The sequence below is a fragment of the Pseudorca crassidens genome, chromosome 10, assembly GCF_039906515.1.
Source record: "Pseudorca crassidens isolate mPseCra1 chromosome 10, mPseCra1.hap1, whole genome shotgun sequence".
NCBI classification, from domain to species: domain Eukaryota; kingdom Metazoa; phylum Chordata; class Mammalia; order Artiodactyla; family Delphinidae; genus Pseudorca; species Pseudorca crassidens.
In genome coordinates this window covers 82647805-82719893 of record NC_090305.1, presented here as the reverse complement: position 1 = coordinate 82719893, position 72089 = coordinate 82647805, and positions in this window count along the sequence as shown.

The following is a 72089-nucleotide window of genomic DNA, read 5'->3' as shown; positions in this document are numbered from 1 at the left end:
TGTTACTTGGATTTAATTTGACAAATGCATTTAAAGCTTGACCTGTAGTAAGTGCTCAAAGAATGATTTTTCTACCCTTCTTATTTCTTAAGAGTGTCAGATATCATACCCATTCATCCCCATCTGTGAATTTTACTCTCTAATTGGTGGTTTTGCTTTTAATATGGAAGATGTGATTAGGTTCTCAAAACGGCACATACTCAAATTAGTGCTGCTGTGAAGCTAGGTGTCCTCCTTTCATATCTTTGATAGGATGGTTTGAGAACAGAGTCTCGGCAGAAGAGTGTTTGATGCTGTGGGGGAATGTATTTGTGCTCCGATCAGAGAGAAAGTAATGACAGAATGGCATTTGCTTCTGTGGAAACGCCTGGGCAGTGACTTGAAAATGATTCTTGAACAAAAGCATATTTCCTGGCATGCTATGGATATACCACTGTGGCCGCCCAGGGACTGCTTGGCCCCTCAGACATAATATTCTGCTTGAGTTAAGCCTCCTTCAGAACCCCAAAAGGCTAGAGGTCCAACAAGCCAATTTCTCTGCCTGCAACAAAACAAAGATTGCTTTGGAATCCGTCTTATAAATCACAAATGGGGCTTACTACCAGGCCAAGGAAACTAGGAGTAGTTAACCAATAGATGGAATCAAGAAAGGGGAAAAACACAGACCCACAAAAGAACAGCGACAGATTACAAGGGAAAGTGTTCTGCGTGTTCTCTCTCTTTCTGCTGTGTTAGGCCCCGGGCATCTTAATGAGGAGCTATATTGTCTCAGGATATTACCTCAGAGAGTCTCTCAGAAGCCTTGCTAAGAGGTTGCTTTCTTAATTTTTTTTCTCCTGCCACATGTATACAAGAGAATTCCATATTTGACAGTGTGTTGGTACTTCCTTTATTGAACAAAGGCATCTTAATTTTTCCATGACGGTAACATTTAAGTTACCTCAAGTCCAGTCTTAAAATAGTTGTTACGCTGAAGGGGTATTATTAGAATAAAGCTGGAAGGAAACATGGAGACAATTACTCCAATTCCCTCATTTTATAGGTGACAATTCGGGTGCCCAAGTTTAGTGCCTTCTTAAAGCAACAAAATGACTGAGGTCTGGGCTGGGTCAAGAACTCAGATTTGTATTTCCACGCCGAGGCTCTTTTGACATATCATCCTCTGGGTGGTACTCGATAGTAGAAAACTTAGAACATTATTAGGGATGTACGTCTAACAGAATAACACCAAACAGGCCCACTGTGGAAAATGGTGACACACAGAATGAAGGCGCCACAGAGATCATGGAGTTCACATTTTACAAAGAAAACGTAGCAAAGAGAAGGCAGCAGGGCTCATCACTGATGGAGCCAGGATTTGAACTCATCGTGTCTGGCGTATCTGGTACTAGTTACAAATTAAGCTGCAGTTGGCCAAGGGTTTTACTGGACTCATCTGTGTTTAGAGTATTTTGAGAGATTGGCTGACCCGACTTCAGTGGTGTGTGAGGAACTTTGCACTTTGGGAGCACATAGAGAGTCTGGAAATGGGAATTCTGCTGAGCCTGAGCAGGGGGAGTTTTCCAGCTGCATCTCCAATCCTGTACCACACAGGAGAGCCTAAGTGACTTTGGAGTGTGTGTGTACATTGTCGGGGAGACTGTGTTCTGCTTGAACACAATCTATCTTTTTCTTTTTTGCCCTTCACCTCTTTTAGTGACCCTTACAGCCCAGAAGAGCTTTCATGGTTTCTCCGTTTTGACAAGGGGTAGACACAGATGGCCCCTATGGAAGCCCCTCTCCAGGGTTTTTGCACTTGGGCTTAGTGATTGCATTAGTTACCTTTGGAGAGATGAAAGTCATATAGACTTGTGATCTAAAGCCACAAGGGATGCCATGATCAGATATATGTTTGAAAGTAGAAAACAACTATGTGGAGAGAAACAGATGACTGAATGAATGAATGGATTGCATATGCTTTATCTTCTCTGTAAGGGGTACTTGAACTGTGATTTTTCGTTATGACCTTTAGGAGTCTGACCATAAAACCAACACAACGGAAGACAGAGTGGAGACAAGGAATAAAAATGCGTCAGGGTAATATCATTTGTATCTGGAATCTAGTTGAACCAAAGCCAACCTCTGCCTCAGACACTTCTGAAAAAGAGGCCAATAGCTTCTCTCTTTTAACTTAAGTCAGTTCAAGTTGAGTTTTCAGCTCCACGCAAGAGAGAGCTGTAACTGACACATGAACTTCACATTGCCGGTGAACTGCTTTGTTTTGCGGGATGCCCAGTCAAGCTTTAAGAAAAAAGAAAAGAAGTGCTGGGTTGGCTGCTTTTTTAATTGTGGTTTTATTTATTTTTCATTTATTTGTTTTTGTAAAGAACATGTAAGAAACACTCCAACTGAATTCCACACGGTGCCTAGATCCTGATCCTTCTGAAGCAAAAAAAATTTTTTTTCCATTCTCTGGATGGTTCCTGGACACTGTGGTTCTAAAAGAATAAGACACAAAGAGAGTTGGTCAGAGTAAAATTCTTTAAAAAGTCAGCAAACTGAAGGGGGTAGAAATGATCCAAAACAAAGAAAAACAAACAAAAAGGAGAAAAATATCCAAGTTTGAGGTTGATTTCATTTGCCAAATGCTCCTAGTAAATTGAGAAGTTGGCCAAAAGCACAACAAGGAAACGCTCCTTTGGGAAGGTATGCATTAATTAAGTAACTCCCGTGGAAACAGAAAGTCTTTCTTCCGAAACAGAGTCCTGACATCGAAACTCATTGGCCTTAGCCAGCCTGGATTGAGTTCCTTTGTTCAACCTTGAACTAATCACGATGGTCTCAGGGATGAGATGCTATGATTGGTCAGGCTCAGATGTCTACCTGGAGCTATGGAGTTGATGGACACCACCCTACTGAGATGATGGAAAGGGTGCTACAAGAAAAATCAGCATGTGAAAGATGAGTGAGTGGAGGTCTGGGAGGTAACAACATAGAACATTCATACTAGAGGTGTCTCTAAAGTGGGCACTGGGTCGAATCCAAACTCCTTTAATGACGTATTTCTCAGGGAAACATTATTACCTAACATAAGCATTTCTTTGAGATTTATAGCAGACATACCTGTTTCTCTGTGTCAGCATTTTCACACTTACAGGAATAGTCCTGAAACACTGAAAATGTTAGAAAGGTATAGAATACTTGTGGTCTGCAATGTAACACTGAGAAAGTAAGAACTGAACATTATGAAATCAGTTTCAGTTACTTGTTATAGGGCCTTATTATAAACTCAGGATTTCCTTCAGAGTGGTATTACTATAAATAATTTCAGAGCTATAAAAACTATAATTTTTGTGAAACTGTCAGCCTTGGGCTCTTTGACTATAACACATTCAGAACTTTCTCATTGATGCAGCCATAGAGAAAAAATACCTTGGTTAGGGTGACTATTGGCCCAACTAGAACGATTCCTGGAATCATTTGGCACGCTTGCAAGAAGTTTCCTGTAAAACAAAAAGTATATATTGTGTCTATTCAAAGAGTTGGGTTCGGTAATTTTTCTCATTGCACTTTTCTTATTCCTTTCTCTCAGAATATTTGATACATAAATAATTCATTAATTTAAAAACCTTCCCTCACACCTAGGAAATGTGTCTCATTCTGAGAGGAAGATGGATGCTTACAATAAAAATAAAACATGGGAGGCTTCCCTGGTAGCGCAGTGGTTGGGAGTCCGCCTGCCGATGCAGGGGACGCGGGTTCGTGCCCCGGTCCGGGAAGATCCCACATGCCGCAGAGTGGCTGGGCCCGTGAGCCATGGCCGCTGAGCCTGGTGTCTGGAGCCTGTGCCATAGGGAGAGGCCACAACAGTGAGAGGCCCGCGTACCGCAAGAAAATAAATAAATAAAACATGGGAAAGGTAAATGGGCATTGCTGGATAAATTCATGTTGGAAGAAAATAAGATGGTGGTCATGTCATTCTGGCCTGGTTTTCCCTTCTTTGACTTGCTAGTCCACCTTCAGAAACAGGTGACTGTGCCGTCCATCATATTCTTCATTTCCTTTGTAGTAAATTTCACTGATTTTAATTACCATATATCATTGGCTTAATGTAATATGCAGCATTTGAGTTGCAAGGGGGCATGGACAACTAAAATGACATCTCATTTTTTAAGGGACCTTTGTTCTTAAATCCAGGAAGTTGTAAAATCTCCAAGAGTAAATTTCATTAGTTCTTAGGCAGTACTATAAGGGATGGTATTCTACTGAGTCAGCTCCTTAAACATGGATCAGGAGATTAACTTTCGTAGCAAACTGTCAATCTTTACTCCTAAACTATGGTGAGTAGTGATTGTTTTGGTTTTGGCTTTGAAGTTGAATTATTCTTTTTCCTCAGTTCTGTCAGTCAGAAAGGAGATTTTTCTTCTCAGCTGAGCTCTGCCTAGTTTTCTTTAGATAATTAACATCTCTTCCCCCTCCTCCACTATGCCATTACTTTGTTATTATTCTCATTTATCAAGTTCTAAATATTTCTTTAAAATTCTGAGGGGCTTGACAGGTTGAACTATATCCCATTATTGATGATATTAAATAACACCTTCTGAAAACCCCTCTTCAGGCTTTCTGTCAGATTTTTAGTAAAATGTCATTATATTTGTATCTTTATTTCTTTAAGAGAGAGAGCGCGAGGTCATTCAGAACCATTTGCTAAAGCTCTCTGCAATATGTTCTTAGATAAAATTATGGTTTAGGAAACAAGAAAACAATAAATTTCTTAGACACATTCTATACTATCCATTGTCAACAGACAAATGAGCTTGAGTGTTCACATATACGTGTCCAAGAATTTCATTGCTGCCTTATTTGTATCAGCTAAAAAACATAGTAACAACCTAAATTTCCGAATAGGTGAAACATTAAATAAACCATGCCACAACATAATGTTAAATAATATTGAAAAAGGATGAAGTAGATTTACCTGGACTCACTTGAAATGAAGTTCACGGAATATTATTAGAAATAAAAAGTAATTGCATAATAGTCCATATACAGTAAGTCCCCTACATACGCACCTTCAAGCTGCAAACTTTCAAAGATGCGAAGGTGCATCTGGTTCGAGCAAGGAACCAGAACCTGTGCCATCAGTGTCAGGCATGAGTGAAATTGCATTTTGCCCTCCGTCTCCTATTGCTGACGATACTTCAGCTCTTCCGTCTCCCATTTCTTCTCACACCTCCAGGAAGTAACTCTTCTTGCCTGTTTACTTGATGCCAGCCCCTATATGCCAGCTGTTGTACTGTACTACTGTACTCTTCAAGGTACTGTACTGTAAGATTAAAAATGTTTTCTTCAATTTTTGTGTTTGCTTTTTTATGTATTATTTGTGTGAAAAGTATTATAAAGCTATTACAATACAGTACTATAGAGCCTATTGTGTTACTTGGGTACCTAGGCTACCTTTGTTGGACTTAAGAACAATTTGGACTTATGAATGCGCTCTCAGAATGGAACTCATTCGTACGTAGGGGACTTACTGTAGTCTCATTTTTTTTTTAACATTTTTATTGGAGTATAATTGCTTTACAGTGATATGTTAGTTTCTGCTTTATAACAAAGTGAATCAGTTATACATATACATATATCCCCATATCTCTTCCCTCTTGCATCTGCCTCCCTCCCACCCTCCCTATCCTACCCTTCTAGCTGGTCACAAAGCACGGAGCTGATCTCCCTGTGCTATGCGACTGCTTCCCCCTAGCTATCTATTTTACATTTGGTAGTGTATATGTGTCCACATATACACTACCCCTCTCTCACCTTGTCCCAGCTTACCCTTCCCCCTCCCCGTGTCCTCAAGTCCATTCTCTAGTAGGTGTGCGTCTTTATTCCCATCTTGCCCCTAGGTACTTCATGACCATTTTTTTATTTAATTCCATATATATGTGTTAGCATACGGTATTTGTTTTTCTCTTTCTGACTTACTTCACTCTGTATGACAGACGCTGGTTCCATCCACCTCACTACAAATAACTCAATTTCATTTCTTTTTATGGCTGAGTAATATTCCATTATATATATGTGCCACATCTTCTTTATCCATTCATCTGTCGATGGACAAATAGGTTGCTTCCATGCCTGGGCTATTGTAAATAGAGCTGCAGTGAACATGGGGGTACATGACTCTTTGAATTATGGTTTTCTCAGGGTATATGCCCAGTAGTGGGATTGCTGGGTCGTATTGTAGTTCTATTTTAAGTTTTTTAAGGAACCGCCGTACTGTTCTCTATAGTGGCTGTATCATTTACATTCCCACCAACAGTGCAAGAGGGTTCCCTTTTCTCCACACCCTCTCCAGCATTTACTGTTTGTAGATTTTTTGATGATGGCCATTCTGACCAGTGTGAGATGATATTGAATTGTAGTTTTGATTTGCATTTCTCTAATGATTAATGATGTTGAACATTCTTTCATGTGTCTGTTGGCAATCTGTATATCTTTGGAGAAATGTCTATTTAGGTCTTCTACCCATTTTTGGATTGGGTTGTTTGTTTTATTGATATTGAGCTGCATGAGCTGCTTGTAAATTTTGGAGATTAATCCTTTGTCAACTGCTTCATTTGCAAATATTTTCTCCCATTCTGAGGGTCGTCTCTTCGTCTTGTTAATGGTTTCCTTTGCTGTGCAAAAGCTTTTAAGTTTCATTAGGTCCCATTTGCTTATTTTTGTTTTTATTTCCATTTCGCTAGGAGGTGGGTCAAAAAGGAATCTTGCTGTGATTTATGGCGTAGAGTGTTCTGCCTATGTTTTCCTCTAAGAGTTTTATAGTGTCTGGCCTTACATTTAGGTCTTCAGTCCATTTTGAGTTTATTTTTGTGTATGGTGTTAGGGAGTGTTCTAATTTCATTCTTTTACATGTAGCTGTGCAGTTTTCCCAGCACCACTTATTGAAGAGTCTGTCTTTTCTCCATTGTATATTCTTGCCTCCTTTATCAAAGATAAGGTGACCTTAGGTGCGTGGGTTAATCTCTGGACCGTCTATCCAGTTCCTTTGATCTATATTTCTGTTTTTGTGCCAGTACCATGCTGTCTTGATTACTGTAGCTTTGTAGTATAGTCTGAAGTCCAGGAGCCTGATTGCTCCAGCTCCGTTTTTCTTTCTCAAGATTGCTTTGGTTATTTGGGGTCTTTTGTGTTTCTATACAAATTGTGAAATTTTTGTTCTAGTTCTGTGAAAAATGCCAGTGGTAGTTTGATAGGGATTGCATTGAATCTGTAGATTGCTTTGGGTAGTGGAGTCATTTTCACAATGTTGATTCTTCCAATCCAAGAACATGGTATATATCTCTCCATCTATTTGTATCATCTTTAATTTCTTTCATCAGTGTCTTATAATTTTCTGCATACAGGTCTTTTGTCTCCTTAGGCAGGTTTATTTCTAGGTATTTTATTCTTTTTGTTGCAATGGTAAATGGGAGTGTTTTCTTAATTTCACTTTCAGATTTTTCATCATTAGTGTATAGGAATGCAGGAGATTTCTGTGCATTAATTTTGTATCCTGCTACTTTACCAAATTCATTGATTACATCTAGTAGTTTTCTGGTAGCATCTTTAGGATTCTCTATGTATAGTATCATGTCATCTGCAAACAGTGACAGTCTTACTTCTTCTTTTCTGATTTGGATTCCTTTTGTTTCTTTTTATTCTCTGATTGCTGTGGCTAACCCTTCCAAAACTATGTTGAATAATAGTGGTGAGAGTGGGCAACCTTGTCTTGTTCCTGATCTTTGTGGAAATGGTTTCAGATTTTGACCATTGAGGATGATGTTGGTTGTGGGTTTGTCATATATGGCCTTTATGATGTTGAGGTAAGTTACCTCTGTGCCTACTTTCTGGAAGGTTTTTATCATAAATGGGTGTTGAATTTTGTCAAAAGCTTTCTCTGCAGCTATTGAGATGATCATATGATTTATTCCTTCAGTTTGTTAATATGGTGCATCACATTGATTGATTCGCATATATTGAAGAATCTTTGCATTCCTGGGATAAACCCCACTGGATCATGGTGTATGATTCTTTTAATGTGCTGTTGGATTCTGTTTGCTAGTATTTTGTTGAGGATTTTTGCATCTATGTTCATCAGTGATATTGGCCTGTAGTTTTCTTTTTTTGTGACATCTTTCTCTGGTTTTGGTATCAGGGCGATGGTGGTCTTGTAGAATGATTTTGGGAGTGTTCCTTCCTCTGCTATATTTTGGAAGAGTTTGAGAAGGATAGGTGTTAGCTCTTCTCTGAATGTTTGATAGAATTCTCCTGTGAAGCCATCTGGGATTTTGTTTGTTGGAAGATTTTTTTTTTTTTTTTTTTTTGTGGTACGCAGGCCTCTAACTGTTGTGGCCTCTCCCGTTGCGGAGCACAGGCTCCGGACGCGCAGGCTCAGTGGCCATGGCTCATGGGCGCAGCCGCTCCGCGGCATGTGGGATATTCCCGGACCGGGGCACGAACCTGTGTCCCCTGCATTGGCAGGCAGACTCTGAACCACTGCACCACAAGGGATGCCCTGCTGGAAGATTTTTAATCACAATTTCAATTGCAGTGCTTGTGATTGGTCTGTTCATATTTTCTGTTTCTTCCTGGTTCAGTCTCGGAAGGTTGTGCATTTCTAAGCATTTATCCATTTCTTCCAGGTTGTCCATTTTATTGGCATATAGTTGCTTGTAGTAATCTCTCATGATCCTTTGTATATCTGCAGTGTCAGTTGTTACTTCTCCTTTTTCATTTCTAATTCTATTGATTTGAGTCTTCTCCCTTTTTTTCTTGATGAATCTGGCTAATGGTTTATCAATTTTGTTTATCTTCTCAAAGAACCAGCTTTTAGTTTTATTTTCTTTGCTATTGTTTCCTTCATTTCTTTTTCATTTATTTCTGATCTGATCTTTATGATTTCTTTCCTCCTTCTGCGAACTTTGGGGTTTTTTTGTTCTTCTTTCTCTAATTGCTTTAGGTGTAAGGTTAGGTTGTTTATTTGAGATGTTTCTTGTTTCTTAAGGTAGGATTGTATTGCTATAAACTTCCGTCTTGGAACTGCTTTTGCTGCATCCCACAGGTTTTGGGCAGTCGTGTTTTCATTGTCATTTGTTTCTAGGTATTTTTTGATTTCCTCTTTGATTTCTTCAGTGGTAATTTGGTTATTAAGTAGTGTATTGTTTAGCCTCCATGTGTTTGTATTTTAAACAGATTTTTTCCTTTAATTGATATCTAGTCTCATAGCATTGTGGTCAGAAAAGATACTTGATATGATTTCAGTTTTCTTAAATTTACCAAGGTTTCATTTGTGGCCCAAGGTATGATCTATCCTGGAGAATGTTCCATGGGCATTTGAGAAGAAAGTGTATTCTGTTGTTTGGGAATGGAATGTCCTATAAATATCAATTAAGTCCATCTTGTTTAATGTATCTTTTAAAGCTTGTGTTTCCTTATTCATTTTCATTTTGGATGCTCTGTCCATTGGTGAAAGTGGGGTGTTAAAGTCCCCTACTATGATTGTGTTACTGTCGATTTCCCCTTTTATGGCTGTTAGTATTTGCCTTGTGTATTGAGGTGCTCCTATGTTGGGTGCGTAAATATTTACAATTGTTTTATCTTTTCTTGGATTGATCCCTTGATCATTATGTCGTGTCCTTCTTTTTCTCTTGTAATAGTCTTTGTTTTAACGTCTATTTTGTCTGATATGAGAATTGCTACTCCAGCTTTCTTTTGATTTCCATTTGCATAGAATATCTTTTTCCATCCTCTCACTTTCAGTCTGAAGTGGGTCTCTTGTAGACAGCATATATATGGGTCTTGTTTTTGTATTCATTCAGCCAGTTTGTGTCTTTTGGTTGGAGTATTTAATCCATTTACATTTAAGGTAATTATCGATATGTATGTTCCTATTTCCATTTTCTTAATTGTTTTGGGTTTGTTATTGTAGGTCTTTTCCTTCTCTTGTGTTTCCTGCCTAGAAAAGTTCCTTTAGCATTTGTTATAAAGCTGGTTTGGTGGTGCTGAATTCTCTTAGCTTTTGCTTGTCTGTAAAGGTTTTAATTTCTTCGTCAAATCTGAATGAGATCCTTGCTGGGTAGAGTATTCTTGGTTGTAGGTTTTTCCCTTTCATTACTTTAAATACGTCCTGCCAGTCCCTTCTGGCTTGCAGAGTTTCTGCTGAAAGATCAGCTGTTACCCTTATGGGGATTCCCTTGTATGTTACTTGTTGTTTCACCCTTGCTGCTTTTAATATTTTTTCTTTGTATTTAATTATTTTTTGTATTTAATTTTTGATAGTTTGATTATTATGTGTCTTGGCATGTTTCTCCTTGGATTTATCCTGTATGGGACTCTCTGTGCTTCGTGGACTTAAGTATTTCCTTTCCCATATTAGGGAAGACGTCAACGATAATGTTTTCAAATATTTTATCAGTCCCTTTCTTTTTCTCTTCTTCTTCTGGGACCCGTATAATTCGAATGTTGGTGTGTTTAATGTCCCAGAGTTCTCTGAGACTGTCCTCAATTCTTTCATTCTTTTTTCTTTATTCTGTTCTGTAGTAGTTATTTCCACTATTTTATCTTCCAGGTCACTTATCTGTTCTTCTGGCTCAATTAATCTCCTATTGATCCCTTCTAGAGAATTTTTAATTTCATTTATTATGTTGTTCATGATTGTTTGTTTGCTCTTTCGTTCTTCTAGGTCCTTGTTAAACGTTTCTTGTATTTGCTCCATTCTATTTCCAAAATTTTGCATCATCTTTACTATGATTATTCTGAATTCTTTTTCAGGTAGACTGCCTATTTCCTCTTCATTTGTTAGGTCTGGGTTTTTTTTTACCTTGCTCCTTCATCTGCTGTGTGTTTCTTTATCTTCTCATTTTGCTTAACTTACTGTGTTTGGGGTCTCATTTTCGCTGGCTGCAGGTTCATAGTTCTGTTGTTTTTGGTGTCTGCCCCCAGTGGCTAAGCTTGGTTCAGTGGGTTGTGTAGGCTTCCTGCTGGAGGGGACTAGTGCCTGTGTTCTGGTGGATGAGGTTGGATCTTGTCTTTCTGGTGGGCAGGTCCATGTCTGGTGGTGTGTCGTGGGGTGTCTGTGACCTTATTATGATTTTAGGCAGCCTCTCTGCTAATGGGTGGGGTTGTGTTCCTGTCTTGCTAGTTGTTTGGCATATGGTGTCCAGCACTGTAGCTTGCTGGTCGCTGAGTGGAGGTGGGTCTTGGCGTTGAGATGGAGATCTCTGGGAGAATTTTGCCATTTGATATTACATGGAGCTGGGAGGTATTTGGTTGACCAATGTCCTGAACTTGGCTCTCCCACCTCAGCGGCACAGCCCTGATGCCTGGCTGGAGCACCAAGAGCCTGTCATCCACATGGCTCAGAATAAAAGGGAGAAAAAAAGAAAGAAAGAAAAAGATAAAATAAAATTAAAGTTATTAAAATAAAAAAGAAAAAATAATTATTAAAAAAAGTTTTTTTTAAAGTAATTTAAAAAAAAGAAAGGAGAAAGAAGAGAACAACCAAACTAAAAAACAAATCCACCAATGATAACAAGCGCTTAAAACTATACTAAAAACAACAACAAAAACGGACAGACAGAACCCTTTGACAAATGGTAAAAGCAAAGCTCTACAGACAAAATCACACCCAGAAGTATACGCATACACACTAAAAAAAAGGGAAAAAAAGATATATATTGTTGCTCCCCAAGTCCACCCCCTCAATTCGGGATGATTCGTTGTCTATTCAGGTATTCCACAGATGCAGGTACATCAAGTTGATTGTGGAGATTTAATCCGCTGCTCCTGAGGCTGCTGGGAGAGATTTCCCTTTCTCTTCTTTGTTCTCACAGCTCCCAGGGTTGAGCTTTGGATTTGGCCCCACCTCTGCGTGTAGGTCGCTGTAGGGCATCTGTTCCTGCTCATACAGGACAGGGTTAAAGGAGCAGCTGATTCGAGGACTCCGGCTCACTCAGGCCGGGGGGAAGGGAGGGGTACAGAGTGCGGGGTGAGCCTGCGGCAGCAGAGCCCAGCATGACATTGCAGCTGCCTGAGGCGTGCCGTGCATTCTCCCGGGGCAGTTGTCCCTGGATCCCGGGACCCTGGAGGTGGCGGGCTGCACAGGTTCCCAGGAGGGGTGGTGTGGATAGTGACCTGTGCTTGCACACAGGCTTCTGGGTGGCGGCAGCAGCAGCCTTAGCATCTCATGCCCGTCTCTGGGGTCTGCGCTGATAGCCGCGGCTCGCGCCCATCTCTGGAGCTCCTTTAAGTGGCGCTCTGAATCCCCTCTCCTCGCGCACCAGGAAACAAAGAGGCAACAAAAAGTCTTTTGCCACTTTGGCAGCTCCAGATCTTTTCCCCGGGCTCCCTCCTGGCCAACTGTGGCACACTAGCCCCCTTCAGGCTGTGTTCATGCTGCCAACCCCCATCCTCTCCCTGGGAACCGACCTCTGAAGCCTGAGCCTCAGCTCCTAGCCCCCGCCCACCCCGGCGGGTGAGCAGACAAGCCTCTCCGGCTGGTGAGTGCTGGTCAACACCGATCCTGTGTGTGGGAATCTCTCCGCTTTGCCCTCCACAACTCGGTGGCTGTGCTCTCCTCCGTGGCTCCAAACCTTACCCCCTCTGCCACACGCAGTCTTCGCTCGCAAAGGGGCTTCCTAGTGTGTGGAAACCTTTCCTCCTTCACAGCTCCCTCCCAGAGGTGCAAGTCTCGTCCCTATTCTTTTGCCTCTGTTTTTGCTTTTTTCTTTTGCCCTACCCAGGTACATGGGGAGTTTCTTGCCTTTTGGGAGGTCTGAGGTCTTCTACCAGCGTTCAGTAGGTGTTCTGTCGGAGGTGTTCCACGTGTAGATGTATTTCTGATGTATTTGTGGGGAGGAAGGTGATCTCCACGTCTTATTCTTCTGCCATCTTGAAGCTCCTCTAGACTCATTTTTAAAATAAATGTCTTCATCTCATATGTGATATGAAGTTTGTATATATGAATGCATGCAAACTGTTAAATGTTATTACCCCTGAGCAGTGAGAATTGTGAGTAATGAATTCGGGGGGTGCTGCTGTTACCTTGACATACCCCTGTGATTTTTTTTTATAAGAACATATGAAAATTTTAAAATGCACATGGACAAAAGAAAATACCTTATCATGCACTCTAATCCTACAAGTGAGAGAACTGAGGATGGAGAAATTAAATGACTTTTTCACAGTAACACAGCTCATTAGAGGCAGATGGAATGTGCATCCAGGTCTTTGGACTTCAACTTGTGTATGATTACTGCTGTATCAGATTGGCCCTCTTCGTGGGAACTAATTTAAAAAATGTTTGAATCATCACTACCCATATCTTTAAATCAAACAGAAACAAAACCCACCACCCCACCTCAAAAACCTTGGAATTTAAATTTTAAAAGTTCAGATCTTACTCTTTTTCATCTATAAATGTACTTTCCTGTATGAATTAGAATTAAGGGCTTCTCTTCAGTTTTTCAAGTGAGCTTTATTATTGTCTAACAGAAAGGATAACCCTAGTGTAGAGGAGAAATACCTTAATTAACTGAAAAGTTAAATTGAGTCATCTGTGAAATTAAGAGGATGAGGGCGGGGGGGGGGGGGGGAGACTGCATTTGGGCTGCTTTGTGTAATAGTCAAATCTTCCAACACTAGGGAAAGTCTCCAGGTCTCAGCTCTTCCAACAAAGATGCTTGTTGCGGTGATATCTGTGAGTCTGCTTCACAAAGACCATCTCTCCAGGTGGGTTCTCAATTGAGCTCTGCTGCTTCTGCTTTTCCCTTGGTTTCATTCATTCCTTCCTTCCTGGCTGCCCACAAAAATTGCTCTGGATAGATGCTCCAGTACCTCAATTTACCTTGTTGAGTACTTTATTCATTATTTTTTTGCAGTCCTCTTTCAATTGCAGATATTTAAATTTACCAACCTGTTCATATTCTCTTTCTGTCTGGGGGATATAGACCCTTTGAGTGTTGAGGAAAGAACATTGTGAAGGAGAGAGAAGGGAGGTGATCAAAAGAATAAGGAGTTTCTAAGCTAAATTTTGCTGTCACCTAATCATCACTGTCGTCTTCCTTACCAGTCATTAATCACCACTATCATCAATCTAATTCTTGTCATCATCAGAGCTACCATCTGTTAAACAGTGACTGAGAGCCAGGCACTGGGATAGTCATTTTGTATAGTCTTTTGCTTCAGTATAACTCATGGGGGTAGGTACTGTTATTATTCCCATTTGTATATAAGGAGATTGAAGCCAGTAAGGCTTACATGATTTGTTCAGGGTCACATTGGCTAAGGACTGCCTTGCCTGTTTTGGATAAAGATTGTCTTCTCTCAGGATTTAGGGTAGGAAGACAGGCAAAGGGAACGTAATAAGACACTCATCACAGAAGTGGAATCCTCCAACACTTCCCCCCTGTGCCCCCCCCCAGTGTGTTCAGCTTGTTACTATCTAGGGGAACTCTTTTTTTTTTTTTTGCGGTATGCGGGTCTCTCACTGTTGTGGCCTCTCCCGTTGCGGAGCATAGGCTCCGGAAGCGCAGGCTCAGCGGCTATGGCTCACGGGCCTAGCCGCTCCGCGGCGTGTGGGATCTTCCCAGACCGGGACACGTACCCGTGTCCCCTGCATCGGCAGGTGGACTCTCAACTGCTGTGCCACCAGAGAAGCCCTAGGGGAACTCTTTGACTTTCTGAAAACATCTATTGATCTCCTCGTGTGGGGAGATTTACAGAGACAATCTGTAGATCTCAGATGCCATTGAAACATTCACTGCTTGGTCGTGGATAGGAAGGATGTTTGTAAAAGGAAGGCCAAGTAATGTCATCATTTAGCCTCATTTGTGCAATGGATGACTGTGTTTCTGGCACTGAGAGATGCCCCAAAGCCATTTGAAAGATGAAAGTGCTTATCTTGAAGCAAGGTTTTCTGCAAGATCACAAACCAACCATCTAAAATGTTGGTTCAGAAAAAATGAGAGCAAGGAACTTTCAGACTCTTCAAATTGAAATTTCTAGTTTGGATTTTAACAGCATGTAGGAAAATTATCCTTGCTCTGGTCTTTGAATTTGATTCTTCTTATAGGAAGGGGAGAAGGTTTTCCTATCCTCTGGTATTGGGACTTAAAAGACATGCAGCAATTAGGGTGTTTTCATTTTGCTCAACTTTGGTATCTGGGCACTCCTGCTGGATTCTACAGTCAAAATTCTTGTCTGCAGCTTGGGACTGATTTTAATGTAAATAGCAGGTTTGTCCCATCTCAGGTGCTTTTTAAAACATCATTCAGCAATTAGCAGAATCAAAAAAGGAACATAGTACTTCTATATTCTGTCTCAAAGCTTGTCCATATCTAAGCTGAGAATCTTACTTTACTCCCGTTACACTGAAGCAGCTGTTGGGTTGGGTGCCTGGGCTATAAATAATAGAAGCAGCAAGTGCCACTCTTTGGAGTTATCTGAAGGGGAACACTTTCTGCTACCCTCTCTCTGCTAACATCACTAACTAATTTTGGAAGTGATAAGGGTGGATTCCCTGAGGTCATCAGTGGCTGTGTAACACGTTATGAGATAAAATAATTGTATTGAAATGTTGCTGTTTCTTACAGCACTTTCCACAGATGTTTAAATTCTACATAACCTCCAAAGTTGGATATCAAGTGCTGTTCTAAAAAAATATTTTGAAAAGATTTACCCCTATATAATTCTAGACTGCAACAATGTATGTATTGTTATCACCAGTGGGATTTTTTTTGTTTCCCTTCCAGTGAATTTGGGGAAAGTCCCTGAGATGCTGCTGTCACACTAAAGGGTTAAGTTTTATAGGGAAAGAGTCTGAAAGAATTTAATTTTCTCAGCACTTTGCCTCATCTCTAGTATCTGCCACAACATGCCTCATTTTGGTAGCATAATAGTTGAGACATCCTTTGGGCAAAAGTAACAAAAATAGGGAATCTCCCCTCCTCGTTCTCCCTAGCAAGTACCATGAGGATATATAGTATGGACATGAATGTTTGGTATAGTGAAGATATGATTGCCAACTCTGCTTGGTTCTGAGTTAATAGCTAGCAAAGGGGAATGAAGCTTATATGTACAAAGAGTGTGCTATGTCACTGAAAAAAGATTTCTAAAACTTTTGGTTAACTGGCACATACATTTTTCTTTGTTATTTTTGGGAATTGGAACTACTCCACATGCTCATTTCCTACTAGATACATTTGCCAAGGAAACTGGCTCAAATCTTATCCTTGATCACTGTTTTCAGAATTCTAGAGTAGGAATTTCAGAAAAAAAGGTATTGGGCCATCTTCTGGAATTGTGGAATAAAGACCTCCAAAAATTCACTCCTCGATGAAAGAAATGAGAACACTGGCAAAAACTGTCAAAATCAACTTTGGAACTCTCGAAATTAACTAAAGGCTTGCAACAACTTGGGGAGGGTTTATTCATGAAAAATGGCTGACTCTTGGTAAGAACAGCAAGATTTACGGCATTTTAAATTTGCTGTAATTCCACCCTTCAGCTCTGGTAGGCTTGACAAGCAGCAGCCTTGCACAGTGATAGCTATAGACACCACAGCCTACCAGCCACCAGAGGGGGAAAAATGGGTTTGGAGCACCCCTAACGCCCAATCCCCAGAGAATTTCCAGTATTTAGCTGGTCTGGAAGCTTTCCGAAAAACTCCATTCTCAGAGCTTGTTATTATGTAACTTGATTCAAAACTTATTCTGTACAAACAGCATTTTCCCCAGGGTATTTGTTGGAAATAATCAGTGGTGATTGTTTACAGTGACCTGAGGTACCATTACCGGTTAGTGCTAACAAGAGGTTGACCAACAAACTTGAAAGGAAACATTGAGGAATGGGAGACCCATAGGGGGTTTTGAAAGTCTCTGCCATATTCCTGGGAATCTAGAAGACCACAGAAATTCTCTGTAGAAAATCCTTAGGAATCCACACAAAAAAATTGATTAGATTTAATAAATAAGTTCAGCAAGTTGCAGGACACAAGATCAGCATATAAAATCAATTGCATTTCCCTATTTTAGCAATGACTAAATTGAAAATGAAATTATGAAAGCAATTCCATTTACAATAGCATCAAAAAGAGTAAAATACTTAGGAATAAATTTAACAAAATGGGCGTGAGACTTGTACACTGAAAACTAAAAAATGTCATTGATTGAAGCTAAATAATACCTAAAAAAGAGGAAAGATACCCCGTGTCCATGGACTGGAAAATTAATACTGTTAAGATGACAAAACTTCCTCAGTTAATCTATAGATTTAACACTATCTCTTTCAAAATCCAGCCTGCCTTTCTTTGCAAAAATGGACAAGCTGTTCTTGAAATTCATGTGGAAAAGCAAGGGACCAGAATAGAAGAAGCAAGCTTGCGAAAGCAGAACAAAGCTGGAGAATTCACACTTCCTGATTTCAAATCTTATTTAAAAATCTATAGTAATCGAGACAAGGTGGTACTGGCATAAGGATAGACATACAGATCAATGGGATAAAACTAAAAGTCCAGAAATAAACCCTGAAATTTATTTTAATTGATTTAAATGACTTTGGGCAAGAGTGCTAAGACAATTCAATAGGGAAAGCACAGACTTTTCAACAACTGCTGCTGGGACAACGGGATGTCCACATGCAATAGAATGAACTGTATCCCCACCCTCACCATCATATACAAAAAAGTAACTCAGAATGCATCATATCCCTAAATGTAAGAACTTAAACTAAATCCTTGTGACTTTTGATTAGGCATGGTTTCTTGGAAATGACAACAAAAGCAAAAATAGAAAGTATAGATAAGTCTGACATTAGAATTTAAAACGTTTGTGCTTCAGAAGACACCATCAGTCAAGTAAAAATACAATTCAGATAATAGAATATATATTTCTTATGTATCTAATAAGAATCTAGTATCCAGAATATATGAAGAATTCTTACAGCTCAACAATAAAACCTAATTTTAAAAATGAATAAAGGATTTGAATAGAGCTTTCTCATAAGAATATACAAATAGTCAATAAGCCCATGAAAACATGCTCAATATCATTAGTCAATAGGGAAAAGTGCAAATCAAAACCACAATGAGATACCATTTCACATCCACCAACAATAACAAATGTTTCCAAGAAACTGGAAATTTCTTGCTGGTAAGTATGGCAAATGGTGTAGCCACTTTGAAGAAAGGTTGGCAGAGCCTCAAAAATTCAACATAGGGTCCAGAAATTCCAACCTTAGGTAATGAATATATACCCTAGAGAATTGAAAACATGTCCACACAAAAATGTTTATATGAATGTTCATAATGACATCATTCATAATAGCCAAAAGTTGAAACAAGCCAAATGTCTATCAGTTAATGAATGGATAAACAGAATCTGATATATGTATACAATGGAATATTATTCAGCCATAAAAAAGTGAATACCACTATATGCTACAACGTGGATGAATCTTGAAACATTATGCTAAATGGAAGAAGTCCATCACAGAAGGCCACATATTGTCGTACTCCGTTTATATGAATTGGCTGTAGTCAAATTTATGGAGACATAAAGTAGATTAGTGCAGGCAGGGCTGGGTGGAGGAGATGGTGAGGAGTGACTTTTTAATGGGTATGGGGATTCTTCTGGAGGTGATGAAAATGTTCTGGAATTAGACAGTAGTGATGATTGCACAACTTTGTGAATATACTAAAAAACACTGAGTTGTATGTTTTGAAAGGATCAATTTTATGGGATGTGAATTATACCTCAATAAAGCTGTTATTAAAAGAAAAAGATAAAGGCATACCCCAGCTGTTCTCAATTAATGCTCTCAGGATGAGTGACTCAGCAGAGTCGGTAGTTTTTAACTTATATTTTTAAGAGAGCCAAACTATTTTGCAACATAGCAAACATATATTAAAGTGTAATCATCACATCTCACTGTTACAAACTAGGTAAACAAAACAGATTTCTTCACAGACAATATATGGAGATGGAATTCATCCATCGATACATCCAAGTTGTTTTGGTCGTTTTACCTTGAGTTTGAGTTGGCAGAGAAAGAGAGAAAGGGAAATTAAGGCCGAATAACCTCGGCCTGATGATTCTGCTCTTGATCAAAAACAGTACAAAGGCTTTTGTTACATCCTTCCCTGTCCAGCCTGGCTCTCTGTACTGATTATCTTCAACAGATAATAGTTTGTTGGCTAGGTACTGGTGATTATTTTAGGTGGTGCGATTTCACTGTGATTAAATTAAAATCTGTCTCCTCGGCATCCTAAATAAAGCCTACTCTCAGAGTTTAAGTTGTTTTTTTTTTTTCCTTAAGTTGGAGAACAGTTAAAAAGAGATTGGTGTTTCCTTGAAAAAGAAAAAACTCAGACTCTTCTACCTAGTGTCATAAGAAAAGATGATAATCAACTAAGAGTTGAGCCTTGTGGCAATGAAGATGACTTTAAACGTGAACTGTTCCTTTGTGTTTCTTCTTGGTCCGGTCCGTTCCTTTCCAGGTCAATATCTTTGTTTATTTAATGCTCAGATTTTATTCTAACATTCTAACGCTAATATTTCAGTCCCAGCCCCTTGGATGCACAAGAATATATTACAAGTAGATAATATCCTGCTGGAATACTTTTAATTGTAATGAGAAATAACCAAGTGCATCCGTAAGAAGAAGGGGCACATAAGAAATTTAAAGTTTGAGTTTTTAGTTTTTAGGTGTTCATATACATAAATATTTATATTTTTCTCTGTGTTTGCTAAGGTAAGTCTTACATGCTCATATGATCTTGGGTATAACCAAGGCCATACCCCTGAGAAAATGAAATTATGAAATTGGATTGCAATTTAAATATTTCATGGGCACAATCTAAGAATATTGTTCATTTTATGGATTGATAAGTTTTCTTTTTGTTTTTTTTTGCGGTATGCGGGCCTCTCACTGTTGTGGCCTCTCCCGTTGTGGAGCACAGGCTCCGGAAGCGCAGGCTCAGTGGCCATGGCTCACGGGCCCAGCCGCTCCGCGGCATGTGGGATCTTCCCGGACCGGGGCACGAACCCGTGTCCCCTGCATCGGCAGGCCAACTCTCAACCACTGCGCCACCAGGGAAGCCCTGGATTGATAAGTTTTTAAGGGAGAAGTTGAAACATCCGTCAAGCATACCTCTTCCTCTTAGTGAACCTCTTCAGCCATTTGACGGTTATTCTACTTTGGGCATATTTATCTTAGGTTTGTCACAAGAGGACAAAGAGGGAGGCTTTGAACTGTCATCTGCAAGCTGAATTATCTGATATCATTTATACATTTTAAGGAATCTGGGGGCAGAACTTGTTTGTTTAGATCTGATTTAGGCTATGTAATTCCCATGTGGATATGAATATGGTAATCTTAAAGGATAATTTATATTTTCTGTTGCTTTTTCCTAGTGACTGGTTTTTGCTAAGGAATGCATATAAATTACAAATTAGAAGGAACAATGTCTCTAGAATTCTGAACTTGTACTGGTGACTGAAATAGTCTAGCATTGTCATAAACAACAGAAAGATCTGAAAATGTTTCTAGATGAGGTAGAAAGCTATTGTCTCAGATCTGCTCAGCAACGTGAATCCCAAAAGGAAGAATACATTAGTAGGAAAATTAAAGGTTGGCTTAATTTTGGAACAATTACATCCAAAATGGGAGGGTGTTTTCAGACCTTGGTCAGAATCTACTGAATCTCTGAAAGTTTTGGAGATTAAATCCAGGTATTTTAGGGTCCCAGCATGCATGCATGAATGCATGACAGCCCTCCGATCTCCCATTCAAGGCAGACATCACTAATGGAACAGGAGAGACTTGGCTGTTAAACTCTAAGTATGATAGCCAGTCTCCAAAATGTCTCTCAGTGATCCTAGCCTCCCTTGTGTATCCATGCCCTTGTGTCATTCCGTCCCGTATTGCATATGGCTGATCTATTTGAACCGTAGAATAGAGCGGAAGTGACAGTGTGGGACTTCTGAGGCTAAGTCATAAAAGATGTTGTGACTACTCCCTTGCTCTCTTTTGGATAATTTCCTGGGAGGGCAGCCATCTGCCATGTTGTGAGGACCGTCAAGCAACACTGTGGCGAAGTCCATGTGGTGAGGCCTCCTGCTAATAGGCAGTAGCAACTTGCTAGTGATCTGAGTGAACCACCTTGGAAGTGGACCCTCCAGCTCCAGTCATGCCTTCACTTGACTGCAACCTCATGAGAGGCCCTGCGCCAGAACCACAGAGCTGAGCTTTCCCTAATTTCCTGATCTGTGGAAACTACAAGAGGTAATAGGTGTTTATTGTCTCAAGCTGCTGAATTTGGGGACAATTTGTTACGCAGCAATAGATAACTAATGCATAATGTTTGAATGGTGATCCTAGGAAGCTGAAATGAGGGAGTGAGGAAAATGTGTCAGGGGAGAGAGAATAAAGCGTACCTTAATGTGGACAATTGGGCTCAGTCCCATTGGCATATCACTGAGGATGACTTACCATGTACCTCAGAATTGTGTTACCAAGGGATAGGGAACTTGTATATTTTTCCAGTGACTTCCATTTCTCATTGGATAAAGGTTGTCTCTGGGGGCATGAAATCTTCAGTACTTTCAGGTTGCCTTGCTTTTGGGCTCCCAAAGAGTCAGAGAAAATCCTCAGAGAAGCAGAATGCTGCAGGTGGTTGAAATGGGATGCTGTCAGCATGTAACAGAAATGTCCACTGAGGCCACAGGTGAACTCAGGGGTGGATGGAACGGATGAGGAAATAGAATGGGACTTCAGTAATATCGGCCACATGGCTTCATCGTCTTTTCCATTGCCACAGTTGGATCGGCCACTCCCAGTCAATTACTGTTAGGATTTGAGGTGAAGTCACTTGTTTTCTCTAGTCTGGAATATACTCCCCACTCTTTGTTCTGTCTCCTCCACTCAACACTTCTTTCCACCTGGTAAGTTCTTACTTAACTCTCAAGGGTCAAAGGTTACCTACCCAGTGACCCTTCCCTAATACCCCCTTTGCCTGGCTAAGTTAAACCTCCCTTTCTTTGTTGGTTCCCTGCTTTCAATAGGCACATGGATTGTAATCATTTCTTTATGTGTTTATCTCCCTGACTTACCTGCCGGTGAACTTTGGCTCATCTTTATACTTCCAGCGTATGACATATATTAGACCCTCAAAAAATGCAAGCTAAATGAGCAAGACTTAGAGGATTTGAGGTCAAGGTACAAATCTGCTAAGTGTCCTACAGTGTTCTCCCAGACTGTATTCTCCCTACGGCGGTCCTCACAGATGTGTGTTTTACTATGGATAAAAGAAACATATTGACATGCTTTTGGATTACTTAGATTGCTCTTCATAGAAGAAGTAATCCAAGTAAGAATAAAGATTCTGCCCAACTGGGTATGGAAAAAGGCAATTTTAAAGCCTCAGGCCCTCCAATACCTTAATTTACATACCACATGCGTTTTTCAAACTGTTGTCTTCTACTGACTTGGTAGAGAAACTTTTTTAGTCAAAAAAATGGACTCTCCATAGCAAAGTCATGGAATGGCTATGTTGCCATGTGACATGAGGTTTGGTTCTTATTATCAGAGTTTGAAGGATACTGTTTATAGGTGGGGGGAAGGGGAAAGTGACCAGCACTCTTTCAAAGCTGGCATTGTTTCTAAAGGTCCCTGGGGAATGTTACCATCCCCAAACACTAACAGATGTCATTCTCCTGTCCTGGATTGACCTGAGGCTCTTACCCATGGTTCACTTGTGCAGAGATTTAGCCCATGTGCATTTCGTCGTCTTTCCCTTCAGGGCAGGACAAGCAAAGAGAAGAGAAGTGTTTCATTTTGGCTCATTTTGTTTTGCTTTTGTCCCATCAGAGCCACTCCATGGCTTTGTTTAGAGCCTCTAATACTTGCTGGACCTGGAGAATCCCTTGTTGGATGCCAAGAGTTAAATGTATTCAGTGCATTTTCCAGGGGGCTTGATGAAAGGTGCTAACAGATGTTGATTTCAGCTTTGTCATTCAAGTGCTTCTCAAAAACCACCTGATGTCTCTGGGTTAGAGCTTTTCTTTCAGCCTTTTCTCATTACATTTTAGCTGTGTTTTGTGAATAAACCTTTGAAGAAATTTGAGAGCTATTTTGGAAACCCAAGGAGTAGAAAAGCTGAAATGTCTAAGCTCTGAAATATGCATTTGGCCTTATTCTCAATGCCTGTAGTCGAGGGAAGGCAAAGACAGATGCTAAGTATTTTTCTGTGCTCTGAAAAGATAATATTCCTTTAAAAAATTAACCATTAATTCTAATTATGTATACAATATATATTATATACTCTATATACATTAATTCTATTACAATTATATATACACACACTCAACTTTTTCCACTGTGGTCTTTGTAAAAATCCTTTAAATTTTGTGCTAAAAAGTTCATATGTTTAGAACTTTTAAAATGCTTTTATTTATCCTAAAGGTGAATATAATAAATCTGCATTCAGATACTCTTTTTTTTCTATAGGTACCTGTAGTAGAGACAAGGAATAAATGCCAGTATTAGGCTCAGGGTTTGCATTTTCAGAAGTAGTTTGGGACCCTTCTGACTGCAAGTAAAATGTAGAAATCTTTTAATTCAGCTGATTTCACTTCAGTTCTAGTAGAGGCCTGATTCAGTTAGGATTGTAAGCAGTGTTTGACTGTTTACATGAGTGAATAGAGAAGTAGCATCAAGTATGTCTCTGAGGTGCCCTTTCACATAAATAGTCCCACTTTCAGCAAGTCAGAAATGACCTGGTATAGGTTAATCACCCCAGTCTTGAAGATGGAAGCATTTTCTGGTGGACTCCCAAGAGGCCAGAGGAAGCGAGAGATGAGAGTGGGCTGCCTGCTGCCTTCCTAGTCTTCCCTTCCTAGTCTTCTCTTCATTAAGCTGGATTTTAATGCTTTTTTTTCCTAATAAAGCTATTAGAAAAATGAAAAAAAAAAAAAAAAAGAAATGACCTGGTATAGACATGCAATGTCAAGGTTATGTCTTGATTTGTTGGCCAAGCACTCCTGCCCCTTTTCTAGAGAACAGCAGGCCAAGTTTCCATTGAGGAACCACTGATCTCAAATTCCCAGTCTTCCCCCTGCCCACTAACCCCCAGATGGGGATGATTCTACTTTAATGGCTCAAGACTCAGTCTGGACCAATCAAAAGATCACACTTGCCCTGATCGCAGTGATTGGTTCAGGCAGATCAAAGCCTTTCTGAAGACTCTTGCTGGAACTGTAGTGCAAGAGTTGCCCTTGTCTTCAGGGTCTAAGATGTCAAGAAATTTAAACTCAGAGTTGTCTGTGGCCATGTTGGTGAAGAGAATCTGCCTTCAATAAGAAGCAATTCAGAGGTAAGCTGAGCCAGGAGATGGTGAGAAAGAATCCTTTTGAGATCCAGCCATGCCAAGAACAGCTGACCTTAGCCTTCCCTTTTAAGTGAGCCAGTAAGATGCCCTTTTGTTGTTGTTGTTTTTCTACGAGTTGGAATGCAAACTAATATACAGCACTCCCCGGGAGCTCCTTTGTAGGGTGCAGTGGGACTTCTGCAGACTGGATGGGGTCCTGGGAGGTGAGGCGGCAGCGGGGAGGTCATAAGGAGAGGCTCTGCTCTGGCTGCACTCCTCTTCTTCCATATGAACACCGTAATTTCTGGCAATTAGTTTTTGAATCCATTTTTGGGGTGAAGAAAGCCAGAGTGAATGCAGAACATGAGCCTGGGTTCTTGCCCCTGCTCTGCACTAACCCATAACCTTGTATCAGTACTTTCCTGTGCTAAAAGCTTTGACTTCCCCTCTGTGGACTGCAGTTTCTTCCATAGTAAACCTAGGTCAGTAAATCAAACTGTTCTGCGGAGCCCCTGGGGGAAGAACTAAACTTAGGAAATAAAGGAGATCAAGCCATCATGGTTTGGGTTTCCTTACCACATTTCCCATCCTGTTCAACCTGCAAGTAATCTTTTACTTATTTTATGTTGAAAATTTCATTTGAAGAAGAAAAAATAAAAAGCCTTTTTCTTAAAAATGTTTGAAAACCACATAGCGTGTCTCTAAGTTTCCTTCCAGCTTGTTTCTCTGACATCTTCAAGGTGGTAATCTCTGAGGACTTCACGTGGAAGGGCCTAGAGCCTGGTCTGCCTCTGTCTGAGCGCTATCTCTTGACTGATGCGCTGAGCCAGAGATACTGTGTTTACCTCTTTCCTGTTTCTAATTTGTGAGTTTGCTTTCTTGGTGATGTTAACAATGTATAGATCACTGACCTCCTCTCCAGAAAGGGCTCTTTGATGAAGGGTTTAGTGTATTTGTTTCTTTTTAAAATGAGTTGTTTAAAAACTCTTGTTAAAATTGCATAACTAGTACTTGCTCATTTTAGAGGTTTTTAAAAATCGAAAAGTTCAGGGGGAAAATATCTTCCATAGTCGCACTACCCAAAGAGAAAGTCTTTTGGGTCTGAAAGTCTCCCTGATAGCTTTCCAGTGTAGTTGGGATCAAATCCTCTCTTCCAAGACCGCCCCCTTCCCTACTGTGTCACCCAGGCCTAGACTGAGCTGAGTCCCCCACTACACCTGGTGGCTCCTAGCATTGTATGACTTTCCCGACTTCCTTCTGTTCTTTGAAAGGGCTCATTTGCTTTCACCTCCAAATATTTGTACCTGCTGTTACCCACCTTCTTCACCTGCTGGCTTCTCCTTGCACTGTGGATCCCCGCTGAGATGGCCCTATCCTTGGGAAAGCTGCTTTCCCCCAAGGGGGCTTTGCTAGGCATACACTTCTGGAACATCCTCTACTTTCCTGAGCACAGCCACAAGTTAATACTGTCACTTGTAGGGCTTCCCTGGTGGCGCAGTGGTTGAGAGTCCACCTGCTGATGCAGGGGACACGGGTTCGTGCCCCGGTCCGGGAAGATCCCACATGCCGTGGAGCGGCTGGGCCCGTGAGCCATGGCCGCTGAGCCTGAGCGTTCGGAGGCTGTGCTCCGCAACGGGAGAGGCCACAGCAGTGAGAGGCCCGCGTACCGCAAAAAATAAATAAATAAATAAGTAATACTGTCACTTGTTTATCTCCTGGTTGCTCCGTGACAACAGACACTAATTAAATCTTTTTTCACCATTAGACATACCTCCCCCACCCCCCGCCGTGCTTAGCCCTCGTCTGAAAGTTGTGACTCGATATAGCTTGGCAGAATGAATCAATGCTATTCAGTAACTGAATTTTTATTAAGACAGTTTTTTTTCAAATAGCTCAGTTTCACAGTCAAGTTGAGAGGAAGGTACAGAGATAGCCAGTTTACACACTTAGCCACAGGCTTTGCCTCCCCTATTAACCAACATCCCCACCAGAGCGTATATTTGTCGCAGCTGATGGGCCTCCGCTGACACACTGTAATCACCCAAGCCCATGGTTTACACTACAGTTGACTTTTGGTGTTGGGGAAATGTATAATGGCATGGAGCCATCATTGTGGTGTCACGGAGAGAATTTTCACTGCCCTAGAAACTTCTGTGCGCTGTCTCTTCATCCCCCAGCCCTACACGTCCCAACAACCACTCATCTTTTTTCTGTCCCCATAGTTTTGCCTTTTCCAGAATGCGATACAGTTAGAATCACACATGACATAGCTTTCCAGATTGTAGTCTTTCTGTTAGTACTACGCGTTTTAAGGCTTCTCCATGTCTCTTCATAGCTCATTTCTTTATAGCACTGAGTGATATCGTATTGTCTGGATATGTCACACTTTATCCTGTTAGGTATCAAGGGCCACATTGGTTGCTTCCAAGTTTTGACATTTATGAACAAATTGAATATTTGTGTGCAGGTTTTCATGAGAACGTAAGTTTTCAACTCCTTTGAATAAATACCAAGGAGCACAATTGATAGATTGTATGCTAAGGGTGTGTTTAGTTTTGTAAGAAACCACCACAGTGTCTTCCAAAGTGGCTGTAGTATTTTTCTCTTTCATCAGCAGTAACTGAGAGTTCTTGTTGCTTCGCATCCTCACCAGCACTTAGTGATATTGGTGTTTTGGATTTTGACCATTTTAATCAATGTGTAGTTGTTGTTTTAATTTTCGTTCCCCTGATGACGCACGATGTGGAGCATCCTTTCGTATGCTCATTTGCCATCTTGCCATCTTCCATATCTTCTTTGGTGAGGTGTTTAATAGGGTCTTCGGCCATTTTTTAATTGGGTTGTTTGTTTTCCTGTTGTTGAGTTTTTGGAGTTCTTTGTATATTTTGGGTAGTACTACTTTATCAGATGTGTCTTAGAAATATTTTCTCCCTTTCTGTGGCTTGTTTTCTTATTCTCTTGGCATTGTCTTTTGCAGAGCAGTAATTTTTAATTTTTGTGAAGTCCAGCTTATCAAGTATTTCTTTTATGCATTATGCCATTGATGGTGTATCTAAGAAGTCATATCTAAGTTCATCACCTTACCCAAGGTCATCTGCATTTTCCTTTATGTTGTCTTCAAGGAGTTTTATAGTTTTGCATTTTACATTTAGGTTTGTGACCTATTGTGACATAATATTTGTAAAGGGTATAAGATCAGTGTCTAGATTTATTGCTTTGCATGTGGCTGTCCAGTTGTTCCAGCACCATTTGTTGAAAAGACTGTCTTTGCCCCATTGTATTTTCTGTTGTCCTTTGTCAGAAATCACTTGACTATATTTAAGGAAGTCTATTTCTGGGCTCTCTATTCTGTTCCATTGATCTGTTTATTTCTTCTTTGACAGTACCAAACTGTTTTTGATTACAGTAGTTTTATAGTAAGCCTTGAAATCAGGTGGTGTTAGTTCTCCAACTTTGTTCTTCTCCTTCAATATGGCGTTAGCTAGTCTGTGTCTTTTGCCTCTCCGTATAAACTTTAGAATACATCTGTTGATATCCATAAAATAACTTGCTGGGATTTTAACAGGGGTTGCATTGAATCTGCAGATCAGTGGGAAGAACTGACATCTTGACAGTACTGAGTCTTCCTATCCATGAACATGGAATATCTCTTTGTTTATGTAGTTCTTTGTGAATTTTTTTATATATTTCTTTGGTCTTAACCCCTCCACCTCAAAATTATCTTTTAAATATAATTTATGCCAACAGTTGAAGCTTCCGTCTTTCTCTGGGTGTTCTGTTAAACATTGATACACTAAGTGAGAGCCATCTTTCCTTGTGTTAATTGCTGTCTCTTCTGTGCTGAGACGTTATTTTTATTTATGTGCCCTGCCCCGGCTCTGTGCCAGGTACTGTGTTCAGTGCTTGTCCATATATTAGCTCTGAAGTATTCTAGAGCCATGCAGAGTAGGGAGGCTTTATTACTCTCATTCTCTAGATTAGAAATTGGAGGCTTATAGAAGTTGAGTAACTTGCCCAAGGACACCATAATCTTAAGTGTCTAAGGTGAGGTCTGAACTGGAATTCAGGTGTATCTGAATTCAAGGTATTGCTTTACTCCTGTGATTGCTCCCTGGCCTGTGAACTCAGGTTAGTCTGTAAAAAAAGTTTTTGTTGGCTCTAACAAAATAAAGGATTTGGAAAAAGGTAAAAATTTTCTATCAATTAGCTTATCTAGAGGGTGAGGTTACATACACAGTACAAATGTAATCATAGGTAAAAAGTCCAACCTGTTTTAATATGGAAAATCTGTTGGTGGTGGTGCTACGTTGGAAGAGGTGAGTTAGCCCATCTGAGAATGAGGTGTCTTCCTGAAGGATGGCAAGTAAGTATTTCTTCTCACTTCCGTGAACTGAAATTAAAGAATTCTATTTTAAAGACCAAACCCTTCTTGTCCTCAAGGGAATGGCAACCAAATTTTTCCTTGCTGAATTTAGATTCTGCTTTAAATGGGGCAGTGAAGGTTTCCAGGTGGGCCAAACAAAGAAAATAGGATTTGGGGGGTGGTGTGACGTTAAGTGTTAATCTATGGGAAGAAAAGCACAGAGAAAGGAGCCTAAAGCCCGTGACTCTGGGAGGAAGGGATTTGGTGGCATCTCGGATCTGTTAAGGAAGTGCTTGGTGAAAGGGCCCTGGAGAAAAAGCAGTGGGTAACAATGTATATTAACACACTGCTCACTCCCACAAAATCAGTAACTTCACATGGCCTCTGGCAAGAGCTCTGGCTGATTAACAGGCCAGTCTTGACACAAAGGTACTCTTAGTAGTGACTACCCAGCAGGAGCAGCACTTGGCCAAGTGAGAAGGCTTCCATCTCGGGTTCCATGTGCATACCTTCTCACAGTTCTCCCAGAGCTACTGTAGATTCAAAGGGACCCCTTGAAGTGGGATGGAAGCAGACGCCCTCCTGGGTGTGGAATGAGACTGAGCATGAAGCAGATGTCTCTCTTATGCCCAGTTGGATGAAAGACCTTGCCCTGGGCAGCTTGGGATTGTGAGATTGGAGTCAGAATATAAGCTGCACACTCCAGACATCCTTTCATCCTGTGCAGCAAATGGCATCATCATTAAACCATTAGAGAGCTCCTGCTGTGTGTTCTGATGAGATCATGTTTAAGCTGAATCTTCTACAACTTAAGGAAGCTCTAAGGCTTCCCCATGATTTTGTAGTCTTAGTGCTTCTGCTTTTCTCTGTCTGCTTCCTGAATTCACTCCACCTTCCAGATTTTGCCTTATGTTTGATCTTAACAGGAAGTTCTGACTCTTCTTTTCCATAAAAAGTTGGTCACTCCCAGTATTTTGTGAAGCATTGGTAATTTCCCTGAGAAGTTGGGTTGTAGCCCAGGGCATGGTTACACCAGTCATCCAAGGCTGACTACCTGTTACCTTCAGGTACTACACATGACCCTCCCCACAATGGCAGCCATCTGGGAAATTAAGCTTTAGTTCCCCATTTACCCACTATTTTATCTTGGAGTTTTATATCATAGTGTCTGGAACAGTGCCCGGAGCTTCATCCACATTTATTGAATGAATTAATGAATTTGTACATATATGCATGAGTAAATAAGCATTAAAAAGCCATTCTCCTATGAATGCCAAAGTGAAATTGAGACGCTTACAACATTATAAAATGTGAGTTATTGTCTCTTATCTGAAGAGTACACTAAATACACCAGTGAGAAGTAATGTTAGGAACTGCCTCTTATGCCCTGAAGGTAGCAAATATCTCATCTAACTGGCCCAGGCCAGTTCTTTTCTTTGCTATGCCATGTACAGAAGGAGCTTTCCTAGGCAGCCTTTGAAACAGTGACAAGCTCATTTCTCACTACCGTGATAAAACAAAACAAAACAAAGCAAAAAAACCTCCTTCACTCTTCTATCTAAAACCTATGCAATCTTAGTATCTAGCCTGGCCTCACATTTTAAAAATGAGTATATGGGTAATAATATAGTATTACTAGTTCCACAGTTAGAACTCACATCCTTTAATTTCACCTCTTGGTTCAGAATTCTTTCCTGTATAACTTCTTTCCTCTAATTCAGGGCCCACAGGCTCAAATGCTTTATGAGGTCCTAATAGGAAATGTAAAGGAGAGAAGTTGTGATGTATGAGACAATAGGGAATGGTGAGGAGTATGGCAATCTAGGTCATATGCTTCATTTAAAGGACAAGCCTACATTTTAACTCTTGCCAGTATTGCATGAGGGAGCATTGAGAAACCTGCTTCTCATAGAAAAATCTAAAACCTGAATGTTTATGTAAAAATTTTCAACCTTTACATTTTGACAGAACATTTTTTAAAAACTTAAAAATATATGGGCTGAGCAGAACATGTATTCAAGACTTGCCCACAAGTTCTCACTGGTGACTTCTGCTCTGTACCTTCCAGTGAACTTGACCACAGAGCTAGGATAGAGAGTTAAAAGTGTTGTCTCAGGTCATTTGATACTGATCTATGCTTCTCTGTACCAATATCTGAAGACAACTTCCTGTTTAAAAGTATTTTCGTGTGAATTTAAAGTTCTCTAATACTAACTCTCACTTTCTTTGCCTTTGGTTGTGTTTTATGAAGAGGGAGATAAAAGGATGCAGTTACATTTCTGTCTCTCAAGAAGCAGTAGAGTTAGTAGTCAAGAGCAGAGTCTCTCGAAGCTTTCTGCTTGGATATGTGACCGTGGGCAAGTTACTTAATCTTCCCATGCCTTGGCTTCTTTATGTGTCAAATGGAGATGAAAATAGTACCTACTTCGTAGGGTTGTTGCAAGTATTAACTGAGTTATATGTAAATCGCTTAGAACAGTGCCAAGGCACCTAGTAAGCACACAGTAATTTTAGCTGTTTTTAGGATTATCTTGTTAGTATTGCTGGTGAGTTGTGCTTATCCTTGGATTTACTACCCACTAATTTTGTCCTTCATGTGGCTCACAGCTGAACAAAAGGTGGGTGTATGCACTGTCCTTTACAACATGTAGGCAGATTAGGGTTAAGAGTAGCAAAACATAATCTCCAGGTCCTCTCATTTGGCTATCCTTTCAGGGGGATCAGGAAGTCGTTGGGCTGTGTAGACATTGGCAAAAGAGAAGGAATACACCTGGGGTTCAAGACCCTCCAGAAGTGGCTTCTGAGGTTCTGAGAAAGGGGCCCAGGCTGATTTAAAATGGAGACCTCTTTTAAGCTAGTCTCTTACCTATTGTTTATGTTATCACCAATGCATCATTAAAAGTAACAGCCTCTGTTGCTCTGATGGGTTATTGGGCTACTTCATGTTCTCAGAATTTCTACTAAGGCGTTTTAATAAATTTGCATTCATTTTCAGATACCACTGTCTTTTATTAACCTTAACCTTCATAATAGAATTTATTTATTCTCTTGGTTATTATCTTGCAATGTGCATGCGCCATCTTTTAAAAAATTAATCAGGAAATCTAAACAAGAAGGGATATATGTATACGCATAAATGATTCACTTTGCTGTAGAGCAGAAACTAATGCAACATTGTAAAGCAACTATACTCAAAAATTTAAAAAAAGAAAAAAAATTAATCAAATATTTATTTATTTATTTTTTGCGGTACGCGGGCCTCTCACTGTTGCGGCCTCTCCCGTTGCGGAGCACAGGCTCCGGACGTGCAGGCTCAGCGGCCATGGCTCACGAGCCCAGCCGCTCTGCGGCATGTGGGATCCTCCCAGACCGGGGCACTAACCCGTGTCCCCTGCATCGGCAGGTGGACTCCTAACCACTGCACCACCAGGGAAGCCCTCAAATATTTATTATTATTTTTCTACTTTTATTGAGAAATAATCGATGTACATCACTTGTATAAGTTTAAGGCGTATAGCGTGATGATTTGATTTTACATATATTTTGAAATGATGACCACAACATGGATGGATGGACGGTTAGCTAACATCCATCTTCTCATAGAGATATAGTTAAAAAAAAAAATAGGAAAGAAAAATCTCTCTTTGTGATGAGATTTCTTAGGACCTACTCTCTTAACAACGTTCGTATATACCATACAGCAGTGTTAGCTGTAGTTATCACGTTGTACTTGGCATCCCTGGTATGTATTTATCTTATAACTTAAAGACTGTACTTTTTGACCACCTTAAAGCATGTGTTTTCTAACTGGTTGAACAAGCTAGAATCTCTTGCTCAGGTAGAGGAATAAGCTCATTTTATGTAGAGAGAGGGTGTCCAGAAAGAAATCATGTGACAGATTGCTGGTGTTTCTTAACAGTGCAAACAGCAGGAGTGTGATAGGACCAGTTTACAATCTGACCTCATAAACATCCTAGAGCTGCACTCCGTGTCTCTCGACCAATAGCCTGCCTTTCACTTGAGGCCACCTTGCCATGTGCAGAAACCCTCCCAGGAAAGGAGATGAGCGCATCTCTCCAGGTGGCAGACAGGTGTCATAGGAAAGGAATGTGGAGACTCCAGTGGGTTGTTGCCATGAGGTGGAGATCACTGCAGTTTCTCTTCGAGCTGTCAGAGGGGCCATGGTGAATCCATATGTAGAGGACTCTTCCTCCTTAAGAAAGGCTCTTCCTTAAGAAAGGCTCTTTCTTTAGGTGTTCTTTCTCTGACCTCTTCCTTTGTGTGGATCATCATGTCTTTCATTAATCTTTTTTTTCCTTTTCAGGGAGAGGACTATAGGACAGTGGTGTCAGGAAGATATTTCATGGGCCTGCTCTGCACACCCTCCCACCTCGCACACTGACATTTATGAGATAGAATGAAGATAACCCAGGGTCCACAAAAGTTGATGGGATGCCTGAAGGGATGTGATCATTTCCTGGGTCAAGGCAAGTCTCGACAGGGTGACTGTGGCAGGTAACCCGTGGCTGGTCCCCTCTGTCTGTCCTAGGAACTCATTGGATGGTGGTGGGATGAGGCATGGCCAGACAATAAGAGGCCACTAGGCTTGCCTGAATACCCCACTGGGGTTACTTCCAGTGAATGTCTATACCTTCTTACACCTCTTGGTCAGGCCTTTCCCTGGATGAAAAGGACTCAGAGGGACCTAGTCTCTGTTTTATCCACACCTCTTCTCAACAGCACCAAGACCCTATTGCCCATTTATGCTTGGAATTAAGTGATTTCTTTAGAGTTTTAGGCTTTCATCCAAGAGTTCAATTGTCCTTTTCAGTGTCATCTCTGATTAGTAGGAAACTGAACTTTATTTCTCTATTTTGATTTGCTTTTTGTTGAACTGTGATTTCTCCATCTTGATTGAAACAGGAATGATTTGCTTATTATACTCTTGCTCTGTCTAGAAATTCTATCAGGATTGGAGACGTCATGGGCTGTCTTTTGAACTGTTCGTTGCATGTCTTCTTGATAGGCCAATTACAGTGAACAAAGCATTTTAGGTGACATCTAACCGGAGGTTTGTAAACTATATTGTCACTCTGATTTCTGTTCTATCAGTTAGTATTGTGTTTTCTTTGCTTTGGCTACGATCCCCCATGTGGCTTTTAATCCATCCCAGGTGCTGAACTTTAAAAATGTATTTGTGTGGTCAGCATGTTACACCAGAATAGCCTCTCTTAATCTGGAGTGAGTTTGGGGTTCGGTTTACACGTGTTTGTACCAATTCTTGTTTCTAAAATTCAAAGCCCTTTTCATTTCTATGGTTACTGCTGAGGAAGCTATTCATATCCTGGTATTTCTGTGATTAATACACACCCCATTTCATGACTTCTAGCATCTCCAACTGTAGATGAAAAATCCTCGGTAGCAGTGCATTCTATTTCAAGTTGTGATAAGAACTGACTTTCATGTTTACTGATGATAAAAGGATTTTTTTAAACGTCCATTTACTGATGCAGCATTGGAAATCCTGTATAAGTTGAAAGGAAAATATCACACCCTTGACATACTGGCCTCTGTCTCTGCAAAGTCTGTACCTTATGCCTTAGAGGGTGGTGACTTCGATGTCCAACAGATAAGGACTTCCCTGGCGGTCCAGTGGTTAAGACTGCTTCCACTGCAGGGGGTGCGGGTTCGATCCCTGGTCAGGGAACTAAGATCCTGCATGCTGTGCGGTGCAGCCAAAAGGGAAAAAATAAAAAAGAGGGAATATCCAACAGGTCTTTCCGCAATAATAGAAATGTTCTACTCTTTACTATCCAATATGGTAGCCACAAACCACATGTGGCCGTTGAGCATTGGAAATGTGGCTAGCGTGCCTGAGAAGATAAAGTTTTCTTTTCATTTTATCAATTTAAATTTGAATAGTCACATGTGTCTAATAGCTTCCTTATTGGGTAAGTGGTAACATATGTGAACTGAAGGTTGATCACTGAGACTTCTAAATTTGTGAATTATTCTCCTGCTTTTTCTTTCCTTGTGTTTAAATCTGCCTTGAAAAATTACTAATATTGGTGGTGATAATATTTTTGAGTTCTTATTCTGTGCTACGTGTTGTCTGTACTTTGTGTTTTCACATGCATTTCCTCATTTAACCTTTACCTCAAACTACAAAGGCGCTCTTACTATTACCTCTATTGTTGCTTAAAGAGAGACCAAGAGAAGAGAAGTAACTTGCCCACGGTCACACAGGAAACTGGGGTTGTAGCCTGAGGTCACGTGATCCCAGGAGGGTGCTTTTCTCTCTTTCTTCCAGACACTAAACTGTTTATGCTTTTCCCTTGTTTATGGATTGTCTAAATGAGCGTGGTATTAATTTCCTAGGGCTGTTATAAAAACACACCACAAACTGGGTGGTTTAGAATGACAGATATTTATTTTCTCACAGTTCTAGAGGCCAGTGCCCACAGTGCCATGCTCCTTCGGAAACCTGCAGGGGAGAATCCCTCTCTGTCTCCTCCTGGCATCTAGTGGTTTGCTTGCGATCTTTGGCATCCTTGTCTTGTAAATAAGTGACTGTAACCCTCCTCATCACATGGCGGGCTCCCTTTGTGTCTCCGTTCACACGGCTTCCTTCTTATGAGGACAACAGTCATACTGGATTAGGGGCCCACCCTACCCCAGTGCGACCTCACCTTAACTAATTATGTGTGCAATGACACTATTTCCAAAGAAGATCACTTTCTGGGGTCCTAGGGGTTAGGACCTCAACATATCTTTTTTGGGTGGACACAATTCAACCCATAACAAGAAGCTGTTTTATTCTGTTAGCATGGGGACTTTTCTGTATTCCTAGATAATTTTAGACTGAGATTTTTCTGGAAGCAGAGTGTCATAATGGGAAGAGCACTACCCTGGGAATCAGGAGAGCTGGGTTTGAATCCTGCGAATGCTTCAGTCCCTCGGTTCCTTGGCTTTCGATCTGTAAAATGGGCGTAGCACGAACAGTGGTCTGGCGTTCCATTTCTCTGCTCTAACTCTGGCAGAGCTTGCTAAGCGAAGGAAGCACGGAGGCCATGGAAAGCTCAAAGCCTTTCCGTTCCCCGACAGAGCCTGCCAGTTAATGGTGATGGCCCTTGGTCCCATGCCTCTCATCCCCATGCAGATGTCAGGATAGAGCCTTTCTCACAGGTTCAGATAAAGGCAGGGGAGAGTGGTGGCAGAAGATGGCGTGACTTTGCACTCACATTGGTTTTCAGGACTCCTGAGGACAACTTGGTATTGTACAGTGGGTGGTCCTGGTGGTCCCAGTGGAAAAGAAGGAAGCAGTGGGGGTGGGGGCACTCCCACGTGCCGTGATGCTGTGGAGAGAAGGCTGAGCAGCAGGATGCCTGCTCGGAATCTAGCTCTGTGGTCTCCAGCTGTGCGACCACTGGGGACAGGCTTCCTCTCTGTATCCCAATTGATTCCCCTCTGTGATTGCAGAGTTCCATTCCATGTTCACTGAGCCTCCCTCTTCTCCTAGGTTTACTGATTGATGCAGTGTTAAGGCAAAGACCAGTGAGGTCTTTAAATAAAGTTTGTTTGTTTAGCCCTCAGTCATTTCCGACTTTCACAGCCTTGGATATTTCTTTGGAAGCATGGAAGAAAAGTTTGACCTTTGCTCATGCTGCATTCAGCAGCTTAACATGGGTACCTCCTCTGAAGGTAAGGAAAGTGTGTAGTGTGCGTGCTGCTCACCCTCTGCATAGAGGCTGAATCCTTAAATTCTCTGTGCTGTTCATGCCTGAAAAATCTAGTGGTAATTTTTTTTTAACATCTTTATTGGAGTATAATTGCTTTACAATGGTGTGTTAGTTGCTGCTGTATAAAAAAGTGAATCAGCTATATGTATACATATATCTCCACATCCCCTCCCACTTGAGCCTCCGCCCTCCCTCTCTATCCCACCCTTCTAGGTTTTCACAAAGCACCGAGCTGATCTCCCTGTTCTATGTGGCTGCTTCCCACTAGCTATCTATTTTACATTTGGTGGTGTATATAAGTCCATGCCACTCTCTCACTTCGTCCCAGCTTACCCTTCCCCCTCCACGTGTCCTCAAGTCCATTCTCTACGTCTGTGTCTTTATTCCTTTCCTTTCCCTAGGTTCTTCAGAACCAATTTTTTTTATTGTTTTAGATTCCATATATATGTGTTAGCATACGGTATTTGTTTTTCTCCTTCTGACTTACTTCACTCTCTTTGAGAGACTCTTAAGTCCATCCACCTCACTACAAATAACTCAATTTCATTTCCTTTTATGGCTGAGTAATATTCCATTATATATATGTACCACATCTTCTTTATCCATTCATCTGTTAGTGGATGCTTAGGTTGATTCCATGTCCTGGCTATTGTAAATACAGCTGCAGTGAACATTGTAGTACATGACTCTTTTTGAATTATGGTTTTCTCAGGGTATATGCCCAGTACTGGGATTGCTGGGTCGTATGGCAGTTCTATTTTTAGTTTTTTAAGGAACCTCCATACTGTTCTCCATAGTGGCTGTATCAATTTACATTCCCACCAACAGTGCAAGAGGGTTCCCTTTTCTCCACACCCTCCGCAGCATTTATTGTTTCTAGATTTTTTGATGATGGCCATTCTGACAGATGTGAGGTGAGAACTCATTGTACTTTTGATTTGCATTTCTCTAATGATTAATGATGTTGAGCATTCTTTCATGTGTTTGTTGGCTATCTGTTTACCTTTGGAGAAATGTCTGTTTAGGTCTTCTGCCCATTTTTGGATTGCGTTGTTTGTTTTTTTGTTATTGAGCTGCATGAGCTGCTTATAAATTTTGGAGATTAATCCTTTGTCAGTTGCTTCATTTGCAAATATTTTCTCCCATTCTGAGGATTGTCTTTTCTTCTTGTTTAAGGTTTCTTTGCTGTGCAAAAGCTTTTAAGTTTCATTAGGTCCCATTTGTTTATTTTTGTTTTTATTTCCATTTCTGTAGGAGGTGGGTCAAAAAGGATCTTGCTGTGATTTATGTCATGAAGTATTCTGCCTATGTTTTCCTCTAAGAGTATTATAATGTCTGGCCTTACATTTAGGTCTTCAATCCATTTTGAGTTTATTTTTGTGTATGGTGTTAGGGAGTGTTCTAATTTCATACTTTTACATGTAGCTGTCCAGTTTTCCCAGCACCACTTATTGAAGAGGCTGTCTTTTCTCCATTGTATATTTTTGCCTCCTGTATCAAAAATAAGGTAACCATAGGTGCATGGGTTTAGCTCTGGGCTTTCTATCCCGTTCCTCTGATCTATATTTCTCTTTTTGTGCCAGTACCATACTCTCTTGATGACTGTAGCTTTGTAGTATAGTCTGAAGTCCGGGAGCCTGATTCCTCCAGCTCCGTTTTTCTTTCTCAAGATTTCTTTGGCTATTCGGGGTCTTTTGTGTTTCCATACAAAGTGTGAAATTTTTTGTTCTAGTTCTACGAAAAGTGCCATTGGTAGTTTGATAGGGATTGCATAGAATCTGTAGGGTGCTTTGGGTAGTATAGTCATTTTCACAGTGTTGATTCTTCCAATCCAAGAACATGGTATATCTCTCCGTGTGTCTGTATCATCCTTAATTTTCATCAGTGTCTTGTACTTTTCTGCATACAGGTCTTTTGTCTCCTTAGGTAGGTTTATTCCTAGGTATTTTATTCTTCTTGTTGCAATGGTAAATGGGAGTGTTTCCTTAATATCTCTTTCAGATTTTTCATCATTAGTGTATAGGAATGCAGTAGATTTCTGTGCATTAATTTTGTATCCTGCTACTTTACCAAATTCAATGATTAGCTCTAGTAGTTTTCTGGTAGCATCTTTAGAATTCCCTATGTATAGTATCATGTCATCTGCAAACAGTGACGGCTTTACTTCTTCTTTTCTGATTGGGATTCCTTTTATTTCTTTTTCTCTGATTTCTGTGGCTGAAACTTCGAAAACTATGTTGAATAATAGTGGTGAGAGTGGGTAGCCTTGTCTTGTTCCTGATCTTTGTGGAAATGGTTTCAGTTTTTCACCATTGAGAATGATGTTGGCTGTGGGTTTGTCATATATGGCCTTTATGATGTTGAGGTAAGTTCCCTCTATGCCTACTTTCTGGAGGCTTTTTACCGTAAATGGGTATTGAATTTTGTCAAAAACTTTCTCTGCATCTATTGAGAGGATCATATGATTTTTCTCCTTCAATTTGTTAATATGGTGTATCACATTGATTGATTTGCGTATATTGAAGACTCCTTGCCTTAATGGGATAAACCCCACTTGATCATGGTGTATGATTCTTTTAATGTGCTGTTGGATTCTGTTTGCTAATATATATATATATATATGTGTGTGTGTGTGTGTGTGTGTATATATATATATATATATTTTGTGGTACATGGGCCTCTCACTGCTGCGGCCTCTCCCGCAGTGCAAGGGGACCAGGGCACAAACCCGTGTCCCCCACATCAGCAGGCAGACTCCCAACCACTGTGCCACCAGGGAAGTCCATGTTTGCTAACATTTTGTAGAGGATTTTTGCATCTGTGTTCATCAGTGATATTGGCCTGTAGTTTTCTTTCTTTGTGTCATCTTTGTCTGGTTTTGTATCGAGGTGATGCTGGCCTCGTAGAATGAATTTGGGAGTGTTCCTTCCTCTGCTATATTTTGGAAGAGTTTGAGAAGGATAGGTGTTAGCTCTTCTCTGAATGTTTGATAGAATTCGCCTGTGAAGCCATCTGCTCCTGGGCTTTTGTTTGTTGGAAGATTTTTAATCACAGTTTCAATTTCAGTGCTTGTGACTGGTCTGTTTCTATTTTCTGTTTCTCTGGTTCAGTCTCAGAAGTTTGTACTTTTCTAAGAATTTGTCCATTTCTTCCACGTTGTCCATTTTATTGCCATAGAGTTGCTTGTAGTAATCTCTCATGATCCTTTGTATTTCTGCAGTGTCAGTTGTTACTTCTCTGTTTTCATTTCAAATTCTATTAATTCGAGTATTCTCCCTTTTTTCTTGATGAGTCTGTCTAAGGGTTTATTCATTTTGTTTATCTTCTCAAAGGACCAGCTTTTAGTTTTATTGATCTTTGCTGTTGTTTTCTTCATTTCTTTTTTTTTTTTTTAACATCTTTTTTTGGGTATAATTGCTTTACAATGGTGTGTTAGTTTCTGCTTTATAACAAAGTGAATCAGTTATACATATACATATGTTCCCATATGTCTTCCCTCTTGTGTCTCCCTCCCTCCCACCCTCCCTATCCCACCCCTCCAGGCTGTCACAAAGCACTGAGCCAATATCCCTGTGCCATGCGGCTGCTTCCCACTAGCTATCTACCTTACGTTTGTTAGTGTGTATATGTCCATGACTCTCTGTCGCCCTGTCACAGCTCACCCTTACCCCTCCCCATATCCTCAAGTCCGTTCTCCAGTAGGTCTGTGTCTTTATTCCTGTCTTACTCCTAGGTTCTTCATGATATTTTTTTTCCTTAAATTCCATATATATGTGTTAGCATACGGTATTTGTCTTTTTCTTTCTGACTTACTTCACTCTGTATGACAGACTCTAGGTCTATCCACCTCATTACAAATAGCTCAATTTCGTTTCTTTTTATGGCTGAGTAATATTCCATTGTATATATGTGCCACATCTTCTTTATCCATTCATCCGATGATGGGCACTTAGGTTGTTTCCATGTCCTGGCTATTGTAAATAGAGCTGCAATGAACATTTTGGTACATGACTCTTTTTGAATTTTGGTTTTCATGCTCCTGAGTATGTCTGTTACCGCCCAGACAGGATGGGGTTAAAGGAGCAGCTCATTAGGGGCTCACTGGCTCACTCAGGCTGGAAGGAGGGAGGGGTACGGAATGCGGGGCAAGCCTGCAGCAGCAGAGGCTGGCGTGACATTGCACCAGCCTGAGGTGCGCCGTGTGTTCTCCCAGGGAAGTTGTCCCTGGATCACGGGACCCTGGCAGTGGCAGGCTGCACAGGCTCCCGGGATGGGAGGTGTGGAGAGTGACCTGTGCTCGCACACAGGCTTCTTGGTGGCGGCAGCAGCAGCCTTAGCATCTCATGCCCGTCTCTGGGGTCTGCACTGATAGCTGCGGCTCACACCCGTCTCTGGAGCTCGTTTAGGTGGTGCTCTGAATCCCCTCTCCTCCCACACCCCGAAACAATGGTCTCTTGCCTCTCAGGTAGGTCCAGATCTTTTCCCAGACTCCCTCCCAGCTATCTGTGCTGCACTAGCCTCCTTCAGGCTGTGTTCTCGCAGCCAACCCCAGTCCTCTCCCTGGGATCTGACCTCTGAAGCCCGGGCCTCATCTCCCAGCCCCCACCTGCCCTGGCGGGTGAGCAGACAAGCCTCTCGGGCTGGTGAGTGTTGGTCAGCACTGATCCTCTGTGAGTGAATCTCTCCACTTTGCCCTCTGCACCCCTGTTCCTGTGCTCTGCTCCGTGGCTCCGAAGCTTCCCCCCTACCATCTCCTGTGTCCACCAGTGAAGGGGCTTCCTAGTGTGTGGAAACTTTTCCTCCTTCACAGCTCCCTCCCAGAGGTGCAGGTCCCGTCCCTATCCTTTTGTCTCTGTTTTTTCTTTTTCCTTTTGCCCTACCTAGGTACGTGGGGGAGTTTCTTGCCTTTTGGGAAGTCTGAGGTCTTCTGCCAGTGTTCAGTAGGTGTTCTGTCGGAGTTGTTCCACCTGTAGTTGTATTTTTGATGTATTTGTGGGGAGGAAGGTGATCTCCATGTCTCACTCCTCCGCCATATTGAAGGTCTTCCAAGGAAGTTATTTTAAATTGCGAGATCAGGAAAGACTTGTATTTTAGACTCTAACGGTACGAAGGTGCCAGCCAGGCAGAAGTCTCTGAGCAGCAGCTTCCAGGCTGTGTGCTCCCTCAAAGTGAAGAAAAACAAACCTGAAGAGTATCTTTTTAAAAGTGATTCTCTCTCTTTTTTTTTTTTTTTTTTTTGCGGTATGTGGGCCTCTCACTGTTGCGGCCTCTCCCGTTGCAGAGCACAGGCTCCGGACGCGCAGGCCCAGTGGCCATGGCTCACGGGCCCATCCGCTCTGCGGCATGTGGGATCTTCCCAGACCAGGACACAAACCTGTGTCCCCTGCATCGGCAGGCAGACTCTCAACCATTTTGCCACCAGGGAAGCCCGTGATTCTCTTTTAAATGGTTGTCTCTTAACTTGTCATGCAACATTTCTTCTTAAAATATGGTTTTTACTTTCAAGGATTTTGTTCCAAATGTATATTTACCTTGCTCCTTGCTTAGATCTCTTGAGGGAACATTTATTTTCAATGATTATGCCAATTTTGTAAATTGTGCAATAACATTTTAAAGGAATTTAGTAAGTGTGTGTTTACTATTCAGCCCTGGATTACATTTCAGTGGGAACAACAGAAAAAAATCCCCAAATAGCCATGGCTTAAAAAAGGTTGAAGTGAATTTCTTTTTCATACTTAAGATAAGTAGAGGTAGTCCACCCAGGGACAGCATGATGGTATATGGCATCAGAGAACAAGATTTCTTCCATCCTTTTTTTCTGTCATGTGTACTTTTTTCGCCATGTACATCTCATGGTTGAAGATGGCTGCTCACTTCCAGCCATTGCATCAACGTTCTAACCAAACTGTAAACAGAAAGGAGTCGCAAATGGCTCTCCCCCTTCCCTTTAGGAAACTTCCGAAAGGTTGCACGCACACCATTTTTGCCTATATCCCATAAGCCTGTTAGTGCCACAGTTATAACTAGTTATAAACGGGTCTAGGATATGGTAGATTTTATTCCAGGTTGTTTTGTGCACAGCTAAAAAACAAGTGTTCTTATATTGATAGAAGGTAGAAAGGATTTTAAGAGAACAGTTAGTGGCCTCTCCTCAAGTGCTATGCCCCAAGCCAAGTAGGGTGCTTGCTAAGTAGAGGAATGACCCAGCCCAGCCTAAAATTCCTTCCAGTACTTGGTCTTTGCTTACCTTTTGATTCTCATCTTTCAATCATCTTTTCATAAATATTCTAATCACCTATACATTGACCGTCTCTCAATTCATCCCACTGTTCTTTCTTAGCATTGAGCCTTCATCTGTGCTGTTTCTTTGGTCTAGAATGTTCTCCTCTTTTCCCACCCTCCATATTAAATTCTGACTTTTTTTCTAGATCTTTAGCTCAGATTCCATATCCGCGAGAACACTTTGCTGGTTCCATGCATGTAAGTTTCTGTAGTCACATAGTTCCATCAAACCATGTTCCTTTAGAGCATTGATCACTGTTTTCAAGTATACACCCATTCATGTCTTTATCTGATGCCTTCTCTCTTCTCACTTAGACTCTAAGTGCTCCTTGAAGGTAGAGATCATGCCTGTGTTGTTCACTGCCAAACCCACCGTGGTCATCAGGATGCTCAGCATATAATGGACAATTAATAAGTATATGTTGAACCAAGTTAATGTGTGAATAAATGCTCTGATAAAAAAATTAGTAGTTTTACTAGGGTAATACAATACAAAGAGTTTACTTAGTATGTGCATAAAATACATGCAAATGGCTAAATAATTAAAGAAAAAATTGGGAAAGAGCAACCTAATGAATCAAAGTATCCAGCTATGAAAGATTCCATTTTCCATCCCACCATGAGTTTTCTGGTTGTCATTTAGACTTTGCTTGAGAATAAATCTAGTCTCCATATTAGTAAAAATGGTTGTTTTCTCTCAGTCGTCAGCTTTACAATGTTCCTATTCGGTATTATGTTCTAATTTTGATCTGATCATGGAAGTGAGGGATTATGGTTCTGTTCCCACCATGTGCGAGTGACTTCACTCTCTGTACATCAGATTCTCATTGAAAAATGGGGCTGATAAGAGCATCTCCCTCTTAAGCAATGCACTGGTTTGGATGGACCATGCTGCACCAACAAATCCCCCCAAAACTCAGGTGCTCAATCCGACAAAGGTTTATTTCTTATTTACACAAAATTTGTGATGAGTCAGGTGGCTCCTCAGAGCAACTACTGTTCATTCACTGGCTCGGTGTGATCTAGGTGACCTCAATCTTGTGACATTGTCCCTTCAACGCACAGCTTCCAGGAACAGGAGAAAGAGCTGGAGGAAAGGGGATCATCATTCCGCAGCTTTTAAATGCTTCAGGTTGGAGCGGACACATGCCACCTCTGTTCACAGCCCATTTGTCAGAACTAGTCCCATCACTTCCTCTAAAGCCAGAGGACAGGGAAGTGTGGGCGAGCACATGGATTTCAGTGGGCAATAAATGTATTAGCCATGGGGTAACAGTAGCGGTTAAATAATTTATGATGGTGATGATGATGACATCCCAATAGACATTTCATTAAGAGCACAAGTTTGATTTCTTGTTATCCTTCACACCCACCTCCCCACCTACAAATAGGTAGTAATTAACACCATAAATACCCTGCATGATATGGTTGCCGAATAACAGAGCACAAAGGGCAAAGCAGAAGCCAGCATTCATTGAGTGATGGCTGTGATGATGAGGCTGGGGTTCCTAAGATGGAGGAAGAAATGGCAGCTGAATGGACCGAAGTCTTCAGGGAGTTGCTGAAGGCACTTGAACTGGCTACGTAGGACAAATAGGATTTGAGTGGTAGAGAAAGTAGTCGGAATGGAGGACGTGGGGAATTCCAAAAATATAAGCAATGTCCCCAAGGCATTAAAATGTTACCTGTGACGGAGGGGAAATTTTACGTGGCGAGGCCAGTAGAAAGAGATGAGGTGGACATGAGGATACTCTCAAGGGGAGTGTCTCAAGTATTAAGTGGCTGGTTATACAGTCGTCTTGAACTAGACAGATGCTATGGCTTTTCCATCGCTCAATTCCTAGTTTCTCCCTGGCTCTCCCTTACTGCTCCTCCCATTTCCAACACATCAGATCCCAAAGAAAGAAAGACAGTCACAGTTTTTGATCTGTTTATCTGATAAGCAGAGAACAAAGAAAGCCACTCCTCCAGAATTACTCTGTAATTTTTGTACACTTTGTAATGAAAATATGGAAAAAAGGCTTTGAAACAAAAATATCTTTATAGTTTTTTTTTTTTTTTTTTTTTGACCCTTTCGTCAGATCTCCCTGTTAACTCTCTAATAGGTGGCAGGGTTGGGTCAGTTCTATCTGGGCCTCTATTTCTCTCATCTGTTTAAGGAAAATACGTTTGTGAGGAGTCTTTGGATTTGTCTTTTCATCTGTTGTTTTTCAAGTTTTCAGAAAGTGAGCAAACGTCATTGGACTTCGTTTCCCTTTCCTTTCACAAGTGAAATGTCCTTTTTGTCTCTATGGAAACCCTCTGGAAGTGCTACCAGTATTTTTGGTAGAAGCCACTGGTGCTTTATGCCTTTGCATTGTTGCTTCCTGCTGGAAATCTGAGGCCTTATCATTTGATTGGGCCAAGTTTTCTAAGAGTGTGTTCTGTGTTTCTTCTAAAAGTCAAGTTTCTTACGATATCACAAGAAGAAGGCAAAGATGCAAAACCCATGGTGGACCTTAAGGTGAGGGATGGTTCCCAAGACACCCTAGCCAGAGGGTGAAGGTCCATGTTGAGTCTGAGGAAGCTCAGGGAGGGGGCAGTGCCCCAGGTGGAACGCGGTGGCAGCCAACATTGCATATGGTGGGCAAATCTTTCTGAGCGTGATTAGGAGCACAAACGAAGGCTCTTGGGGAGTGGATCGGTATATTCATCAAGGGAATTGGACTCCTCATGCTTTCTTTATGCATGCTGGAATACATTAAACTAGAAACCAATCCATCCCGACCACTCCAAGGTGCAGGCACCTTGCCTGGAAGATGAAAAGGGAGGGAAAGGAATTTCATCTGGTGGTAAGGCGTGTTGCTCTCGGACCAGGCGAATTAATCAGTGCTTGGACGAGGTCTGGCAGCCAAGTGGGTTGTCAGCTTGTTGGTTATCACTCTAGTGTCGGGGAATTTGAGATAATGGGAAAAGTGGGGGAGGACCGGGGCATTATAAGCAAAGAGAGAGCAAACTGTATCAGAAGTCATGAGAGCAGAGTGCCTAGATGTCATAAACAGAAGGAAAAAAAAGACTTGACTACCCACAGAGATTGATGACAAGAGAAGAAAGAAAGAGGAAGGAGCTTTTGAAAGAGCTTTTCTCTTGATCAGGTGATAATTTATTTACTGTTTAAAATGACAGAAGATGCAAAATGAGATCCTGGGTTGCAGAGGGGGATTTCAGATTTGGCCATCAATTGGGGCCTTAAAATAGAGCTTCCCGAACCTATGGGCCAAACAGGTATGTCAGTTTAGCAGTGTGTGAATAAGGAGGGATTTGCCTACAGCGGTGTGGGGGGTCCTACATCTGGTGGCTGACATTACACGTGGACTTGGAGATAGAATGTGGCAGATTTGAAACCAAACCAAACCAAAAACTATAGGGCCAAAAATGTGAGGAGGAAGATCTCTGGGGCACTTTTTAGAGTAGCTTTCCATCAAAGTAATAACTATCATTTATTGAGATTTAACTATGAGTATATTGTTTGAATTAATCTTTACAACAAATTATGAATTAGACCAAATTGTTGTGTTCATTTTACAGATGGATAGACTAGGGCTCAGAGCTGTTAAGTGATGTGACCAGAGCACAAAGGTAGGGGGTTGAGAGTTAACTCAAAGTTGAAGCTCCTAACTGCTGCCTTTCCTGTGGGACTCCTAAGGGGTAGAATATGTGCATGAAGATCAAGGTAAATGTGTCCTGCCTCAGGCAGGGGTTAAAGGGCAAAAATATGTGTTGAAAACCATGCTGTTTCCTCTATACTTTTCTTGACTCCATTACCTCAGATCCCTGGCCTGGGTTTTTTGGTTTTGTTTATTTCCTTTTTCCCTTACTCTATTTGTACCTCTTAGACTGTGGCTTTGATCTGCCACCTCATTCTGCTTTGCTTTTGTTTATATCTCATCAGTCAGCATAGAATAGTGGTTAAAGGTGTGGCTTCTGATGTTGGGTAGCCTGGGTTCAAATCTAAGCTTTGCTACTTGACTAGCTAAGGTGGCCCTTTGTGCTTCAGTTTCCTCGTTGGTTTTGGTTATTTATGGCTATGTAACAACCCACCCCACAACTTTGTGGCTTAAGATAATCATAACCACTAGTTGCTCACAAGTTGGCCCGGACTCCACATGGATGGCACATCTCTGCTCCGCGTGGTGCTGGCGGTGGGGGGACCAGGGGCGGGGGTTTGCCTGGAGCTGGAAGAGCCATGATGGCCTCATTCAGAAGTCACACAACATCAATTTGGCTTCATTTTGTGGCCACAAGGAGTCATGAGGTCACCCCAGCTTCAAGAAAAGGGGAAATGTGCTCCACCTGTTGGTGGGAGGAACGGCATGGGTATAATTGTGGGAGGCCATTTTTGCAGGTCATCTACCTTGCAGAGGTGAGTGGGCTCTTGAGGTAGGTGGCTCCTGTTATCCTGACCAGAACTTCATGAGTTACCAGGAGAAAAGTATCATGAAGTACAGACTCTGGGATTCTGTTTTAAGGTGAAATGCACACGTGTGCAAATTTGGAGCAGGGCATGAATTCACTGGCACTAAATCCTCAGTAGAAGCCAAATGGATGTGCTCATGTAAAAAATTAAAGCATCTACCATTCAGGTGACATTTTGTTTCCTTCAAAGGCAGGGTCATGCCAAGCTTTTCCAAATAGCTCATTAATTATAGTCCTCTAAATAGTCATCTAATAGTCATCTAAATTATAATTTAAATTTCATGAGGGTTTTAAAGAATTATTGTTACAGGAATGGCAGTGAAGTAAGGTCAACTTGCCTAATAAATCAGGAATTTACAGGTTCTTCTTGAAAGTAGCTAATTGAAGACACGGTGAAATATTTTCCCTCTACTGCTTTTGACAATGCCTGTGTCATAGCATGTTACATTTGTCATAAATATGTGGACCCAGTCAGTGAAGGTGCACCCGTGAGGGTGGTTGCTGAGATGTATCACAGCTTCTGAAGAGGAGTTGGTGAGTGATGGGATATACATAGTCATCCAGGGTGGGATCAGACAGGAGCCTTAGCAAATCCAGTAAGCCAGACATCTTGAATCTCACGTCTTATTATCGGTATGAAGAGATTCTTTTTTTCCCCTTTCATGTGGAATCCTGAGATGCTCTTCTCTGAAGCCTCCCATGCCCCTTTCATAGACACCGAGCTAAGCACTAAGTTCTCAAGGCTCCTTGGAGGACCATGATATGCCCACGTGACTTACATGAGTTCAAGCACACACAATAGGTGAGGCCCCTGTTGCTTCACTCATCAACAGTGGATGAGTTTAGTCTGGGTATGAATCAAGTATTATTGTGTAGTCTTTTCCTGAATGTACATTTATGCTCGTGTCTTTTTTAGAACATTAGTTCCATGAGAATGAGGAATAGTTGTTTTAATGGATTCAGCAAAAGCTTATATGTAAATATAGCATACATACATATAGTAGCTTACAAAAATTAGGTATTCATCCGTAGTCAGCAAGTGTTTATGAAGCACGCTATGTGCCACATACTTTTCTAGGCACTGGCAATATAGCAGAGAATGAGAGTGACATAATCCTTGATCTCCAGTATGTTTATCCAAGATGGATGTTAGCTATTTAATAAATACTTCTAAATAATTAAGTAAATAATTTTAAGAGTACATAGTATCGCAAAGGAAAAGTTCAGAATACTATGGAATGCATATTAGGGACCCCAACTTGATCTGGAGAGTAAGAGAGCTCTCCCTGAAGGAAATGCATGCTTAAGTTCAGTCAATCAAGGGATAGTTATTGAGTATCTCCTGTATCCTGGGTACTTTTCTAGGAATTGGGATTAGAAAAGGAACAAGATAAGAGTAGGGCATACCTAGATGAATAGATTGGGGACCAGCATCTCAGGCAAAGGAAATGGCATGTGTAGTGACCTGGAGAGAGCCTGGAATATTCTAGGAACTGAGGAAAGTCAACACAGCTGGAGCCGAAAGAGAGAGGGAACAGTGGAAGAATGGAAGGTTGGAGGGGTGTATAGGATTCAGATCATACCAGTCTTTGGAGGCCCTGTTGAGGTTTTGGGTCTTCACTCTACAAGCAGTGGAAAGTCTTTGAGTGCATAAGCCAAGGAATGCAATTCATTCATTCATTTTCATTCAACAGATGGCTTTTGAGCCTTTTTACAGTAGCATTGGCCAGGTTCTAGGTATAGAGCAGAAAATAAGACAGATGTGTCTGAGACTGCTAATTGCACTCTGGTATTAGTTTTCCCTGTCTTCTTCTTTTTTTTTTTCTTTTTTTGCTGTACGCGGTCCTCTCACTGTTGTGGCCTCTCCCATTGCGGAGCACAGGCTCCGGACCTGCAGGCTCAGCGGCCATGGCTCACTGGCCCAGCCACTCCGTGGCATGTGGGATCTTCCTGGGCCGGGGCATGAACCTGTGTCCCCTGCATCGGCAGGCGGACTCTCAACCACTGTGCCACCAGGGAAGCCCCCACCCCCACCCCCCGTCTTCTTTAGTAATAAAATCCCTGTTTTTTCAGCTGGGCCTGTTCAGAAGTAAAGACTACATTTCCCAGCCTCCCTTGCAGGAGATATGACCATGTGACTTGGTGTAGGCCAATGAGATGTAAGCAGAAGTATATTTAAAGGAAGGAGGGCCTTGCTTCTTTTCACCTAGTCTTCCTTCCTGCTGGCTGGAAAACAGAAGACGTGACTGAACCTTGAGGTGAAAATCTATTGAAGGCAGCACATTTAAAAGTTTGAAAGAGCTTGAGCCCCTTGAGGGTCTTGGAGCCACCTTATCAGCCCTGGACAGCTTACTTCTGGACAACTTCTACGTGGAAGAAAAATGAGTTCTTATCTAGTTAAAGCCACTTTTAGTTTGGATTTTCCATGAACATCTTAATTGGAACAATAGATAAGGTTCCAGTTCTCACGGAGTTTACACTCCGTTGTAGGGAAATAGGTCAGAAACAAATGGAAGGGAAAGTCATTTGGAGAGAGGCACTGAAAAGACAAATGTTGGAAGGCTGCTTGAGATTAATGGCTCAAGATCTCTTTGAAGAAGTGTGAGTTAAGCTGTGGCAATGATGGATTTTATGAACGATTGCTGGCAGAAGTGTGGAGAATCGGTTTTAAGAGGAGACATTTTCTCCCTCTTTGAACAGGGCAAAAGCATATTATTTATGGGAGTTTTCTAAAATCAATCCCTATATACTTGGATTTAACTGCACCCAATATCCTCTGACATACAAGCACCATCCTCTAACAATGTGGATACCTCAAACAGAAGTCCAAAGAAACATCAGCTCATTAGGTCTGTACCCCTGTACTCATACCAGTTGACAAAGCGTTGTTCTAACTTCCCAGCCGTAGGGGCAAGCTGCCTGGAGTCTGAACCAGTGATGGAAGATGAGTGCATTTGTGTTACGCTGAATGACAGACCTTGTGGTCCACCCTGCCAGTCTCCATTTGCAGATCCTAGATTTTAGATGAATGCAGTGGCATTATCCCATGTTGAAGCTGAGGAACCTTTGGAAAGGGTCTAATAGATGCTTGAGAAGAGAAAGCAATGATTTGTGAGTTCCTGTTTTCCACAGAGAAGTTGCATTTCACCTACCAGCGAGGATACTCTTTCCTCAGCACTCTGAAATTAAGACTTCTGTTCTTGGTCTAGAGGCCATGTTCAGAGCAGCTGGCATGTACACTTCCCCTCTGCTGGCTTGGTTTTCTCATTTCCCCAGCACCACAGCATCACGTTGTCTCATTCTCTGGGGCTGACAGACTAGGCTGCTCTTTCAAGTGGTTGGGGAAGCGATGTGGCAGAAGCAATCTTGTCCTGTGGACAAAGTGAAACCAAATACTGTACTACTATCTTCACTGAGGCAGCAGGAAGTGTAAGAAGGACTCTGTGACCAGAGTTTGGAAGGGGCGTTTAGATACCTGTTGTGACTGTGGTTCCTGTCCACATCCTCTGACTTGTTTCGTTGCCAAAACTACAACACTTCTTCCTTGTTCTTCTTCCTTTGCCTCTTTCTATCAAGGTTAACATCATTTGCTGACATTTACTAGGGAGCCATAAGGAGGTTACTTGGGTGATGGCGCTAAGGACTCCTGAGCTTCATGGGAGAATGATTTGTGTCCTGGGTAAGGAATTTCTTGATCCGTGAGAAGGGCAATGGCCTAGGAGTCAGAAGGCTCTGGTTTTAGTTCTAAGCTCTTCCTCTGATTGACTCATTTGGTGACCTTTAGCCATGCTGGTAATGACCCAGCCCACACCCAGTTCTCAGGAACTCTGAGGATGGGGTATCATAATGTTTACAGTCACTGAGCTATTAGGAAGGCTGGAACTGTGAGTAATTACAAATATGGAAGTCGATCAATGATTATATCAACTCATTCAGTATGGCTTCTAATCCATACTGAAAGAAGATATCAAACAATGGGTAAGCGGTTAGGCATGGACTGTGGAGTCACATAAGTCCAGGATGAAGGACCAACTCTGCCACTTTTACCTGTGAGACCGAGCAAGTTCCTTAGCCTCTCTGAGGCTCAGTTTCTTTATCACAGAAGAATGATAAAACAGTACGTTCCTCCGAAATACAATGATGTTTAAATAAGTCCATGCCTAGGGAGCATTTAGCATCATGCCTGACACTTTGTAAATACTGAGTAAAAGATGCCTTTCAAGTTTATTTAAATTATAAGTAAGTAATAATAATTAATAAATAATAATAATTAGCACTTTACACATCCTGCATGACCTGGCTTGGAAGTCCCAGTGAGAGGAGATTAAAGAGAACATTCTGTGCCAGCAACAAAGCTGTGATAGAACGCAGTGGAGACAAGAAGCATAAAGGGCACTCTTGGGAAGGTACGGAGTGTGGAAGTGCTTGAGAAATCCTTAAAGCAAGAAAACTTAAATGGTGGAAATTTCTTGATCGCTTCTAGAAGCCTTATGTAACAGACAGTATTGTTTGCCTTTCCTCCCACCCCCACCAAAAAAAACAACAAAATACCTCTTATTCCTTTTCAGTAGAACTTCCCCTTGCCCACACACCTCCAGATATTCTTCCAAGAAACAGATCCCTCTGTCTAGCCAAAAGGTGAATCCTGAATCAGTCAAGAATTTCCCCTCCCAATCAATTATCTTAGGTGTGAGCATGAAACCTAGTTCTGGCCAATAAAAAAATGAGAGGTTGGCTGGGGGAGTTTTCAGGAAGAACTTCTCCAGAAGAAAGTTCTGTTTCACTCAAGTTCAGGAAGAGGCAGTCTCTTTTCTGCTATATCTAGTTTTGTCCACAAATGAAGCCTCGAACTGTGTGGCAGCCATTTTATGACCATGAGGAGAGTTAACCCAAAGTAAAGCTCCTGTGTTGAGGATGGTAGAGTCTAAAAACTAAAGAAAAAGATTTTTCTAATGTACACAGTGAGTGATTCTCCTGAAGTCTGCTCCGTCTAAAAGTTGTGTCCTGATGTCACACACATGTGACCCTGTTATGCTCTTCCCACGTTGTACATATAGAACTTGAGTTATGTTACTAATCTTAACTATTGCCCGGCAATCATGGAAATTATCTATTCTCCTCAGTTTATCAAGGCAAAGAAGGGTATTTTATTTTGTAAACTAGTGGTGGAATAGAAAGAATAAAATATTTGTACCCTGAATACCTAAACCATCTGTATAGAATAATGTGATACAGAATATATATGTGATATATATACATCATTGATACCTTTAGCAAGTATGAGATCTCATCACAGGTCTGCAGCTAGCAGGAAACATGCTATTGACATATTAGAGTGCTTTGTCTTTTGTTGTTTTATCCCTCTGATTTATAAGAGAAATTCAAACTGATTTTTATTCAAAGGTAACTGAAGAACAACCCAGAGGGAATAATTTATCCTTATTTTTCTTGGGAGTATTAAGCCTAGTGAAATGTAATAGAACTTCCTCACCCATATTCAGAATAGATGAGAGCGTGTCTACCACCTCCAGCCCCCACTTCACAGTGAGATGCAGAGAGGTTCAAATAGATCACCCCCTAGCAAAAAATAGAGTTTCATGCAGAAACCTAAGAATGATACTGTCCATTTTTAGACACTAACAAGCTGCTTTCCAGACTCAGATATAACCAGGGAGATGTCTTTTGGAGTTTCAGAGACCCAGCTCAAGGGAAATAGAGAAAATCTTATAGCTCTTGCCTAAAAGACACACCTCAGAATATCTTTGGACTGGGCTATTTTTCTGTTTTCCCTTGGTTTGTGCTGTTTTACTCTGTTGGTACCATCATGTGACAGGCCATGGAATGGGACACGTTTCTAAGCTTTGTTCATTGGCATTGTGCTTTTAGAGATTTGCACTTAGAGACAGAGATCAAAAAAACTTAAGGTTTGTGGTTCTGAGTTCTGTTCAATGGCTATGACACTACTAGCTTAAGAAAACGATAACATCTATTTTGTCTGTTGTTTGTCTCTTCCACTAGAATGTCAGCTCCATGAGATCAGACCTGTCTGCTTTGGTCACTGTTACATTCCCAGCACCAGAAATGTACCTGTGTCATGTGTTGCATGGTTGAATGAGAATAAATCTCACTAGCAAAAAACCCCGATAATATCAAAAAGAGGTGATCAAACCAATCATTTAGTGTTGTAGAAACAGGTGGGTTTCAATAAGAGCACTTCCTTCTAGGGGTTGTGTGGGAACTACGGGTACTGTTCTGGTTGTTCCAAGGGTTGGGAATATTTGTAGCTTTTGTGCTCCTCTGCACAGAGGAAATCTTCTGACTCTTTTATTTATGACTTTTAGTGCCCAAACATGCAAATACTGAAATGCATAACATATTAAAATAAGTGGCTTTTTCCCCTTTATATTACAGGTGGGGCATATTTATTTATTTAAATAACATGTTGGTGTGTTATCTGTGAATTTTATTCCTGAAGAAAGAGGGCGTTGCAAAATAAATGGCTGCTAACCACTGGCTTACAAAAGGAGGAAACTTCCCTGTGGTTCAACAGAATTTTTCAGCTTTATAACCAGTTGATTCAGGGTTGTGTGGACATAACCTCTCTCCTTGCAGAAAGCATTTCATCAGTGCCAACTCCTTCCTGCTCGAAAAGTGTCTGAAGACAAGAAAATTCATTCAGTGGCAAATAATTTAGTAATGAGTCAATGGAGAGCCAGGATGTTAGAAGAATAATTTAGAGGACAGTTTTGTATGTTTCTGGGTGATTAATCTGTTTCATGATTTACAGTACTGACTACAAATGTGTATTTACCGCATGTGACTGTTTTTCCTTCCTTATTATTACTTTTGTAGACGCGGTTTATTTCTTAAGTTGTGTTCCTTGGTTACCAATTCTTAAAAGAGCTGAAATCTGCATGAGTATTTAATGTGGAATGTTGAGCTAGTTTTAATCAGCAAAGTGCACTGTCGTAAAAATTGCAACCCAAATCTTTTTTGTATGGTTACAAAATACCGTCCTGTTCTGTGCATGGATTTACAGCTCACTTCTTATAGGACTTGAATCCTGAGGTTACGAGGCTCTCTCTTTTTTTTTTTAATTTAATTTTATTTTTTTATTCAGCGCATTCTTATTGGTTATCTGTTTTATACGTACTGGTATATATATGTCAATCCCGATCTCCCAATTCATCCCACCACCTCCACCCCCCGCTTTCTCCCCTTGGTTTCCATACGTTTGTTCTATTTCTCTGTTTCTGCCTTGCAAACCAGTTCATCTGTACCATTTTTCTAGATTCCACATATATACGTTAATATACGATATTTGTTTTTCTCTTTCTGACTTATTTCACTCAGTATAACAGTCTCTAGGTCCATCCATGTCTCTACAAATGACCCAGTTTAATTCCTTTTTATGGCTGAGTACGAGGCTCTCTTGAGCACTGTTTTTATGAGCAAAGAAAAAGGAGAGACTCTAGAAGTGATGGGGCTAAGTGGACAGTTCAAAATGAAGTCTATCATTAGAAACACACTAGGGGACAGGTTGTGAAAAGGTAACTTGTGTTACTATGAAACTTTACATAAGCCCTTGATGATCTTGGCACTCTTTCCTGTTAAGGAAGGATATAGCCCCAGAATCCTAAAGACAGAAGACACTACCAACTCATCCTTGGCACATGAAATGAGTCATTTCTTTTTGTACATGCTGGGGTATGTCTTTTTTTTTTTTGTGGTACGCGGGCCTCGCACCGCTGCGGCCTCTCCCGCCGCGGAGCACAGCCGCTCCGCGGCATGTGGGATCTTCCCAGACCGGGGCATGAACCCGTGTCCCCTGCATCGGCAGGCGGACTCTCAACCACTGCGCCACCAGGGAAGCCCCTGGGGTATGTCTTTTAAGTGTGGGCAACATGTAGAAGAACCCCAAAGTATAAAAGAACTCAGACTTTACCTGGAGAGGTGCAAGAAGGAATTCCTTTAAATGATGCAGAGCATTGCCCACTCAAAGCTAGCACTGGAAGTTATCTCGAGTTGTTAGCTGGTTGCTAGGACCAGCATCCTAAGACAGAGATTTTCTTAAGCCAAAACAAATACAGTTAAGAGATGTAACTTATTTAGTATGTCCAAGATTTCTCTGATGGAAAAAAAAAGAGGAAAAATGATCTTCAAGTCTTCAGCCACACACGTTGACAGTGCAGTTAATCTCGGGGGAAACCAACGTCAAAACAAAAATATGGAATCACTTTGCAAATGAAATCATTTGTCAGTTGTGCTTGCAGACAAGATATAATGATGCCTTCGGTTTTGCAGGCACAATTGCCTAATCTATCATTACGGATACAGGGAACGTTTCAGGTTTGCTGTTTAACAATTGGATTTTGTGAAAATGTACTGAAGATATCCATCTTATTGGTAGCATTCTCTTGTAAACACCTTTTAATTTGGATTCTAATTGAGAACTTTCACCCTAACGTAGATTTTGTTAAAAAAGTACCTAAGGATACTGCACCTAGAAGAATCTCAACCTGGCTCATTAGAGATGTAACTATAAGATAAGAAATACCCCCCAGGCTTTATTCTATTGGAAAACAAAACATCTCAAAACATCTAAATATCATATCTCTCAGTGTCTCCCCTTGGGTTTTGTGGCTCATTTCCTGAAGTGCTTTTGTTCTCCTTCTCAGCTTTGCTGCATGTGAGATGCTCTGAAGGAACTGAGTTTTGACATTGTGTGTAATTCAATATTTCAGGGCAAAGGCAATGGCGGATCAAACAGAGTCTAGAGTCTTCTTAGGGGAGCAAATAGAAAATGCCACAAGTCTACCTACCCTCGGGCAGATTTATGGCTTGGTGTCTGGTGAATCTTGAGATTAACACTCTCCAACCCCTATTGTCTAGACCTGGCAAAGGCAGAAGATTAATGTCAACAGGGAGGCAGCCCATGCTGGATGTTGGAAATACAGATCCTACCTTTGACTGGGCTGTAGATCAAAGAAGCTTGCCATTTAGACAGCCCCTGGAAGGAGATTTGCAAATCAAGGAGAAGCATGCATGTCACAAGTGAAAAAGTAAGCCTCAGAAAAGAAAAAGGTGCGTGAAGACTCGAGTTCAAAGACCACAGCAATCTCATATTTTAACTTGAGCAACTTCTGTCTTGTGGGTTAAAGTTAGTTGGAAATGGAGGTGAGAATGAGGATAGCGATCTTGTTTGTGTGTTACAACCTTTGTTCAGTGATGACAGATACAGGGGTCACCTCTGAGGTCTCACAGGGAGAAGCAGGGTATTTGTTTACCACCATTAGTTCCCAGTCAAATGCGTGATTTTGGAAATTTGCTTTCATCAAAAGAAGTTTAAAGGGGATGTTTGGAGAGATCATTTACCATCTGTCCTCCCCTGAGTAAAATGTTTCGGTGATTTAGTTCTGCAGAAGGTAGGAGGATGAAGATAAATCATAAAATACACTCTGTCTGAAATGAGAGCACAGGGCTGGCTAACATCCAGAGTACGAGTGGTCAGTGGTCCTGATTTCTGATGGGAAGGGTCACAAATGGACCCGGGGTGAGTTTCTATGGGCTATAAGTCACCCCTGGTTTTGACTTGTTTTTTGGTTCTGCTCTTTTAATTCTTTGTTGTTTATTTGTTCATTCAGCAACGAACTATTTCTCTCCCTTTAGTTCTGAGCTTGGCATTGGGTTTTAAAGACCTCACTGTCTATCTGAGTGGTTCTCGCCTGCTGCCATTTTGGCCCCCTTACATTCCATTCTCCACACAGAGCAAGGGTAAACTCTTCAAAAATGTGAATCAGATGAGGTCATAGCTTAACCAAGACCCTTCAAATGGCTCCCTTTGTCCCATTTAAAATAGCATCCGAACTACTTCTGTTGGCCTTTAAAGCCAGCAGGAGGTGGACCTCACACAAGTGCCACATCTACTGTGGACGAATGACCCAGGATGGGTGAGGACACCAGTGTAAACGTGTGCATGGTTGTTAATAAACCTTACATTTTAAAACGAAAATAAATATAAAGAAGATTGATGGAGAGTAATACAAGGTGAGTTTGCAGAGAATGGCAAGACATTTTAGGGTAAGGATAAGGAGTTTTATCAATACTTTATCCTAAGTGCAGGGAAAATCACTGAAAGGTCATGTGATCAGATTTGTGTTTTTAAAAGACCGCTTGGGCTGCCATGTGGAGGATGGATTGAAGAGATCAAGAATATAAGGGGAAGCTGAGTTAGGATACCATTGTAGTAGCTTAGGGAATGGGAAATGGGTGGATACAAAATGTATTTTGGAAATTAAATTCATGGCATTAGAGTTAGATTGGACATAGACTGGCGTGAGGGCAAGGGAGGATCTTGCTTGATTGAGGGTTACCAGCTTCTCTGTGAGGTATCATTCCTATGACCCAGGACTCAAATGTCACCACTTTCACAATGATTGGTAGCATCACTGGTATCATCCACTGCTATATGCAGAGTTTAGTTGGCTTTTTGCTTGCTTTTGCAAAAATATGACTAATTGTATCAGAAAGTCACCGGGCTTGACCTAAGAGACTGTCAAACCAAGATACTCCAACATCTTTTCTTGAACGTGAATGAAACACTTACTAAGAGATTTCATGCTTTCCTTTTTTTCCTCCACAAAGTGTATGAGTGTCAACAAAAGTATGTGTCTTGGGGGCTTCCCTGGTGGCGCAGTGGTTGAGGGTCTGCCTGCCGATGCAGGGGACGCGGGTTCGTGCCCCAGTCCGGGAGGATCCCACATGCCGCGGAGCGGCTAGGCCCGTGAGCCATGGCTGCTGGGCCTGTGCGTCTGGAGCCTGTGTGCTCCGCAGCGGGAGAGGCCACAGCAGTGAGAGGCCCGCGTACCGCAAAAAAACATAAAAAGTATGTGTCTTGGGATTAAAAAAAAACAAGGATTTGAGACATGTTAATAATACACATCTCTTATGAGAAGGTGATAGTGAACAAATATATTGTCTTGGGTGAATTAGTGTAAATAAAAAGCATAAAATATTAGATAATTGAAGGCTTTCTGATGGGACCATCTATTGAGTAAAGCCAAATGCATTTTGAACACATAAAAATACAGAATATTAACAGTGAAATATCTGCAACATATAGTTGAAAGTTCTGGCATCATAACAACTCTTCAGATGAGGTTCTTTCAGCTAAGAATTAGATGGCTGACTTTATACCATCTTGCAAATTGCATTGTCTTTTCACACTTTCAATTAAAATCAGCCAATAATTTAGCCTAACAACCTGATGCTGCCTAAGAAGTCCTCTTCAACAAGTCTGAGCTTTGCATGTGAACGGTTAGTGGTTGGTCTTCGTTCTTTACCACTTACAGCTGGTCCTCATATCGTTCAAAGCAAGTGACATCATAAAATTTCCCAAGAATCATTAATAAGAGCGGTAATACATTGGTTTTTAATGATTTAAAATGCCCTCGGAAGTCCTCTGTTCTTCCCTGCAGAAAATTTTAACCTGAAATCAAAATTATTAATAGTTTGATTATGATCAGCAGGAATTTTAGCCTTGTTTGCCTTTATAAAAGCAATTTTTTCATCTGTATTATTTATAATATGTTGTCAGCATGCCACATTTGTTTGGCATGTACTCCAAAGGGGTTGCATAAGCCTTTTCTTCTTCCAAAGGAAGGTTTTAATCATGAATTTTCTCTGTGTTTGTATTTCATCTAACTTACTTTAAGGACTTACTAAAAATTACCTAGATTATGACCATCTTTTGAGTCCTTAGGAACTCTACCCATTATTGTTTATCTCTCACATCCCTACCTTTTCTCCTTTCTTCTTGTCATTTGTCTTCTGTCTCCATGTCTCCCTCCCTTTCTTCTGCAAGCAGTTTATCTTTAAGCTACTTTATATGTGTCAGGCCTTGAGCTATGCATGGAGGTAGACAAAGACCCTTTGCCTGAAGGTCACATGATTAAATGGGTGAGACAGAGTTAGAAACAAGAAATTGCAATATTGGTAAAAGGGGCTCTTAGAGAAAGTATGGGTAAAGTATTAAGGCGGCTAATGGGATTATCTGACTCATATATATTCTCCATTTTATTCATTCATTCAGTTAACAAATATTTATTGAGCTAGACAGAGCTTAAAGCCCAGGAGAATAGGCAGTTAAAAAAAATGAGCGTATAGCAGTATAACTGCAATTGTGGTATACGTTATCGTGGAAACGTTTAGGGTCCCATTGGGTCACATAACAGAGGAAACAGACGACTAGTCTGAATATGGAAGGTGGACTTCTCCTGAGGAATGGACATTCACACTATGATTGAAGGATGGAAAGAAAGAGTTAGCGTCAGGGGCAAGTTGCAGTGATCTGGACAGAGACCCTGTGGTAGAAGAAAGCCAGTACAGCTGAAGACCAGTAAGCCAAGGGAAGGGTGGTGCAGTGAGAACTAGGGAGCTGCCAGGTCATCCTAAAGACTTTGACCTTAATCCCAAGAGCCATAGAAAACATTTAAGCAAAAGAGGGACAGGAACTTGTATTTCTCAACATTTTACTTTCCCTTGCCTCCCCAGCCTTGACTTTTGGCCAATTTCTACAGTGCATTTGGTAGCTGAAGGATTGGACATCAGTACCCAGGATTAGCGTATTAACTGTAACTAGAGTTCGTATTCTGACACCCCAAGCCAGAAAACACACTGACAGCATGGCCTGAGGATGTAAACGTCTACTGAGAGACACACTGCCCATGTCACCTAGGTTTAAACAGTGAGCTTTGAGAGCAGCAATCAACCCAACACAATTTTTTGCTTTCGCCATGTTTGTGTTGAAGCCTGCGAAACACTTGAAATATTATAGCCTTGATAAGGTCTTTGGAAAGCATATTTGGATCAGTAACCTCCCTTTTTCTCACTCTCTTTTTAAATCTGGAGAACTTCGGCGATAGCCACACCAGCAATTAATGATAATAACTCATAAAAATTGAGTACTCATACCATATTTTCATGAAGTTTAGCACTTTTTTCACCATCCAGTATTCGTGTGTATGTGTTTTATAGACCTTTTCCCATGGGCTAATTAAGTACCACCTTGGAGAGAAAGTGTCTTGTGAGCGTCTTTGAAATTGTTCTGAAGTGATATATATGGTAATATATCTAAGTCAAGCAAGAACACGTGTCACTACATGTAGGTAATACAACATCGAAGGCTATGCTTAAATGAAAGCAAAATCCTTTATTTTTGTTATAAGAGTCCCCAGTCTTGAGTTCAAATCAGACAAGCACCAAAAAGAGCAAAAGAGCCAGGAAGGGTTTCTCTCTGATTTTTTTTTTTTCCTGATCTGAAAATTATTTCAAAAATAAATGTTGGGCTTCCCTGGTGGCGCAGTGGTTGAGAGTCCGCCTGCTGACGCAGGGGACATGGGTTCGTGTCCGGTCTGGGAAGATCCCACATGCCGCGGAGCGGCTGGGCCCGTGAGCCATGGCTGCTGGGCCTGCGCGTCCGGAGCCTGTGCTCCACAACGGGAGAGGCCACGACAGTGAGAGGCCCGCGTACCGCAAAAATAAATAAATAAATAAATAAAAATAAATGTTACAAGAGTTGTTTTCCAAGGAGAGCTATCACTTCATCTCCAATAACCTTCAAAGACTTTTCATGACAGATTTTTTTGGTTGTATATATTTTTTTGGTGTGCACAGGTTTTACACAGCAGTCACAAGGGTTGGAGTTATTGTGCTCTACCAAGTGGTTTATAAATTCCCTTTTCCACTATCACCTTTACTCATTTAGGCTCCAAAATAAATACTCTGTTATGTGCATAGAAAGAATAACGGCTGCTGATGTTCAAGCAATTCACTTAACTAAAAACCAAGGCTGAAATATTCTTATTGATAATTTAGTTCCACAAGTTGGAGGTTATTTTAATTTATTCTCATTCACGCTAGTCAGGAATACAGAGCTAAACCTAGATTTCAGGATCTGTCTTGTTTTTTCCTCTCTTATAAACTGCTAAATTACAGCCACTTGGGGATCTAGCTCTAATTTAGCATTTATTAAATAATTCAGTGCAAAGATGAATGAAAGTCAACAAAAAAATTGTGAAATAATGAAAAAAAATCCTTTTTGGGAATGGTATAGACTGGTCACTGCATTTTCGTAGATTGTAGGAGTTGTCTTGAATTCTTCTTGCCTTCGCTGCCATGTTGCCTAAAAAAGATAAGAAAAGCCCACACATATGTAACTCATCTAAAGTCAGGGTCCCTAGTGGCCCCCTCTCATCCAGTTTTGTGTAAAAGAATCACCAGTAATGACACCTAAAGACAGTGAAGAAGTTTAAATCTTTTATGGGGTCACTTAAGAAATGGCGATTGGAGACCCATTTAACTTTGCCCAGCAAGACTTTTCCCAACTCTCTCTGTATTTGCAACTGACCTCCATTTCTCTTTCCTGTCTCTACATTTCCCTAAACTTCACCCACAGACTCACCCTGCCTGAATCTTTCTCTTTGCCTTTCCCAGCTCTGCTTATCTGTCTCTTCATTATGAATGTCTGCTTAGCTTCTCCTATCTCTTTCAGTTCTCCTGGCTATCCATTTTAGGCAAAACCAAAGGTGAGGAGACTGCAAAATAAGTAGGGAGCCTTTTCTCCTTAATAGGGTTGGGGTGGGGGAGGCAGATAGAACCTAGACCTGTGCTTCTCATATTTGAATGTCCACATGAACCACCTGGGGAACCCTGTTCAAAAAGCAGATTCTAATTCAGTGGGTCTGGGATGGGGCCTCAGATTCTGCACTTCCAGGCAGCTCCATGATAGTCTGTTGCTGCTGCTTCCTGGACCACACTCTGAATAGCAAGGCCTTTAAGAACAGTCAAACTACATACCAAGAGAGAGGAGGCCTGGATGTAAAGAAAGTAGCTAGAATATAAACTAGCCTGACTCTACACCCAGTGAAGATACTAATGATGTCTGCTTTACTTGCCGCTGTAGCGCATGGCCTGACACTGTCCATCATATTCAGTAAATACATATATTCTCCCTGATGATGTTCAATAAAGCAAGCCCCAAATGTTCCTGTTTTTTCAATCTTGTCTTCTCTTAACACTTAAAACGCCTGAGCAGTACCCACATTTCTTGAAGCAACCCCATTTATTCCAAACATTCTTCTGGCGTCTGATTCACACTGAAGCCGGAGGCACTGAAGTACTTTTGTCTGACCCTTGAAGTCTTCAGAGATTCATTCTTCACTCCCAAGTACACTCACATCCCACCCTTGGCCATTGCTCACTTCTGACAGTCTGGTTTGGATGTTAGTCATGGCTCCCAAAGTTTTAGTTAATACAGCTTTATCCGTAAGCTTAATCAACAAGCTCTCCACTTTATCATATCAGCCATTGATCAAACAACAGCCTCTAAATCAGAGAGAGCCCTGGCTTGGAAACTATATCCATTCTTGATGCTGAGCCGTTGATGAAAACTACTTGTATATTGCTTTTTTTAACCACTTATTTACCAGTTTTATTTTAGCAGGATAACCCATAATTACCAGTTTTTAATTTAAAACAAAATAATACTTTTATTATTTAATAGCAAATGTGAAACTTGCTTTTTATTTTAAAAATGAAAAAAATCATAATCTAATACATACATTTATTTTTTTAAAATTCACTGAGATCAAACTATGGCTATTGATCTGCAGCTTATTTTGTTCACTTATCACTTCTAGACAGCAATCCTTGTCAGTTATATTCTAAGACTATAAAACCATAGAACCAGATTTTGACATTTAGTAACCATCCTCTTAACATAAAGTCTGACAAAATTTATGTTTAAGGTAAATATTGAACATATACCTGTCTGCAAGTGTATATGTAAATATTTGCCTTGCCATTTAGTCATTTGTAAACGTGTTTTACAGTAATTATGTATAATCTTATAGGTAAAAAAAATCTGGTAGACCTAAAAAGCATTCTCATGAAGCAAAAATATTAAAAGCAGTTTTTTTTTGGGGGGGGGGGGCCTCTCACTGCCGTGGCCTCTCCCGTTGCGGAGCACAGGCTCCGGACGCGCAGGCCCAGCGGCCATGGCTCACGGGCCCAGCCGCTCCGCGGCATGTGGGATCCTCCCGGACCAGGGCACGAACCCATGTCCCCTGCATTGGCAGGCAGACTCTCAACCACTGCGCCACCAGTGAAGCCCTGAAAGGAGTGTTTTTAAGATAAAAAATTTAAGAATGCAGTGAATAATGAGCCAAAAGCAAAAACAATCAAACAACAAAGAAAGCTCCTTGTCTTTTAAGAAATGATATAGAAAAGCATTCATTTATTTCTACATGATAAACTTTAAAATGCCTAATTATTGAAAAAAGAGAGGGGGTTATAAAACACAGGAAAACATAAATATAAAAACAACGAAAAATGACTGAAGGTATAGCTAATTTTAATTTTCAAGGGATGATTTCACATTTTTAATGGAAATTTTGAGAAGTCAGAGTTCAATTTAGGGATTTTATTGTAGAAACAGACTCACATCTTAGGAAAGCTGTGTTGAGCTTTTATTTACAGTCTTGATATACGAGGCTAGGTCAGGGAAATTTTTTAAATCATCATTTACAGACCTTTGATTTTGTTTTTGTGTTTTTGGTGTCTCTGCTTATCAGCAACCTGATTTCCTTTAGGCTGACCCCATTGTACGCTCTCTTATAACAGTACCTTTTGTGCAATCCCATTTTTCCCCATCTTGGTGGGAAAGAAAATCAAGTTGTACATTCTTCTTATCATGGAAATGAGGGGGAACCTGGAACTATCTTCTGTCAGCTCCCCCCGCCCTTTTTTTTTCTATTGTGGTGTGGGAAAAAGTAGGAAAGAAGACAAAGTGAAGGCAATGATAGATCAGACATTAAAAGACAGGTTCTTAATGTGCTAATATATACCCCTGGAAGGATAGGGGTACACATTAGCCAACCTCTACTTTCTCTTTTTCTACTTCCTTCCTTCTCTTTTTATTTTTTTTTCTATTCTTTTTTTTTCTTCACAAACTTCTTTATCACTTCTTATTTTCTCCCACTTCCTTGTCCTCTTATTTCCTTTTCCTTCCTAGGCTATGCTTTTTCTTCCTTTGGTACCCAAGGCACTCGTCTCTGGAAATCTGTTACCCTCTGTTTCTTGTCTGTCTAGTCATCCAACAGTGTTTGTGTCTCTAATAAAGTTTTCTCCTTCTCTTTATCCCCTCCCATATCCTTATCCTTTCATTATATCAGAATACTCAGAGAAAGAAAAATTGTCTTGACTGTGTTTTCCACAACTCAAATTGGATGTAATCCCATCATTTGCTGAGGAAAGAATTTCATGTGACTTGCAGCAGTTTCCTTTGTCTGGATGTCCCACTCATCATTGGCTATTCTGGCTGTGAGGGATATACGGGGCCCAAACTATGCTGTCTGCCCAAACATTTGCAACAGAGGTTGGTCCTGAGGCCTCCAGTCTTCTGCACATAATGATGGCTTTGCTCAGTTCTCTGCATCTAATTCTCATATACTTTTTTTCATTATTTCAACTGTATTCTAGCTGGAGCTGCCCAACCCACAAAAATTTAAATGTCATTGTCAATTGTGGACAGCAGGCCAAATAGCTTCAAGCATCTTCCAGCCTCCTGAAGTGTAGCCTGTACTTCCTCTCTCTCATCCCTTTTCTATCCCCTCCCTTCTCCCCAGCACACTCCCCCATTGTATTTTACAGTAACAGTACTGTTAGAAAAACAATACATAAAAGCATATTCTATTGGAAACTGTAAACCACCGAGCTGGCCATCAGAAGACCAGTATCATTGGTATTATACAAACATGTATTATTTTTCAGCAGAGAAAGAGATGGTGTCAGAAAGTCTGAATCTGTGCACTTTATAGAAACAATGAGGTTATACAAATGCATAGACTCAAGAAATATGATGGATGCTCTTGTGGTTTGTGTGATCTGTTTCTGTAATGAATGGCAAGCCACTAAGCAGGATCAGTTAAAGTTGAAGGAGGAAACCTCAGGTTTATATTAGACAGTGGTCATTAAGGTCAGATGTGGGTATTTCCTTGTGCTTTTCATCATGGATCTGATTATTAGTCCTGCTCATAATATATGTTTTGGCTATCTCAGAGGAAATATTGAGGTGCATTATTATTTGATCCAAATAAATGGAAAGAAAACATATATTTAGAAAGACATTCTAATACTAGAGAGAAATCCAAGATGACTTGGTCCAACTCCCTTATTCTTCAACATAGAAGCTGAGGTCCAGAGAAATTAGAAATGTGCTCAAGTCACGCAGGCATTTCTGGACAAAATCAGGTCCAGAATCAAGGTCTCTGGGCTCTGCGATTGGTGCCCTTGCCTCTGCTTTGAAATTTACATTTATGTAATTTTTCCTAGTGACAACAGTATTTTTGTGTTTTCTGCATACTTAAGTCCTTTTTGGTAGTTGTAACAAGTTCAACAAATATATATTCCTTCACATCTTTACTTTTTTTTTTTTTTTTTTTGCGGTACGCGGGCCTCTCACTGCTGTGGCCTCTCCCGTTGCAGAGCACAGGCTCCGGACACGCAGGCTCAGCGGCCGTGGCTCATGGGCCCAGCCGCTCCAGGGCATGTGGGATCTTCCAGGAACGGGGCACAAACCCACGCCCCTGCATCGGCAGGCGGACTCTCAACCACTGCGCCACCAGGGAAGCCCACATCTTTACTTTTTAACGTTTATTATATGCAAAGAATTGCGCTAGTGGTTTGAATGTATATGGGGGTAGTATCATTGTATTTGTTTTCTGTTGCTGATATAACAATGACAACCTTAATGGCTTAAAGCAGCACAGATGTATGACCTTACAGTTCTGCAAGTTAGAAGTCTCACAATAGTGGTTAAGAATTTGGGTTCTAGGCCCCAACTGGCTTGGCTTGAATGACAGCTATGTGACTTTGGACATCTTACTTAACTGTTCTCTGACTCAGTTTCCCTTTCTGTAAAATGTGAATATTGTTGGTACCTGCCACTTAGAGATACTGGGAAGATTATAGGAGTTAATTCACATTAAACACATAGAGCAGTGTCTGGCACACTGTAAGCACAGGAGAGAGAGAAAGATTGATGCTTCTTATTATAATTATCATTACTAATTAAAAAATTGGGCAACAGAATTCCTGATATTTATGAGATCACAGTTGAGTTGTCAAGAGGTGTACTATGAATAGTGTTTTATACTATGAATTATTCAATTTTTTGAATGGTTCTGATAATGTAATGAGATGAGTGTGCTTGGTGTACAAGAGAAGATAGGACAGTTTTGAGCAGGGGGCCAGTAAAAGAAAGGCTCGAATCCAAAGTGTTGAATCTGAGCATTGTTTATCTAGCGTGTAAGCTGGACAGGTGTTGAAAATGGACTTAGTTTATTGGTTTACGTTTGTCAGGATCATTCAGTAAATATTGGTAGCCTCTGACAATAAAAGCTGGCTGGGAAGTGGATGTCCTCTTTCCCTACATATAAATTTTTCTATCGAGTGGTTTGTCATTAATGAGAGCAAGGCTCAAAACAATTTCTGCCCCAAGTATGAACATTTACTAAGAGCTCTCTTCTGTAAACCTGTAGCTAACTCTGTTCTCTGTTGTTTTAAGTTCTTTAAACACTACCTTGAGGCAAAGGGTCACTCCAAGACAGATGGGGCCATGCTCTGATGGTGGGATTAACTAATGTAGTTGTATCAGGCAGCAGAAACAGCCGTGATGTAGGTCTGCATATGGCTGAATGGTACCTTTGTAGCAGAGTTGCTAGGCTACTGGGCTCACCAGATTCTTAGGCCCCATCTTTGTAAGGCTGAAAACTCCTGGATAATACTTAAACTCAACTACCTATCTTGAGTACCATTTATTTCAGCAGTGGAAAAATTACTTCCAGCATGTTTTGCTGATCCGTAGATCCTCTGTTGTACCTTTAGATAGAGATATTTGAAATGCTTGCTATAGAATTGCTGGATTATGGATTCCTGTTTAGAGTCTTTTAAATGCTAACTAACCTGATTAGGATTATTCAGACTTAATCACCTGACTGCAGATTCTAGATTAGATTTGATTTATATACGTGCTCACCTATATATGGCATGACCTGTTAAAACTATTTTCAATTACATACAAATGGCTATAGTTGAGGGTTTGTGTTATGGAGCTAGAAGCAATAAGATTACAGATGGGTTTTGGTTCTTTGGTTCTCATGCTCTTCCTGACATTTCCAAATTCTCTGTTGCATATAACCTTCAGCATAAAAACATACTCTCAAATCTCCCATCATAGTAAAATCTTCCCTTGAGTCCACCTGTCCTATGGCTACTACCTCATTTCTTTGCTTTCCTTCATAATCAAACCATAATAATTCCAGTTCTCAATTCCCCTTTTTAACTTTTTTTATGATAAAAAATATTTTTGAAACTGTAGCTTGCATGTAAGAAGAGTGTATAAAATGTACTTATGGTTTAAAGAATAAAAATAACATGCACCTCCATAAACCCATTTCCAACTTAATAGAATGAAGGTGAAATGGGGGAGGGAAGCGAGGAATCTTGTTTTTCAAACAGTTTTCACCAAGTCCTTTTCATTTTGGCAAACTCCTCCAGCGCCCTAGTTCTAGTTACCAGCTGCAAATTCCCGAGTCAGTTGAGGACTTTGTGGTATAAATTGGTTTGTGCTCAGATTTCTTCATGACTAGCTTGGAATTCAGCTTTCCTGAGTCTGCTAAGCCATTTGCCACTCATCCATCTGCTTTCAAAATTTTGTTGCTTTTGTCTTTTCTCCTGTTCTCTTCATCCTTGTAGTCTTGTGTCTTTTTGTTTTGTTTTGTTTTTCTCTTTTTGATGGTCTTACTGAACTTTGGAAGCAGGTGAATTAGATGTGTATTCAGTCCATCAGCTTGGCCCAGACAGTCCCCGTTCTTCAACTTGCTTTGATCTGGTTTCTGCTTCTGTGGCACCAATAAAAGTGATTGTATTTAGGTCACTAGTGACTTCCATGCTATCTAATTCAACATCCATTTTGGGTACTCATTTCATTGGACCTCTCCACATCACTTGACAGTAATATCCATTCCTTGGAACCACTGACTTGCCTTCTGTGGTATGGCTTTTTCCTGATTTTTCTCCTGTGTCTTTTAATTAGCTTTATTTTCTGGCTTCTCCACCTCGGAGCCACACTCTAAATCATAGTTTTCTTTGGTTCCTTGTGCCTTGTATTTATTCTCTCACCCTAGGTTAGTGATACGTTCATCATAGCATCAAGAAAACACCTGTATATTTATTACAACCCAAATTTTGTCTCCATTATTAATTTCTTTGCTGAGTTTTCAGTCTTATATATCCAATTATTCATTTTCCTTATAGCATATTCCATTTTTCATTATGTAGTAATTTATATATTTAATTATATCGTCATTTTCTTCCTAGACTCTGAAGCCTATTAAAGAAGAAACTGTATCTGTCTGCTTACTACTTACCTAGTATAGCACCTGTCACATGGTAGGGGCTCAGTAATGCATGTTGAATTAATTAATAGACATGCATAAATATATACATATATATGAATATGACTTAGATTTTGGCCTCATGTTTTCCATTTTCCAATATATTATACTCTTTGTCTAGGACTGAGGTAGGAACTTTTCAGACCATTGAAAACTGGCATGGATCACTGCCCCTGTTTTTTTTCTTTTTCCTCTGTGTGCCCTTATCAAAGCCTTGGAGAAAAGATTCAACCACTTGGTAACATACATTTAAACTCAGACACTTTAGGAGAAGGTGACGAATTATATGAGGAGAGTTGAGCAAGAGTTTCTTTCTAAAATACCTATTTAATTTGTGAAAAATAACCTCCAAATCAGCAGCATTTAAGTTCTTGCCAAAATCAAAACTCAAAAAAGAACCATGGGTTTTTTTCCCCCCTCAATTTTCCATAGTCCTCCATAAGGGAAAAAAGTACTCTGAGATTAATCAGGCACCTGATCATGGGCTTTTACCTAGTTCTGGAGTCTGTTTTAACTCCTGACATCTTTATTTGTTGAAATATCATTTTGGGGATCCAAGAAGAGTAGAATTGAAAACAAGGGGATTTCCACCAGCCTCCTGGCTAGAAGTTTCCCCTTTAGTTCTTCATGTTGCGTGAGGATGGTAAGCCAAAGATTATTGAAAACAGTGATTTGCCAGGTAATGTGATATGGAAAGTCAGTGTTGGCTGTTCAGGAAATTGCACCTCCCATGCTGTTGCAAGAGGCTTGCTTTATCATGTGTTGAAATCACATTTTAGATTCTCAGCTATGCTTCCATGTCTCTGGTGGCTGAGGCTGTCTCTGAAGTGAGTTCAGCTGGGCCTAGATTAAAATCCAATTCAGTTCAAAGAGCATTTGCACTGTATAGTAAGTATACATGACCTGTGAAACAACCCTTTGAGAGTCTTTTTTTAAAAATGATTTTAAAAGGTACAATTAGCTTGTTAATGATGGATACAATTCAGTCATTAAAATAGTCTAAGACATTTTATTCACATAAATTTTGAAGAGCTGCTGTCCAGCAGATGCTGTCTTAGGTACTCTAGACTTTGTGGCGAACAAGTCTAAAAATTGGAGAAAGATAGAAAATAAGAAAATAAACATATATATTGAAAATTCAAATACTTCTTGATAAAAGAAAACAAATGGTGTGATGTGATTTTCTAATGTCTTAGAGTAGGTATATGTGTTTGGGTTCTTTAGATCAAAGTGATCTTGGAGGACCTCTCTGAGGAGGTACTTTCAAGCTGAAATGTGGAGAATAACAAGTAGTCAGTCATTTAAAGACCCAGAAAAAAAGTATTCTGTGTCAGGGAAATAGGGCCAAAATCTGTGTCATCAGAGAGCTTGGTTTGCAGGTAGAATTAAAGGACCAGCTTGGCTGAGTGCTGTGAGGAGAGTGGGATAGTGTTTGGTGATGATGTGAGAAAGGTGGGTGGAGATAAGATCATGTAGGACAACAGGCCTCAAAGACTCAGCTGGAAGTCTCCAAAATCTTTCAGAGAATCTGCAACATTAAAATGACTTTGATAATAATACTGAATGTTAGTTACCTTTTTCACCTTCATTTTCTCATGTGCATATGAGTTTTCCAAAGGCTACACGCAACTTTTCTTGCAACAGTCAAACTTCTGAAGTCTCAGGGCAACCAAAATTTAAGGTAAGACAGGTGCCTCCAAAGAGAGAAGGTACATGAGTCATACTAGCCGATAAGAAAAATTTCAGCTAAAAATTTTAATGCCTGAGCTAAAGGCTGAGCATGGTTAATATGAGAGTCTAGAACCCTTAGAAGCCTTAGACTCAAGGGGGCTTGACGCTCACTCACAGGGTCTTTTTCGTGGTCTTTGATGGGTACTTCTGAGAAAGACTGGAGTCAGAGTAAGAGTCCAGAGTAAACCTCACTGGTGGTGCAGGCCTGGAAGAGGGAGCAACAACCTGTGTGGGAAAGGCCTGAAGCCCTAACCATGTCCTTCAGTTGGAACTGTCGGACAAGAGATTTAAAATAAGTTGGATGAATGTGTTAAGGGTTCTAGTAAAACATAGGACAACACAGAATATCAGATAATGAGCTTCAGCGGAGAGGTGGAAATTATAGGAAACAATCACATGGAAATGCTATAAATGAAAAACAGAGTTAAAAAATATCATCGACAAGCTTATAAGTAGATTTAAACTAGCTGAGGAAAAGAATTTGTGAAATTGAAGGTAGGCCAATAGAAATTACCCAGTCTGAAATACAACGGAAAAAAGAATTGAAAAAAAAAAGAACTGAGCATTCAAGAGTTGGGGAACAATATCAAGTGATTTAACATACATTTAACATACATATGATTGGAATCCTAGAAAAAGGAGAGATAAAGAATAGGAGAAGCAATGTTTGGAAAACATGGCTGAGGATTTTCTAAAATTAATGAAAGATACCAAACCACAGATCTGAGAAGCTTAAAGACTACTAAGGATTCAAAAAGAAAAACAAACAGAACAAAATCCAACAACCTAGACAGCCCATACTCAAAGTTCTGAAAACCAAAGATAAAGATAAAACCTTGAGGGCAGTACACGAAAAAAGGTACATTACATAAATAAGGACAAAGATGAAAATTAGAAGAGACTCTTTTTCAGAATTCTGCAAACAAGAAGATAATAGACTGACATTTTTAAAGCACTGCAAAAAAAAAGTCAACCCAGAATTTTACACCCAGCAAAAATATCTTTCAAAATGAGAGAGAAGTAGAGACTTTTTCAGACCAATAAAAACTGAGAAATTCATTACCATCAAATCTGTTCTACTAAAAATGTTAAAGGAACTTCTTCAGGCAGAATAATATAATACAGTAAAAACCTGGATCTATATGAAGAAGTAAAGAGCACTGGAAATGGCATTAATGAAGGAAGATATAAAATTCGTATTTTTCATTTTTTCACTTTAAATTGCACTACAAGATAACTTTTCTAAGTATTTGTCTAAAGCAAGTGGTAATATATTATGTATTTATAGCATATATATAAGTAAAATTTATAAAATAATTGCAAAAGGAGAGGACAGAGGAAGTAGAAGACTACTGTTTTAAGTCTCTTGTATACCATGTGACGCAGTATAATATTTGAAAGCAGATTGATTAAAGATATATGTTGTAAACTCTAGAGTAACCACTAAAAGTTATACTAAAAGAGGCGTAACTCCTCAATATAAACAAACAAATAGATAAATACATTGTAATTACAAAAAATAAAAGGCATAACAGTATTTCAGCTTTAATTTCTAATATGGTAAGTATTGATAGGTATAACCCAGCTTTTTGCATTTTTCTCTAATTTTTAGGAGTGTAAAA